Source organism: Magnolia sinica, chromosome 5 (assembly GCF_029962835.1).
Source record: "Magnolia sinica isolate HGM2019 chromosome 5, MsV1, whole genome shotgun sequence".
Taxonomy (NCBI): domain Eukaryota; kingdom Viridiplantae; phylum Streptophyta; class Magnoliopsida; order Magnoliales; family Magnoliaceae; genus Magnolia; species Magnolia sinica.
The window spans coordinates 90,919,523-90,991,611 of record NC_080577.1 but is presented as its reverse complement, the minus strand read 5'-3'; the positions used below and the strand labels follow the sequence as shown (position 1 = coordinate 90,991,611).

The following is a 72,089-nucleotide window of genomic DNA, read 5'->3' as shown; positions in this document are numbered from 1 at the left end:
TGCTTGCTCACCATCTCGTCACTTCGTTGTGCCTGGTACTATCAGTTCAGACTAGGACCGCTTTTGACCCCCTCTCTATGACCCACATCATTGTCATCACTATGCTGGTGATTTAGTGACGACTAGAGATGGCCAATCTTGACCCGATCCGGTGGATCCGACCCAATTCGATGGCCTGGATCGGTGCGGATCGAGTAGGGCAATCCATATTCGAAATCTTTTCGGGTAGAGTTCGAATCAATACCAATCTGGACCAATCCGATCTGGAATTCAATCCAATTGGATCCGATTCGGATCTAGTATGTATAATGTATATTTAGTTATTTACTATTCTACCCGCACCTTCCTCCTCTTCTTCCCCTCTCTTCGGCAATCCCAACAACCCGTCTCCTCTCCAAGTAGCCACTAGCGTCCTCCTCACCGACAGCCATAGATTCCACAAGCAGCCCATAGCAACTTCCACCCATCACAACAATACCTCAAACAGAGCAACGAGCACAAAGTTGTGCAAGCAAGGCCAGCCAAACTGAAAAAACTTATACCTACATATCACCACAGACACCCATCAATTTCAGCACATAATCCACATCTGTCCTTGATGGCTAGCTCTCAGATTGTGCACCATCTCAATGCAACAGAAGAATCCCACCAGCATCTGATCAGCGAACCATTGCCACAAAACCAGAAGCTTGACACCGCCAGTAGCTTCCTAACATATCATAGCCATAATGAAGCAGCCCATGAACACACCACAAGCAACCACTACTATGACAGTGCAGGACACACATAAAGAAGGGCTGCAAAATCCCCAGGATCAACCACAAACATCTCTCATCTAGCCAATGCACACAGGCTAAAAACAAAGAAACTCAAGCTACTGAGCGGAGGAAAGAGGAGTGGAATTAGGCCCCACCTCATACTATACCTATGGCAAAACCTGGGGATCCTGATGCAGGAGCTCCAAGGGGGGTTAAGTTCTGCTACTACAGCAAAGCCCCACTGCCAATAGAACTACCAGCTACCCCATCATCAGCCCTTCCCATAGCTGGCCAAATAAGCTACCAAGCCCACCTAAGCGCATGAGGCCTGACACTAAAAGTAGAGCCCATAGAAGACATGATCAAGGGGAATGAGAAGCTGACACCAACCAAAGCTATCCCAAGGAGCCTAAGCACTCTTTAAGTAGTTGCACTCATAAGCAACTGTGGTTATTGTATATAAACAAGGTCAAATCATGAAACTGGCCAATCCAATCTGAACCGTGCTCAATCCGATCCGACTCGATTTTCCTAACCAAGTCGGACTCGGATCGGATCAAGCAATGTACATTTCGGATCAATCCGAGTCAAGTGACCTGGACTCAGTCCCGGATCGGATCGAGTTCGGGTCAAACCATTAAGATTTCGGATCAGACCAAGTTGGATCCAATCCGATCTGACTCGGTCCGATGCCTAGCTCTAGTGACGACACCCCTTATGGATTAACATGTCCAGAGCAGTAAGAGAAAGGTGATGATGACGACTATGTTGGTAATCTCTAAAGCTTTCACTTCTTATACTTGGCTTTATCTTTGTTTTTTGGATGTTTGTTCATGGGTCCTGTATGAGTTTGTAAGGCCTAGATGCACTTGTACTCCTTTTGTATAACCCACATAATCTTGGTTAATGGAGTATGCTTTTGATACATGGATGGAGTCTTTCATTACTTGAACTTCATGATTTGATGCTTAGGAAGATGAGAGATGGTGTGGATCATGATTTCTCAGCATTATACTGGCTTAGATCACTTTTTGTACTTTTCCACTTCCCCTTCTCCTAAGTTCAGCATAAGAAAGGGCTTCAAGTAGCCACCATAATGTATGGGTTCTATCCATACGGTCCATCCATTTTGTTAAAAAATTTCAGGTTAGAAGCCCAAAAATGAGGTTGATCCGTAGCTAAAGTGGACTACATAGAGCAGATTGAACTCCCACCATTAAAAACTTCATGGTAACTACTAAAGATTTAGATCAAGCTGATATTTATGTTTGCCTTCATCTAGATCTTTTTGACCTTATGAACAGATTACATGGAAAATAAACATAACGGTGGGCCCTAGGAAGGTTTCAATAGTGGGCATCATTATCATTGTTACTTCCTCTGGTGTGGTCTACTTGAGCCCTAGATCTGCCTCATTTTTTAGGTCATTCCCTTAATTAATATGGAGAAATGGATGGATGGTGTGGATAAAAGCCATACATCACGGTAGGCCCCTTGGAGCCCCTGCATGTGCTAACCTCGTGACTGGAGGGGTAGTACCCAATGCTAAAGGTGCACACGAACTGAGCAAGCCCGGTTGTCTCGCTCGACTCGACTCGGTTCGAAGCTAAGTTTGAACCAAGTCGAGCTGATTTTTGGAGCTCGAAAACGAGTTCGAGCCTACCCCAACTCGACCCGACTCGGATCAAATCCAACTCGAACTCAGTTTGACTCGGCTCGACTCGGTGCAGGGGTATATATACCCTTCAAAAAAAAATGCTACCCCTTTTAAGTTTTACCTTTACTCCTTTTCCCTTACCTACACGGCCGCACGAACCCTAACCCCTTTCCCTTACCTGGCGCCCCTAAACCCTAACCCGAGCTCGAGCTCCCCTCTTCCGGTCTTCCTCCCTCTCTCTCTCTAGTCTCTCCCTCCTCTCTCAGGTGCTCACCTTGATCTTCCTCCCTTTGATATTGATGTTTCTCACCAAGTGTTTGATGAAATAACCCAATGAAGTGTGGCTGGTGGCAAGGAAGGTATGTATATGAAACCAATACCCTTTTTTCCTTGATTTTATGTTGCTTAGAAGGTGTTTGGTAAAATACCTGTAAAACCATTGCTGCTATCTTAAATATAGTGAGATTTTGAAGGTGCGGTCCAGGTGTTGTGAAAATGCTGCACATGTGAACTTAGCTCTAACCGGCCCGAGCTGCTGACCGAACTAAGCCGAGCTGGCCAATAAGGCTCGAGGACCAAGCCGAGTTCAAGCTGAGGTCAGCTAGTGGCCGAGCCGAGTCGAGCTGAGGCTAGCTCGACTCGATGTACACCCCTACCCAATGCCTGTTTAGATATGCTAGCCGGACCTGGAGAGATACTAGAGATTCGACGCCAATTGCGTCTTGACCCAACACCACTTAGCCATATGGTGTTAGGACTCGGTGGGCTAACCATGACCATGATTTATATGTATGATCCACACCATTCATCCACTTTGCCAAATCATTTTAGGGCATGAGACTAAACTAGAAGCATATTCAAAGTTAAAGTGGACCACACCACTGGAATTAGTGGAGTTTTAATGTTGGGCGAACTCGGATTGGTGTAGCACATAACACCACCGAGACTGTATGGTATGCTACTGAAAAACTTCTTTGGACACCATCATGGTATATTTGCTTCATCCACATTGTCCATCCATTTTTCCAACTCGTTTTAGACCATGAGCTAAAAAATGAGATAGATCTAGATTTCAGATGGACCACACTATAGGAAACAGTAGTGATTGAATGCCCACAATTAAAATTTCCTTGGGCTACAAAAGTTTGAGGATGAAACTGATACGAGTGCATTTTCCCTTCACCTAGGTTAGTGTGACATAATCAACAGGTTGGATGGAAAATAAACACTACAGTGGGCATTAGGAAGTTTATAAAGGCGGTTGTTCAATTACGACTATTTGGTGTATAGTCCACCTGAAATTTGGATCAGATGCCTCATTTTTTGGCTTGATCCATAAAATGAGCTGGCAAAATTAACGGATGCCATAGATGAAACATTACGGTAGAGTGAGGATGCAATGGTCCACTCAATAAGGACATGTTGGTTCCAAAATACAAAGATATAACAAACTAGAAATAATGAAAAAAGAAATTGAAGAGCTTACGTATATTATAGTCGTTGTCTTGAAGACATATTTGCCCCCACATGAAAACGATGTATGATGCACTGAGTCCCAATAAGTCTGCCCCTCGGATACAACAACTCTCTTTCAAGATAAATGGCTTTAATTAGGTGCACTCACGATCACAGTCACATAAACTTAAGAATGCTCAAACTGATTTGCCCAAACAGAAGTTGCAGAAAGAGCCAAGAGAAAAACCAGAGAGAATAGATAGAAGAGAGGATTTTTGAATGGATTTGCAATGGAGAGGAGATGTCTTTATTAAGGGAAAGTAGGTAGCGGTTGGGGCTTGAGACACATGCTAGCGGTGTAATAAATGCATGTTGGCGCATGCTAGCTTTCACGCCCCAAACTCGGAAACCGGGCTCACAAAATTTTCGATCGCCGAATCCGGCACCGACAGGCTCTATAGAACCCCATTCTCGACTCCCGGCGCCCATCCGCCAGGTTCCAATCCTGAGATGCTACGAGGAGATTTTTCAATATCAGTTTGATTTGTAATAAGCATAACTAAAGGCAACCCACAAATAACAACCAAAAACTCCATCACATTTCTACTATGATAAAAAATTTACAAGTACAAAGTGCATAAAGGAAAATACAATGATGATGAACAAAAGCTCGAAGATGATCTGCTAAGCATTCCTGCCTCAGCGCTACTACGATCCAACGTCACTTGCATGTAACAGTCGTGCATAAGCTTATGGAAAGCTTAGAGGGTAGTGAAAGTGTGTGTGTAATGTAGTAATACAATTATACAATATCAGAGTAATGCGGAATATGTTGATGAATCCATGAATGCTATTAGCCGTATAAAGGTCATGCGGTACAAGGCATGAATGATGTCGGTCATACCAAGGCCATGCGATGCCAGATGTAGACTCAAGCATACGAATCCTCATCTAAGTCCACATATCATACAGCTCAACTCTAGAATATCACCGGGGTCTAGTATACTCTAAACCAGATTGCCGCCCCTTCGCGCACAACAAGGTGAGTGGAAGAGACCTCACTATCCGTCTGCCAATATCGGGCCTGACTCGTCGATAGCGGACCCTTTCCTCGAGCTGGTCAAACTCAGCCTAGTTTTGCCCCCTCTACTCATGCGGGTAAGGCCGCACCCCCTTCCAATAGATAGAATAGAAATTAGGTCATCTCCTCAGAGGCGGCTTCGGCTGCGTCTTTGCCTATTCTCATCTGAGATAGTGTCTCATGACACCCATACCAAAAGAAGTCGTTGACCCAGCTACGATCAGCACTTCCCGCAGAATGAGAAAAGGGCATCGACCACAACACAGTGGAAAGCACGGCCTTCTAGTAATCGACACTCGGCGCTCATGCACTTACTCGATATAAACGTTAGAGCAACCTCCTGGTACCATAAGGGTTTAGGGACTTTCGCCCAAGGATATCTATAGCACTCCATGTAGAACAAGATTTTTGGTATCCAATCCTACCAACCATGGTATGCCTGTGGAGGCTATGGCCCTAATGTCGCTAGGGCGTACAGTATACATGGCACACAATACGAGATGCATGAATCACGCAATCCAGTCATACAGCAATCATGCGCGTACCGCACGCTCATATAGGCATCTCCCTTTTCCAAGGAGTCCCATAATAATCTGCACAATGACATGTGCTATGATCAATCACTCGTCTCATCACAAGTATGCAGATGATGCACATCCTTAAACTGTCTGTGAAACCTACCTTCTGCGTGTGTGGCCCATTCACCCATCTGAGACGTCCATCGTGTGGCCCATCACACCCAAAACCCATCAGAGTATGATAATTAGGCCCATGCACATGTTCAACGATTTGAGAGAATCCTGACATGGTGTTCTCTCGGTTGGCTGGTGTTAACCTTGTGCTAATCCTTGCGATTAGCAGGAGATGTTTCCAGAAACGGAGTGGCTATAAAAGGCCAAGAATTAGGGCGAATCCCAAGGTAAGAAAGAGAAAAGAAATAGAAAGAGAAAGATGGAGAGGGTGAGAGAGCCGCCTGAGCGGGTTGCTGGTTCGATAACAACATGACTCAGCCCGAGTCATTCGGTTCTAAGAGCAAACTGAAGAGGGAGAATAGATAGGAAGAAGTAGGAAGTTAGTGAGAGAGATAGGTGAGGAAATAGCTGCTGGAATCGATTTGCAACTACTGTTTCGACTCGTCCCGAGCCAACTGAGTTCGCACTCCAACCTCCATCCAGCTGCTTCATCTGCTATGAAGCCAGTCATCCCAAACCATCTGTCAGCACCCGAACATTGTCCTGAGTCAGGTAATCGTCGTTGCTCCTCCCACTGTTACTAACGAACTCGTCAGCTCGGCTGACTGCGTTCACAATCACCTCGACCCGGTTTCGAGCTGAGTGACTCAGCTACACGTCCTAAGGTGAAAACCTTAATCCGACTCCATGACTGTAGTCGGTTTGCCCCAATGCAACCACACCATTGAGTATTTTGGATCGATCTTGACCACTGCTAGAGTATTACACCGAATCATCGAAAGGGTCAACTGAGTTGAGGGATTTCTGAGTACAGTTTTCATCTACATTTTAGGTGGGACCCTGCCTTATGTCGAATCTAAGGACCCTTCCGATTCAGCTCCTAAAACCGACCTCAGCATAGGTATCCTAACCGAACTTATCTATGTTAAGGTTGTACGTCTAAACTAGTGGATGTCTAATGCCTAACTGAGTTAGCTCAGTGATTAACACCTAAATTAAACAACCGGGATGTATCCCTACCTGAATCTTGAAGCATTCACTATATATCTAGGACCTCAACATCAAACCTCTACAACAGGTGGGTTTTCTCAAATGGAAAATCAACTAGTTGTAGATTGAGATGTTCAACCAAGTCAACTCGGTATCGACTCACTGAAACCCTACAATGACTTACTAAAACCCTGTAATGTATTACAACAGGTATTGTTACCCACTGCCATCTTATTTGAAGGATAATCCCCTTCAAATCAACTCCAAGAACAAGCATCTTGGACTCCTCTTGTAAGAACAACGAACCAAGATCAACACCAAGGTGAGGAGCATCCCCCATAGCTTCTTCCATTCATTGATTCCCATGTAAATTAAATACCCAATATGGAGAATTGCTAGTCCTATTTGTATACTTCAAATTCCTGGTTGAATGAATTTCCATGAAGTAATCTTTTGATGTCATGTTCCTTTGATTATGTGTAGGATGTATTGTATTATAACTTCCATGCTACATTTGTAATTGATTGCCTAGGATTAGTCTTCCATTGCACATGATGAGAACATAAAACTCCATCTCAGATTATCTATAGACTGTATAGTGAAAAATTACTTTATAACTTGTTATATTCCCTAGATTCTCGCTTACTAGTTACAATCATAGGAGTTGATCCTATGGCATGGGAAATGTGATGTTGTTCCCAAGTAGTGCTCCAAGTAAGGATATAAATTCCATTTTTCATTATGTTATGGATTCATCATGGTACTAAAATTCCTCTTGCTATCTCTATATCATGAACTTGATTCTAAAAATATGATGTGGGCCCTACAACTCTAAATTCATATTACACCGTGAGATGTATGAGGAAGGTGTATAAGACGGCTCCTTTAGAGGTATAAAAAGAGGCCTTAAACAATTCATAAGCTCATTTAAGGCTTTACATGATGCTTGGTAATCCTCCTTTGAATATAAAGAAATTATGGAAAACTATATTGAATTCATGGATTGATGTTTTATATATACAATTGGAAGGACCTTTATATCCTATCAATGAAGCATACATAAGTATCATGATGCATAACATTCACGCATGACATGTGAGATTTTTCAAGTGCTTAATGTAAGCCACACTCTACTCGATTTACCGTTAGATCAGTTGAATAACCAGAGTTTGTGCATTTGAGCCACTTTGGGCGCTCTTAGTTTACATAAGGTTATTCCAGGATCAGACACTCCTCGGGCATATCCCGTGTATTTTTTCAGGAGTCAGGTCATCCTTGGGCGCACTCACCTTCATGGCCTTTTCCAAGTAGTTCACCTACCCCGGGCGGTCTTTAATTTTGACAGCTGGATGTGCATACCCAGATCTGTGACTTGAACATATATTCTTACATTCATGCACATGCATATGTAGTTTTACTGCTTTACGAATCAAATATGCTATGTTAATCTATAGTGGAATGATGTGATATGATTGAATCTATGAAGGAAATTCACACTGAGTTTTCACTCACTCAATCGTGCGGTTGTACCAAATAAACACAGGTATGACAGTGGAAGATGACGCCTATGACGGCACCCCTGGTGCAGGTGATGAGGAGTATGGAGAGCAAGGACAGTATACTGACACGGTTGAGCCGATAGAGCTCAACTGATGATATAGGACTTATCTATTTTCTTGTTTTTAGACATTACCTTTATGCGACTTATTTGAATTTGTAATTAAAAAATCCCCTGCTGTGGAACCTTATTTTGCTTCTTACTTTTATTCACGTATGTTGAACTCATTTTATTAGTTTATACAGCAGTTATATCTCAATGTTATGAAATGTATTGGTAATTAGATGAATAATAGTTTCATTTCATGACGTAATACTCGGGTTCTCAATGAGGAGCGACTATCCTCGGGCTTTGAGAACTAGGGTGTTGTAGTTTAAGAGGTCGTTGTACGACTTGAAACAGTCGCCTAGACAATGGTACAAAAAGTTTGATTATTTCATAATAAGCTATCGGTTTACCATAAGTGAATTTGATCACTACGTCTGCTTTAGATCACTAAGTGATAAGAAATTCATTATCCTAGTATTGTATGTTAATGATATGCTTACCATCAGTCATAACATGTTTGAGATCAACATATCCAAGGCACAGTCGATGATTAATTTTTCCACAACTGAAGTTGAGTATGTGGTAGTGACAGATGCATTCAAAGAAGCAATTTGGTTGAGAAGTATGATAAATGAGTTGGGGCTTCAACAAGAAGCCGTGCCTGTGCATTGTGACAGCGAGAACATTATCAATTTCGCAAAGAACTCGTTATCCTATTCTCGTACTAAATATATTATTGTTGGTCGTCATTTTATGCTACAGGTGCGTGAAGAAGGTGGTGTTACTCTTGAGAAGATCCACACCAATGTGAATTTGACCGACATGCTTACAAAAGTGGTTCTTACAGAGAAGTTCAGGTTTTGCTTAATTTCTCTAGGCTTTACAAAGACTTTATGAAGACAGTATACACAAAAGCGATGATGAAGCTATGATGGAAACAATTAGAGATGGAGGAAGTATTTTGAAGCAGTGGAGCATGAAGATTGAAGTCACGGTGGAGATTTTTTGAAATCGGGTACCCTCAATCTGATGCTAACAGGGAATTTTCGATATGATCAACATCCTAGTCGATATTATCGAGAAACTCTCGATTTTTCCCAACTTCTTGCTGGACTGTTTTGGAGCATTCTTTTATCCTACCATCGATGCCACTTAATCCGATCGAAGGTCCCATTGACAGTTCGCGCAACTTCTGCGTAAGTGCACAGTTTTGTTTCTAATTCTAGATTTAGGTTATATAAACGGGTGTAATCACCATATTAGGATTAAGGAACACTGTTCTAAAGAGAGCTAGGATTTGGAGAAAAGGGATATAGGGTTTTTAACTCTACGATTTGCATGTAAGTTTCTCTCATCTTTTGTAATTTTATTTTCATAGTGGATTACTTGTCATTTTATGCTGTGGTTTTTTTCTAATAATGTTTTTCCGCGTAAATCGTTATGTTCTTTGTGTGTGCTCGAATTTTCTATCCCTATGCTTGTTTGATTCACGTCTGGGTGACACTTTCACACCCGACAACCTATCCTTGGGATACAATAATTCTCCTCCAAGATGAATGACTTTGATTAGGTGCACTCACAATCATAGCTACACGAACCCAAGAATGCTCGAATTGATTTGCCAAAGCAGAAGTTGAAAAAAGAGCTAAGAGAAAAATCAGAGAGAAAAGAGGATTTTTGGATGAATTTGTAGTGAAGAGGATACATCTTTATAAAGAGAAAGTAGGTAGCCATTGGGGCTTGAGGCGTATGTGAGCGGTGTAAGAAATGTATGTCGGCACAAGTCGACTAATTAATTGTTATGTAGGTGTACAATGGCTCTTTATCTTCATGTGCATGAGTATGCCAAAACATATGCAAAGAAAACAAAATAGCCTGATCAAAGACACTAAACCACCTCGTGCCCCGTCTCACCACAACCATGACCACGGCACATGCGTGCAAAGTTGCTCCCATAACATACACTTGTTTTCCAATACAAAGAATGAGTGATGAGCTTTAATATAAAGGTTTAATTTTCCTAACAATTTTTAAATGTGGGACAACTAAATATAATTAAGACAAATTGATTACTAAAGGCAAAAAATCAATTATTTTAGAATTTTCAAATTTGAGAAAAAAAAAAAAACCCTTTAAGCCTAATGGAACACTGTTCCATAAAAAAGAAAAAGAAAAAAGTTGACCATCACATTCACCATATATATCACCCACGTCATTGATGAAGTAACATGTTATGTTTTATTTTAATTATTTTTTTAAAATTTTTTTTAATGATACAGGACTAAATTCATTCGCTTGCCTACACGTGGAGCTGCGAACAGAGTATGCACAACTTCCAAAACGAGAAGCTTGGTGGGTCCACTATGATGCTTATGAGAAATCATCCATTGTCTACCGTTGAAACTTTCCTAAATCAACAGTGATGTTTATATGCCACTCATAGGACGCTGATTGCGTCGCCCACCATGATGTAAGTATTTTAACAACACCGTTAATCATTTTATATGATTATTTTAAGACACGAGCCAAAAATTGAGGTAGTTTCAGGGCTTAAGTGGACCATAAAGTGGGGATTAAACGTCCACCATTAAAAATTTCGTGGGAGCTAGAGAAGTGTCGGATCAAGATGAAATTTGTGTTTTCACTTCATCCAAGTTTGCATGACCTTATTAATAGGTGGGGTGGTAAAAAAAATTCACGGTAGCCCTTAGAAAGGTTTCAATGGTGGGTGTCATTATTATTGCTGATTCCTTTGATGTGGTCCACTGGATCCGTGTATCTGCTTCATTTTCATATAATAACTTAAAATGATATGATAAAAGCGATGAACGGTGTGGATAAAATACTTACATTATGGTAGGCCTCACAGAGCCCTGCCCATACGGTACTCGTTATGGGCGGCGTCCCCATTCATACCACTTGGAACGTCATTTCTATAAAGATTAACCAAAAAATATAAAAATATTTTCCTGATCCAAAACTTGTCCCCATAAATGTTTCCATTTTAATTTTGAATCTGGCTATTTTTAGGTCATGTCTTAACATAATGCGGGAAAACAGTAGATTTATCATAAACATCATGTAGGCTTCACCTGTACGAGGTCTTACTTTTCACCATTCATGTCCTATTTTGGAATGAGTGGGCTTCACCTGTATGAGTTCCTACTTTTCACCGTCCATGTCCTATTTTGGAAGGAGCCATGGCTACGTCACTAATGTTGTGGACCAATCACATTACAAAAAGCCGGCCACTTTCATGATTATACTACCAATCGCATTGCAACAAGCGGGAAATTTTACCTGTGTGAAGCAAAAGAGTCGGATTCATTTTTAAATAGAATCCGAAACTTTCTGTTGCGCTGATATGGACCAATCACATATTCACATTACAACGAGTAAAAATTCCAGTTGGTGCGTGAAGCATATATGATATTCAGAATCATTTACAAATAGAATCGGGATCTTCCGCTTGCATCAAGCACAAAAAATCTGTTTTCTTCTCAGCACTGCGAAGGCTTTTCCTGTTTGTCCGGAGAGACAGGAACCGGATTCGAATAGAAGATCGTAGATAATTCTCACACATATTGGAAATCGACACGTGTCCCTATTAGCTTCGGTTTGGCTAGTGACGCTGCCACCAGCCAGTGGCTAGTGGTCGGTGCTATGTGGACCCTACCACGATGTGTGTATTTTATGTACGCCGTACATCCATTTTAAAAGATAATTATAGGGATTGATAAAAAAAAATGAGGTAGATCTAAACCTCAGGTGGACCACACCATGGAAAACAGTAGTGATTGAATTTCTATCATTAAAAACTTCCCAAGGCTCACTGTAATAGTTATTTAATATCTAACCTATTGAGTAGGTCAGACCGACTTGGATGAAGGTATTTTATATATATATATATATATATATATATATATATATATATATATATATATATATATAATATAATATAATATAATATAATATAATATAATATGTGTGTGTGTAAAAGCTTTTGTAGTGCCTCCGATGAGTTTTTAATGGTGGCGTTCAATCAACATTGTGCAGTCCACTTGAGATTTTGATCAACCTTACTTTTGAGCTTATGCCATAAAATGATCCGAAGAATGGGTGAACAGAATGGATGAAATAAATACATGAGGGTGCCCACGGAGTACCCACCACTAGCCGAAATCAGATTACATACAGAGTAACTCTTATTGTACTGAGTAAACTCAATTGGGCCCATCGCAAATGCGTGCGGTTTATTCACGCCGTCCATTCGTTTTTTCAGATCATTTTATGGGTTCATGCCAAAATTGATGCATATACAAAGCTCAAGTGGACCATACCATTGGAAAAAGTGGACGTATTGATTTCAACCGTTGAAAACTTTCTAAGGCCTCCAGTGATTTTTATTTGTCATCCAACCTATTCATAAGATAAGAAAGACATGAATGAAGGGAAAACACAAATATCAGCTTGATCTAAAACTTCTGTTGTCCCCAAGAATTTTTCAACGGTAGATTTTCAATTCGCACTGTTTTTGGTGGTGTGGTCCATTTGAGGTTTGGATATACTCCATTTTTGGGATAAAGCCCTAAAATTATGTGTTAAAAGAGACGACAGAGTGGATACAAAGCCTGAATGACACTGGGGCCCACGAAGTTTACTCAGTACGCTTATCGTACTGAGTTACTCAGTACGCAATCCGTTTCCCCATTAGCCATTAGCCAATGTGGCACAGTGAGTAGCAATCTGTTTCAGCTGGACGCGGATTGCGTCCTACCCTGCCGTCTCCAGCAAAGAACGGGGCTAGGGGTGCACATCGAACCGGTAGAACCGTGGAACCGGACCGGAACCGACCAAATCGTTCCTGTTCTAGAGTGCACCGATTCCGATTCCGGTTCCAAAAATAAAAAAACCGATTATATCGATTCAGTTCTCGGTTTGGGAGTATGTAGAACCGAACCAAACCGTGAACCAATCCGTAGAACCGAACCTTAGATCCGAACTGTGGAACCAAACCAGGAACCTTTCATCGTTTCTATATTTGACTCATGATTTATGGTTTACAATGCACCATTTGATTGTTTCCATAATTGTATTTTAGCACACCTTATACAACATCTAAACCATTCATCAAATGGATCACAACACGAATGGACGTGGACTATATTATAAAATAAAATATGCAATTGGGCTAGATTATAAAAAGCCTAGAACTGTGGAATCGATCCGGAACTGAATCGGTTTTATCGGTCCAGTTCCAATTTGGTTCTCCAGTGGTAATGGTTCGATTCTGGTTCTGAATATCCTAAAACCGTTGGGAGTGGTTCGGTTCCGGATTCACCCCGAAACCAAGCCGAACCGACCCGTGTGCACCCCTAAACGGGGCAGGAGCATTGAGTGGCCATCGTGATTTCTTATCTACACCGTCCAACTATTTTTTCGAATAATTTTAATTTATAATCCCATAAATGAGGTATATCCAAGGCTCAGGTGGACCACCTCATAGGAAACAGCAGTGATAGTGATTCAGATGGTAGAAATTTTTCTAAGACCCATGGCGATGTTTATTTCCCATCCAACCTACTATTATAGTTAAATAGACTTTGATAAAGAGAAAACACAAATATCAGTTCCATCCAAAACTTCCGTGGCCCCCAAGAAATTTTCAACGTAAGAGTTTAATCCCAAATGTGTAGTTCAATTAAGCCTGGGATCTGCCTCATTTTTGTATCGTTCCCTAAAATGATACGAAAAAAATGAATAGACGGTGTGGATAAGACTCATCCATCACTGTGGGCACTCAAAGCTCCTGCCCGTTCCCAGCTGGAGACGGGCGGGCGTAGGACGCAATCCGCGTCCGTTTCCGCTTCCAAATCATCGTACCGTCCACTCAGACATTTCTGACTGTTTCCTACAATCTTATCATCTCTGCAACTCAAACCACTCTCTCTCTCTCTCACGCTCACATGGCAGACCAGAACTCAAATCCCAACCCTCAATCCTCCTCCATGGACCCCAGAAGCGGCTTTGATTCCACCACCAAGATCTTCCACAGCATCCGTCCGCCTGTACCTCTCCCACCCGAAACCCTCCCTCTCTCCACGACTGCTTACGTATTGTCTCTCCTTCCAAATCCTCTCCCTTCAAATCCAGCTTTCATAGACTCCACCACATCCCTCTCCCTCTCCTACCCAGATCTAATCCACAGAGTCCAAACCCTATCCTCCAATCTCCAATCCCTATTCCCAACCCTCCACTCCAAACCCCACCACCATCCAACGGCCTTCATCCTCTCCCCTCCCTCCCTCCATATCCCCACCCTCTATCTCTCCCTCCTCTCCCTCGGCATCGTCGTCTCTCCTTCCAACCCCGCTTCCACCCCTTCCGAGATCTCTCGCCAAATCCAGCTCAGCCGCCCCGTCATCGTCTTCGCCACATCATCCACCGCCTCCAAGCTTCCCTCCTCCTTCCCCCACCCCATCATCCATCTCGATTCCCCTCCATTCCACTCACTGATGACGACGACACCTGTCGCACCCTCCGCCGTCCGATCGGTCGTGAACCAGTCCGATCCGGCGGCGATCCTCTACTCGTCGGGGACGACCGGAAAGTTTAAGGGGGTGGTGACGACGCACCGGAACTTCGTCGCGGTGATCACGGCCAATGCACGGCGGGACCCTGGATCGGAGGTGGGGCCCACGGTGATGTTGTTTTCGTTGCCGTTGTTTCATGTGTACGGGTTCTTCATGTGCTTGGGGATGGTAGCGACGGGGGAGACGATGGTGCTGATGGAGAAATTCGAGTTTGGAGCGATGCTTCGGGCCATCGAGACACACCGGGTGCAGTCCATTCCGGTTGCGCCACCGCTGGTGGTGGCAATGGCGAAGTCGGAGGAGGTGGCGAGGTACGATCTGAGCTCACTGGAGATGGTGGCGTGCGGCGGAGCTCCGCTTGGGAAGGAGGTGGTGGAGCGGTTCAAGGCCCGGTTCCCAAACGTGGAGATTCTGCAGGTGAGTTGATATGTCTGCAGGTGAGTTCTGTGGGCGGGCCCACATTCATGTATATGTTTAATCCACACCGTTCGTCCCTTCTTTCATATAATTTTAATGTATGCCACAAAAAAGAGGCAAATCCAATGCTCAAGTGGACCACACCACTTCAAGTGTACCGCATCACATGTTACTCTTGCATTTAAGCTTTGTACATTTAATGCAACCCAGCTTATTGTTTGTTGTGGTCCACTTAGGCGTTTCATCTGCCTATTTTTGTGCACATAACTTAAAATTATCTTAAATAAAGGATCGACGGTATGGATAAACAGATACATCACGTGGGTCCGTCTGCCTGTTCGTGGCTAGAGACGAGCGGGATAAGATGCAATCCGCTCCGTCCGAAAGATGAAATAGTTCATGATTCGGAAACGGATTGGCTACTCCCCTGACACCAGCCCCGGGCTGGTGGTCGGTGCTGTGGGCCCCACCATGATATATATGTTTTATCCGTTCCGTTCATCCATTTTTACAGATCATTTTATGGATTGATCCCAAAAATGAGAGGTATATAAATCTCAGGTGGACCACACCACATGAAAACAATAGTGGTTGGATATCCATCATTAAAATCCTCCTAAGGCCCACTGTACTGTTTATTTGACATCTAATATGTTTATTAGGTCATACAGGCCCAGATTAAGGGAAAAAACAAAAATCATGTTGATCCGAAACTTTTATGGCGACAAAATGTTTTTTAATGGTCGACGCTCATTCAACCCTGTTTCATGTAATGTGGTCCAATAAAGACCGGGATATATCTCATTTTTGGTCTCATGCAGTAAAAGGATCTGTAAAAATAGATGGACGGCATGGATGAAACACATACATCTTGGTGGGTCCCATGGAGCACCGACCACCGGCCATTGGCTGGTGTCAGGGGGAGCAGCCAATCCGCGTCCGATTCGGAAAGTCTTAATTTCTGTCAGTGGTCAAATCGGGTTGCGGATTCAGTCCAGCAGTTTGCTTGGGCGCACTCCATCCAGCGACAGGGGCGCACGCACAGGCGTCGGATCCGGACGCGGTTTGCTTACCGACAGCATGCGAGGTGGCTACTGACAGTGATATGTGGGCCCCACCATGATTCATATGTCCTATCGACGCCATTCATCCGTTTTTCAAGACTATTCTATTACATAATCCGAAAAATAATACAGATTCAAATCTCATATATATACTGTACCACGAGAAAGAATGGTGATTGACCGCTCACCCTTGGAACTTCCCGAGGGCTACAAAAGTTCTGAATTAAGGTGATATTTGTGTTTTCCCTTCGTCAGGTGTGTGTGACAGAATAAACATTTCAGGAGCCCTGGGAAGTTTTTAGTGATGACATTCAATCACCAATGTTTACTTGTGGTGCGGTCCACTCAAGATTTGAATCTCCGTCATTTGAATCCCACACACACATGTAGGGCTCACATAGTTACTAGCCACGTCGCTACTGACACCTTCCGTACGCAATCCCGCCTCTGCATGGACTATATTATAGAAAAAAGATGAAATTAAAGAATAATTGAATACCACCTTAATGTCTGTATTGTATATCCACACCGCTATCTGCTTTTCCAGCTCATTTTAGGGCATGAGCTTAGAAATGAAGTACTTACAAGTTTAAGATGGAACACATCATAGAAAATAGTGGTTGTTGAAAGTCCATTAAAAACTTCCCAGGACCTATTGCAATGTTTGTTGGCCAGTCACACATACCCAGATGAATATCAGCTTTATTTAAAATGTCTCATAAAAGGTTTTTAATAATAAGTTTTCTGTTGTGTGGTAACCTGAAATCCGTATGCCCTTAAAATGAACTGAAAAAACGGATGAGCAGGGTTGATACGTATCTAGATTGATGTCGGCCAAGGTCAGAGCCACACCCACATCGCTAGTTCCGGGTCGCAGCGAAGTTGCTCTGGCGTCAATTGATGGACGCGGATTGCGTCCTACCCCCGCCGGTCTCTCCTTCCGAAAGGTCAGTTCTGTGGGCGGGCCCACCATGATGTATCTGTACATCCAAGCCGTTTATCCCTTTTCTCTTATCATTTTAAGGCATGATCATAGAAACGAGGCAACTCCAACGCTTAAATGGACCACACCACATATGACTTTTGCATTCGCATTTAATGCGATGACTCTTGCATTCAATGCAACGGGCATTTAATGCAACCAAGCTTATTATTTGGTATGGTCTAACCGAGCGTTGGATCTGTTTCATTTTTGTCTTCATGCCTAAGATGATCAAAGAAAAGGGATGGACGGCTTGGATGTAAAAGTACATCACGGTGGGCCAGCATAAGTTCTGGGCTAGAGACGGGGGTAGGATGCAATCCGCGTCCTCAATTGATTAGTTGTGGGTCCCAGCATGACCAATTCCGCCCGGTTGGATAATGACACGAGGGAATGGATTGGCTACTCCCCCTGACACCAGCCAATGGCTGGTGATCGGTGCTCTGTGGGCCCACCATGATGTATGTGTTTCATCCATGCTGTCCATCTATTTTTTCAGATCATTTTAAAGTATGAGACCAAAAATGAGATATATCGAAATCTCAAGTGGACCACATTACAGGAAACAGTGTTCAATGAGCGTTGACCATTTAAAAACATTTTGGGGGCATAGAAGCTTTGAATCAAGCTGATTTTTGTTTTCCCTTCATCTGGGCCTGCATGACCTAATCAACAGATTGGATATCAAATAAACAGTACAGTGGCCCTTAGGAGGATTTTAATGGTGGATATCCAATCACTATTGTTTTCATGTGGTGTGGACCACCTGAGATTTATATACCTCTAATTTTTGGGCTCAAGCCCTAAAGTGATCTTTAAAAATGGTTGAACGGAATGGATGAAACACATACATCATGATAGGGCTCACAGAGCACCGACCACCAGCCATGGGGCTGGTGGCAGGTGGAGTAGCCAATCCTTTCCCATGACACGATGGGTGGCAGGAAAATGGAAGTTGAGAAACGAAGTCATCAAGACGCTTGTTTCCTGCAACTCCAAGGAGTTCCTGTAAACCAGAGCTACGTGGGGCCCAGTGTTGCCTACGACTTCTAAGTTACAGTAAATTAGGTAGCCCGCAAAATGGATTGTACGTCACACGGACATCACGATGGGCCCCACTAGCAAGGATTACAAGGAAACTCACGTCTGCATGGAGCCGTGGCCCGACCAAAGTATATACGTGCTTTCATGCGATCCACGTGTCATATTAGCCGCTGTGATGTGATTAACCTCTTCAGTTTGACATCCCGCGATTCGCTTTTACGTGAACCGAATAAGCTACTTTTTGGGTGTTTTGTATTTGAGTAGGACTGGGTCACGGGAAGAAATCAGTGGGTGCTTTATAGAAATGCTCTAAATACTCCTAGTTGTACTGGGTAACTTGGACCGCCCAATAGATAGATCTAAGCTGTCCATTAAGGGCCAGTTTAGGACGTTGCATTAAAGTGGCTTACACCGGATGAAATTAGATCTAAGCTAATGAGAGAACTGTCAGTGGTTGTCTGGGAACTTACAGTGGATTGGAAGAGCCTGTGATGATCTGGGTTTTCTGTTTGGATGGGTGATGGGATTCAGCCATCCTCTGGGCATGAACACGTGGGAGTGTTTGGAAATGCAATGTATATTGCAATACATCATGCGTTTTTCAACAGTGGGTGTCTTTAGCACTGCTGCTTCCTAGTGTGGTTTTACCGCTGCCTAGGATCTACTTTTGTTTTGGTCCAATTCTCTGTACTAAATGGACCTTATGCATGGAGGGATGGGCGAAGTATGAAATAGGCGGTGCAGTTTATGAGGTATTCCACAATATAGTAACATCCAGCCATCCAAACATATGTTGGATGAAAATCGGGACCAAATCCCACTTAATACCGTCCAATTCCATCCAGTACGTTGGGCCAAACATGCCCTAAGTGTATAACGTATTTCAAGGGCTACGATGTAATAACAAAACACCCCGGATGATCAATCCATCATTGATTTAGCCTTTCTTTTATAACTGTTCTTTTTTAAACTCATGGATGAGAGGAGATTCTCTAGAATTATAAATAATTCATGATGGGAGCAAGAAAAGAGAGGGATCAAATCGCTGATTAGATCTATATATTTTTCGTATAAATTATCTTGACCGTCCATGTTGGAAGTCATTGATTAGATGGTTAAGATCATCAGGCCTGTGTTATATTTGCATGGTAACCCATGAGATGTCTGTTGGACCTAATGGTCAGTGTAGATCGAATGGACTGTTTACAGTGGTGGAAGTAGATTGCCTGCAGGCACTAAGATATTCCTCTCTCCGGCGTAGTGTGGGGCTCACAAGAGATGTCCGTGACAGATCCACTTGGTCAATCTGTTTTGAAAAACCACGATAGGACAGGATTGTAAAAATCAGGCAGATCCAAAACTAGGTGGGCCATACCACACGAAAAAGTGGGGATTGGACGCTTGAGGGTGACAGAAGTTTTTCTATCTGGGTGATATTTGTTTCTACAGTTTAGCTGAGCGGTAATAACCCTATGAACGGTTTGGATGGTATATAAACATCATGTTAAGCTATATATATATCATGTTCAGCTCCAGCTCCAGGATGATTTCAATGGTGGACGTTGATGATCCCACTGTTTCGTTGGTTTGGCCCACCTGATTTTTGGATCCGCCTGATTTTTAGCAACTTGTCCTATTGTGGTCTTTCAAAACAATGGAGTGGTTTTGTCGAGAATATCTCTGCGACCCCACACAGCCCTGGCACAAGTATATCTCTATTCCTAGGGTCACGTGCAATCCGCTTCCTGGGCGGTGTGGTGAGCACCCTAGGATGGATCAAATAGGTGAGTCTCATACTAATAAATTGTTGTATTTTGTTTCAAAATTTATATTAAAAATGAAATTTTAAATATTTCGGTTTCCTTCCACATTTGAAATTTCTGGTACTTTTGAGTTGTGGATTTTTATTTTTATTTTTATTTTTTGGGGGGGGGGGGGTGCACGCGAGTTGAGCCGAGTATGAGTCCGTTTGCGTGTGCGGGTGTACTCGTGTGTGTGTGTATATAGGTACTCGCAGGACTTTTTTTGAGAGAATGTACTCACACTTGCGCCTTTTCGTTTTAAACCAGATAGATGTGATTGTTGGTCGCACCTATTGGGTTTAAACCAACGAACCTAACCTTTTTAAAATGTTGCTTAATGCATTACTTCGGAGTCTATATAAGGACTTCCGTTCCAGTTTCAAAAGTATGAAAATTTTTTTTTCTTCTTAAAACTCTCTCTATCTTCTGGTTTATAAGTTTTGTTGTTGCTGAGTTTATCGCTGAGTTAACTTAGCACTTTCGGGTTAAATTATAAGTGGTTCGAGCCCATATATAGTGAGTGCACCGTTGGTACCAGGTCATAGTCGTTGTATCTTGGAGGTCGATTGCTCTGGAAACCTGTTGCACTTGGGACATTGTCTAAGGAGAGCAAATTCGATTTCAAGCCGAGTGACTCACGTCACGCCTCGATTCAATTCAATAAGTTTTCTTTCTCAAAATTTATTTTCTTTTTGGTTTTTGATTTTTTAATAATCTATTTAATTTAACCAAATATTCCAACATAAATTAGAGCTATCCTCGAGCCGAGTCGATCTAAGTTTGACCCAAGTTTGGTTTAGCTGGTTTAAGTAACACTTCATGTTCAACCTTTACAAGAGCTAAGCTTCTGGTTTATAAGTTTTGTTGTTGCTGAGTTTATCGCTGAGTTAACTCAGCACTTTCGGGTAAAACTATAAGTGGTTCGAGCCCATGTATAGTGAGTGCACCGCTGGTACCGGGTCATAGTCGTTGTATCTTGGAGGTCGATTGCTCTGGAAACCTGTTGCACATGGGACATTGTCTAAGGAGAGCAAATTCGATTTCAAGCCGAGTGACTCACGTCACGCCTCGATTCAATTCAATAAGTCTTCTTTCTCAAATTTTATTTTCTTTTTGGTTTTCGATTTTTTAATAATCTATTTAATTTAACCAAATATTCCAACATAAATTAGAGCTATCCTCGAGCCGAGTCGATCTAAGTTTGACCCAAGTTTGGTTTAGTTGGTTTAAGTAACACTCCGTGTAAAGGTAACACTCCGTGTTCAACCTTTACAAGAGCCAAGCTTGGAGTCTACCCTACTGTTTGAGATTGGTTAGGTGTAGGATATATAAGCTCTAGCTTAGTTTGGTTTGGTCCAAATATCCCGAGGTGAGCTAAACTGATCCACATTTGAACAAGGTGAACTAGGTTTTTTTTTTTTTTTTTTTTTTTTAAATAAATAATTTATATAATATGAATTTTTTTTAATACAAAAATATCACTACTACCATATAATCTATGAGTTAAATTAAACTGAGCTGAATCAAGCCAAGCTTCAAGTTAAGCTGAGCCGGTACTACCCTGGTCTAAACTTGGTTTGTCTTTTTAAACAAGCTTGACTCCGAAGCTTAGTTTGGTTACTTCACCCGAACCAATCCAACCCAAGCTTTTTCAAACCAATTTGAGTTGAGCTTTCGAGCTGGCTTGGTTTGTGTACATCTCTAGATTTGGCTGTGCGTTGCATAACCTAAGCATACGCTCGGCTGGTCCACTAATGTGAAGTAGATTGCATATTAAGTAAACTTTGTAGGGCCCACCATGGATGCATGTGTCTCATCCACGCTATTCATCCGTTTGTACATATTATTTCAGGGCATGGTACCAAAATTGAATCATATCAAATAATGATGTCTACCGTTGAAATCTTCCTAGGGCCCACTGTGATTTTTATTTATTATGTAACCTGTTAAAAAATTCACATAGAGGTGGATGAAGGGAAAACACGAATATCAGCTTATTCAAAACTAATGTCATCACCCAGAAGCTTCCCAATTGTAAGTGTTTTCAATTCACACGGTTTTATGTGGTGTGGTTCACTCATCATTTACTAAAATGAGCTGGAAAAACATATGGTTTACACGGATAAAAGACATAAATCACAGTGGGCTCCACAAAGTTTACTCAGTAGGCAATCCGCTTCCCCATTAATGAGGCTTGTAAAAGGTGAACGGTGAATAATACTATCCTTGTGATTTTCTTTTGAACCTTTGATCTTCCTCGTGAAAGCGTGGCCCACTATGATGTATGTGATATATGTCTTTGTCAGCCAGTTTCTTGGGCTAACAATCTAACAGGATCTGACACAAATAATTTTAGGAGTGGATGTCACGTATGTCCAACATCGTGATGGCCCCGGAGAGCTTTTTGTTACTTGGATTTCCTACAACAGTAATATGCGTCCCTGTCCCACTCACCATCACGACCTGATGAGTGAAGCGCATAAATGTTCATGGGCACGTGCAAATGAAATAAATTCCCACCAACGTTCATCAGGTAGTTTCAATGATTCGTGTGTCCTAAGGATCAGCCTGCTCCACTCTTCAGGTGGGCCACACATGGACGTTGGCTATCAAAATCTTTCGTTATATTTTTCTATTGGTTTTTTTTTTTCTTCACAGAGCCGTCTTCCTTTTAAGCTATTTCTCTGAAGGGACTGCTGCTTTCAAAATAATTCAAGCAAACTGCTTAAGGTTTCTACCATTAGTTATCGGGACGCATTACGTGATATACAGTATCAAGAGTCAAAATTGTCCTCCATTTAACATTAGGCTGTACATCGAGCCAAGTCGAGTCGAAGTGGGCTAAGATTGGCTTCACTTGTCCGTGCTCTTCTCGAGCTCGAGCCTAGCCTCGAGCTTACCATTGGAGCTTGGCTTGTTTGCCAAACCTTTTGAGTCAAGCTCGAGGCAAGCTAGTGGATGTAGTCGAGGCAAGCTTACCTCAAGTTGAGTCCAGCATGCTCCCGACCCGACCCGACCCGACCCGACCCAACCCAACCCAACTTGCACCCGACTCAACCCACATTCGATCAACCTAGCCACCCACCCAACCCAACCTAGCTGCCCGACCCAACTAACCCAACACACACCCGACCCAACTCTCAAATCAAATATTTAATTAATAATATATATAAAACATTAAATAAAGCTATATATATATATATATATATATATATATATATATATATATATATATATATATATATATATATATATGGGAAAAGGTTCTATGCAGTCGAGCTCATGGGAACTTCACATGAGGTCGAGCTGCATGGGCCCCATCAACACCGTGCATTTGATGGGTCCCCTTTAAATTATAGGATATCTCAAAAATCAGCCATATACTGAACTTATGTGGGACATACCATCTAAAATCATGTGAAGACATGCCTAAAACATATAAAAGTACTTGGTGGAGCCCACCTAGAATTTGAATGCATCTGAAAACTTGGTTTGACCCGTCATCCAAATGGGACACACATAATAAATGGGCTGGATTTGTGAACCACATCTCGGTTGGCCCAACAAATGATTATGAATGTTTTAATGGAGGATAACCCCTCTCCAGTTTTGTATGTGGTGTGGCCCACACAAGTCGCGGATTGACTTGTTTTTTAAACCCCGGCCCACCATGGAATGGTGCATCTGACTGATGGGGTAGATGGTCGACACGCATCACGATGGGCCCACACAGCTCGACCGCATAGAACCTTTTCTATATATATATACATTCGAGCCGAGCGAGCTTTTCCAGCCAGCTTAGCCCTTGACAACCCTAATTTAACATGGAACGACAGAGGGACGCGGAGTAGCTACTGAACTCCCCGGTATAGTACTGCTACTGAAGTGATGTCATCACGTTCTGTGGGCCTACCATGATTTATGTGTTGTATTCACACCCTCCATTCATTTGGAGGAATTAAGTGAACGCCACCGTAGAAAACAGTGGGGATTGAACGCATACCATTAAAAATTGTTTGGGCCACAGAAGTTTTCGATCAAACTGATATTTGTTTTTTTTCTCTTATTCCATGTCTCAAATAAACATCATGGTGGCCTTAGTAAGGTTTTAACGGTGGGAATCATTGTCCCCACTGTTTTCTGTAGTGGGATCGACTTGAACTTCGGATCTGCCTTAGTCTTTGGCTCATGGCATAAAATGATCTCTGCAATCGGATGGATGGTATAGATACAACACATACATCATGGTGGGGCCCAAAAAATGTGGTGACGTCACTCCAGTAGCTTGGCTAGCTACTGTCGGGTCAGCAGCTAATCTGCGTCCACCAGAGAGAGGCCTGTCAGCGAAATGGGATTGCGTACTGAGTTACTCAGTACGTTCTTATCGTACTGAGTAAACTCTGCTGGGCCCACCGTGAATTTACGTGGTTAATCCACACAGGCCATCCGTTTTCCAGCTCATTTAAGGGGTTGATACCAAAATTAAAGCAAATAAAAATCTCAAGTGGACCATACCACATAAAACAGTGGGAATAATGATTTCCACAGTTGAAACCTTGCCAGGCCCCACAGTTATGTATTTTTGTCATCCAACCTGTTAATAAGATCAACAAAATATGGATGAAAAGAAATTTTTTTTTATAATATTGATCCAAAACTTTAGTGGCCGTTAAGAAATTTTCAACGGTAAACGTTCAATTCACAATGTTTCCAGTGGTGTGGTCCATTTGAGCTTTGGATATACTTCATTTTTGAATTTAAGTCCTAAAATTATATGGTAAAATGGATGAAAGGAGTGGATAAAATATACAAGTCACGGTGAACCCCACAGAGTTTACTCAGTACGCTTAGCGTTCTGAGTTACTACGCAATCCGTTTCCCCTGTCAGCCCTGTAGGGACCGAAGCTAAGTGGGCCTCCATGGTGTTTGTGAGAAATGTTTTTTCTCCACATTCGGAAACTATTTTCTTTTTAAATATTTTTAAAATAAGCTTTTCCGAAAAATAGCATATAATACAGGCGGTTATATGGGAAAAAAAAATAAAAATAAAAATCCTAAATCCTTTTCTATTCGTGGACCGGCCTTTTTGAGCTGACGAACATCCATCGTGGGACCACCTGATGAACGAGCCTGTCCAACACATTTGATGAACGAGCTGCTCGTGAGTCTTACATGATGATCAGGCCTGCCCAATATTTTGATGAAAGCACATCTAGCCGTTGGATTACATCTGATGAGTGTCTTGTCCCCTGCACTTGTGTCTGTGTGAGAGGCGAGTTCTCGCTCGCTCACGTTCACAATATCAGCGCCAGAAGGGGAATTGTATGTTCGACATCCAACCCTTCTCATAGGTTGGCCCCACCATGAGGATTACATTTTTAAAAAATCAGCTCCATTCACTAATCAGATGGACCACACCGTAGAAATTAAATGTAGCCACTGATAAATAAATACCAAGATACAAGTGTGGTTGAAAGACTCCAGGACAAGTCGAGGTAGATGAAAAGGATAGTTATTTGATACTCTGCGGAGTATGTTGGATGATACGCATGCACTTGTTTTTATACATGTGGCACAAAGTAACTCGAATTAAACCGTCCGAATTATGAAACAACCGCAGATGCTCGTAGTTAGTGATCTTCTTTTTAATTTTTGCATTTTAGGGGTATGGTTTGACTGAGTCATCGGGTGGAGTAACAAGGACTTTGGGGCCGGAAGAGTGCCAGCGCTATGGGTCTGTGGGGCGTCTTTCTGAGAACATAGAAGCTAAGATAGTTGATCGTACAACTGGTGAGGCGTTGTCTCCTGGCCAACAAGGCGAGCTGTGGTTACGTGGACCAACAATCATGAAAGGTAAATAATAAGGCCAGTTATTTGATACTCTAGTAGAGTGTGACACTTGATACACAGGCACTTTGAAATTGTACACTTGTAAAACATTAACTCAAGTTAAACTTACTCAATTTTGGAACCAACTGTGGTTAAGTTTCAGCCCAATATAATATTGGTGGAACAATTCCAACATCTGGTCCATGGACAGTTTGATTTGAATTTACTTCAATGCAATGTATGCAATTTCTAAGTAACTTTTAAGTGTCTACATATCATTCAGCACACTGCCGGTGCATCAAAGTTCTATTGGGGGACCGCAGAAGCACACGGAGTAGAATAAAAAAAGAAGTAATACAATCGCACTAAGCAAACACAAAGAGCACAAAGATTTTAACGTGGAAAAACACCTGCGGGAAAAAGCCACGGCACAAAGCGACAGATGATCACTATGAAAGTAGAAATTACAAAGGAAGGGAGCTTACCTGATTCGAACAACTTCGAATCTCACTATTGCTACACCCTTGAAACCCTAGAACAATTAGAAAACCCTTGGAATACCTCCTTATCCCGTTTACAACCATATATATAACCTATTAGAGCTGGACAGAATTCGACTCGATCCGAACCGAAGGCCAGGATCGGGTTGGATTGAGTAGGCCTATTCAAATCTGACCATGCATCGAGTCAAGTTCGGATCAATGGCCAATCTAAACCGATCCGATCCGCACAATGTTCATTCAACATTGTTTCCTGTAATGTTGTCCACTTGAGATTGGGATATACCTCATTTTTGGTTTAATACCATAAAATGATCTAAAAAAATATATGGACTGGATGAATGAAATAAATACATCATGGTGGTGTCCACAACACCAACCACCAGCCATTGGATGGTGGCAGGGGGAGTAGCCAATCTGTCCTCTCAGCTCGTGGCTCAAGGTGCATCGAGCACTAAGCTTTAACAGGAGATAAGAAAGAAACCAGGGAAATGGTTCTATGCGGTCGAGCTCATGAAATTTCCCATGAGGTCGAGCTGTGTGGGCCCCACTGTGATGCGTGTCGAACATCAACACCGTGCATTTGATGGGTCCCCTTTAAATTATGGGATATCCCAAAAATCAGTCGTATACGGAACTTAGGTGGGCCATACCATCTAAAATCACGTGAAGACATTCCTAAAACATATAAAAGCACTTGGTGGGGCCCACCTAAAATTTAGATACATTTGAAACTTGGTCTGACCCCTCATCCAAGTGGGACACACATAATGGATGGTCTGGATTTGTGAACCACACCTCGGTGGGCCCAAAAAATGATTATGAGTGTTTTAATGAGAAGGTAACCCGTCTTTTGTACGTGAAGCGGATTGGCAAGTGTACCACGCACCAGGCGTGTTGACGTCAGCAAGTTCTGTGGGTCCCACCATGAGGTATGTGTTATATCCAAACCGTCCATCCATTTGGCAGGCTCGTCTTAAGGCTTGAGCCAAAAAATAAAACAGATCTAAAGATCAAGTGGACCACACTGCTTAAAAAGCAGCGGGGGGTTGAACGCCTACCATTGAAACTCTTTTAGGTGTCACAAAAGTTTTGGATCAATATGAAATTTGTTTTTCCTCTTCATCCATGTAGTTGTGACCTTATTAATAGATTGGATGGAAAATAAACGTTATGGTGGGCCATACGATTTTTTTAACAGTGAAAATCATATTTATTATTATTATTATTTTTAATTTTTTTTTTTAAAAAAAAAAACAAAATATTCGATCCGAACTGTACCCAACCCGATCCGACTCGGTTTCCCTGACCAAGCCGGACTCAGTTTGGGTCAGGCCAGTAGTGTAACGGAATGGATCGAGTCAGAGGACCCGGACTCGATCCCGGATCGGATCGAGTTCGAGTCAATGCATTGAAAGTTTCGGACTGGGTCAAGTTGGACCCAATCCAATCCGACTCAACTTGATGCCCACCTCTATAGCCTATGGAAGAATCCCAAACGAAATCGGAAACAAATCCTGCAAAATCGCAACTCTGCAAAAATCTGTGCGGAATTTGTCGATGATATCGAACAGTCTTCAATGTCGTCGAAACTAATCCTTAGATGGCATTGAAGACACATCGCTGACAACGAAATAACACCTCAACGGTCCAGAGACAAAACATGATTTTCCAGAAATTCTCGATTGCATCGAGTTATGTTTGATAGCATCGAACATCTCCTTCGATGTCATTGAACACCCTCTGATGGTATCAAAAAACACCCTGATAGTCCAATGACTAACTGGAGAAAATCTGAAAATTCTATATGAAATTGAGCACAGTTCGATGCCATCAAAGGTGGCATCGAACAGTCTGTCGATGGCATCGACAAGCCTTGTTTCTGACAAGATTTAAGACATAAAAAACAATAAGTATTTCTCGTAATAATAATCATAATAATAATAATAACAACGAGGGGCCCCAAGGGTCCACGTGCACGTATCTCCTGCCTTCAAATAATGGTGGTTGGGAATCCAAATCCGCATGTTAGAATGAGTGTCTGAAAACTGGCATATTTTGAAATGCTTGTGAGGTTCTGCCCACCGTATTTTAATGGCAGATAATAGGACATGGATCGGCAACTGATACACTGTGCATTGAAGTCGTGTTCTAGTTATAAATGTTGCTATTCTTTCATGCATTATCACAATCATGTAAATGCTCTATTATGGCCTTTTTAGTGATGTACAAGTATAACTGTTCGTTTCAGTTGTTATATTGTTATGATACTGTTTTCTATTCATTGGTATTGCATTTCACTGGTAGCAGTGTACAATCCATGGTTACTAGGAATTAGGAAAACTGCTTCTCACATTCCTTTCAGCATTTGTGTAGCTACAACGAAAAATGTTTCAAAATGAGACATCTTCCTTCTGTTTCTCGCATCGCTTCTCACATCCATTTCTCAGTCTCACAACTACGCAGTAGCAATTTCCTGTGTATCTGTTGCACTCCCCACTTTATTCATTCCTTATATTTTCCTTCCGTTCATGCTTTGAGACCCTTATGTTCCACCTCTCTTCAACATGAACTGTTTTTTTTTTTTTTACTCTATACTTTTTCTACTAGCAGCATATTTCTTCCTTTATTTCTTGGCACTATTGCATTCAAGGGTGAGATTGGTTGCGCCAAATTAGACTTATTAATCAGGAAATTTCATGATATTTGATGCAACTAAATACACCCTAAACTAAGGCAGGTTTTGTATTTCGTCATTTTATTCTGTTCAAATATATTGAATTTGGGAGTACTTCTGGTTTTTGGTTAATGGTTGCAGACTTTCACCTTCTACTATTTAGTTAAACATGAAATTAACTCAAAATACTACCCACTGATCATGCCTTGATCACCATTGTCGTGATCGTGCACTGCACCTATGGAGCATTCTTCCATGCTTGACATGGTATGGTCTTTAAATGGTGGCAGAATTTATTTTTTTTTTATTTTATTTTATTTTTTTTTAAAAATAAAATAAAATTAATGCTGATGAGGACCATGTGCAACCTATGTGTATCAGTAAAAAGAGATTTTGTTGCCTTCTCGGCCATGACCTTGAAATTGATGGATTTTGAAACCACCACTGCAATAATACTAGTAAAATCGAGTGTTATGAAATTCTTTTTTTTCTTATTTGTTTGTAATTGACAAGATAACAAACATGAGGTCATCTATAAGAATATAATGGTACGTACTTTCCTGCAAAATCTCTGCGGCTTGAGATTCCAATCACTGACAGATAGTGTTGGAAACTTGATTGAAAGTTTCTAATTCCTCCTATAGATAAACTGCTACTTTATTTCTCAGTTGATGAATGGATTGTTGGTGATGTTTTTGCAGGTTATGTAGATGATGATGAGGCGACTGCCTCCACATTAGATTCTGAAGGCTGGTTAAAGACAGGTGATCTCTGTTACATAGACAATGAAGGGTTTCTCTATATCATTGACAGGTTAAAGGAACTGATAAAGTTCAAGGCATATCAGGTAACTAAGCTATTTTGTCGAAACTTGCGCTTGTGGCAATAGTCACTTTGCCTTTTCAATTTGTCTAATTGAGTTGGGACTTGGTTGCAGGTTGCTCCTGCTGAACTGGAGCAATTGCTTCAATCCCATCCAGCGATCGCTGATGCTGCTGTGATTCCGTATGTATCTGATATTGGCATGTCTGATCCATGAGCTTGATTTTTTTTATTTTTATTTTTTGAGTTTTTCTTTGAGAACATGCATTGAGATCTGTTTTGAGATCGATATCTAACAAACTAGTTCACAACTGACCTGATTATTTCATGCAATCTTTCTCAAAATGATACAAATCCAAAGGATTCCCTATCCAATGGTAAGAGTGGTCTTCAAACCCAGATAGGGAAGTTGGCAAAATCTTTATATGAGTATTTCCCTGATATGGAGGTAGCATGGATGGAGTAATTCCAAATTTGGGTGTGCTATTATGAGAATTACCCATCAAATGCTTCAAGTGATCCATAAAGTGTATTTTTCTTGGTGCACTACGGGGAAATTGGATTCCTCAAGGGAAATCTCTCTGCCATTTCCATAGACCTACCATAAACCTAGATTAAGCATGCATGAGGAATTGGACATTTCAAATACGTCCTTAATTGTTTCTTTTCTATTATTCTGATTCAAATGCAACAAAGTCCATTGGAAATTTCCATAATGTGTTGCCTGTACAAGTGTTTTTGTCTCATCAAAATATACTTTTTGGTCATTTTGGTAAGTGAGAATTTTCCTTGTGTTTATCTTGTGGCTAGCTCAGCTTGGGTTGGACCTGCAACCTCAAGTTTGTGAACTTGGATACCATCGATTTTTAGTAACAGGCTCAATCTCTGCACTGGTTTTAGTACTCTTCCTGCCCTTCGTGGTTAAAAACTAGTGTCTATGATTCTACATGCATGGCCCCTCGGTTGGCTATTCTAGCATTGCCAATTACAATGAGCTTGGAAGCCCCATCATGTAATCAAAGGCTAGGGAGCTGTTTGCATTTGGGCAAGCTTGTTTCTCGACTAGTAGTCATAGACAGCTGTACATGTACATGGTTTGTTAACCCCCTTCTGCATGGGAACAATGCACGTTGGACTATGGATTGGGTTTATCTGGTAAGAGGTGGAACTACTCGTCATTGACACTTTGTAATTTTGGTGCACGTGAGGATCATACTTATCCATGCACATCCATGACATGTTTCAATTTGCCATGCATACGACCGTCCAAGTTCAAGCATCCCACATGTGTGTATGTGCAACCATAGTCTTCAAGCACTAAAAAATGTTACATATGTGTTAATGTGAATGTGTGGATGTGCCACCAACCAATCTTTAGTTCCCCACTTGTTGATCCATCTAGTCCATGATCCATGGCTTTTGACGAATAACAGATGGAACGACTAGTCAGCAACAACATGTCCATGACCAACCAGCCATGACAGCATGCCATGGATTGCTGGTCGCAACACAACTTTACCTGAATCCAATCATGCTCTAACCCGTAAGGTGTATATGATAAAGTTAAGTTGATGTTTTACAAAGATCTCTCAATTGAGATCTTGGTAATAATACCTTTTATTGTCAAATCTACAACATTTTCTTCATTGCTCAGAAAATGCAAGTTCACGTCAGCTTATACATTCTTTCCTTTTCTCACTTGTCTTCATTATGAGGTGACAGGTACCCTGATGAAGAGGCAGGGCAGATACCCATGGCATATGTGGTGAGAAAACCTGGCAGCATCCTCACTGAAAAACAAGTCATGGATTTCATTGCAAAACAGGTACTCTTAGTTCAATGATCTTTCTCAATTTATATCTATTGATGTTCCGTGATGGATGGTGATGATCGCATGTGTGGCGCACTTCACAGGAACATTAAGGTTTCTATTGTTTCATTTCATTATTCATTTTGTTTAGTCCTAAGTTGATGGGTTAGCATCTAGAGCTTTCATTATGGACTAACTTAAGCATGGGGGTATTTTTGTACTTTCACATATATCATGAAAGCCTTAATGATAATAAGAGATGCTAGGGGCATCACCACCTTCTAAGCCATGTCGTTTCTCTTGTTTCTTCTCATATTCTCTCTCTTTCTCAATAACTCAAGAAACATGGTATCAAAGCGGTAAAAGATCCAGTATCACGTTCCTTCCCCTTTTCTTTCACTTTCTTTCTCTTCAATTTTCTTTTCCACAAGGTGAAGTCCAAAGTCATTTGGGGGTTGTGTAGTTGTGCCACGTGAGTGTGTCTGAAGCCAGCTTTCAAATATAAACATTTTTGGTGGTTTAGAGTGGGCCACTATGCATCTATGGTCAAATTTGAAGATCAAGTGGGGGTGTAGAGATCATGAATGAAAGTGAGGGGTTCCTCGAATTCATCATCGATTGGTCTGTACGTGTGTGGGGGTAATCATTTATCTGTGGTTTTAAAGCAAGTGTTTGGTGAGTTCAACTTCTTCCCTAAATGTTTGATCCCTTCTTTTCCTTGAATATGGATGTAAAGAATGATGCCAAGGGTGGTCTTCTGCCTTAATTTGAATCCATGAAACCTCGAATTATATTGACTAGGCTTAATGGTGAGAATTATTTATAATAGGCCACGTGCGTAAAGTATCTCTTATAGGAAGAAGGAAATTAAAGTATCTAAGTCTCCCAAGCCTAATGAAAGCTCAAAGATTATGAAGATTGGGTGCCAAAATATGCTAAGATTATTGCTTTTTTATGGAATGGCATGGAACCACATATCAGTTCAAATGTTATCTTTCTTTCTTCTTCTTTTTTCTTTGTTTTTTAAAGAGGAGTATTCAGGTGAGAAGAATTTGACTCGTATATGCGAGTTGCTTCGAAACATACTTGCGCTTCAATAAGGAGATAAAGAGTGTAGGTGGGTATTATTCGGCATTCTGGGGTATATGGAAATAACTGAATGTATACCATCCCTTGTCGACTGATATGCGCAACTTGTCAATGACAGACTTTAAACATGCATCCCTATTTGGATGCGCAAGTTAATTGAATTGCAAACATTCAGTAGAATCAAGAAGAAATGACAAAAAATATTGATGATTACTAGTATTTATAATGAAATGGGCCTCAAATCACAGTTGCGTTACTTTCAAGTCTAACTTGAAAAGTAGCGCCATTGTGATTTTTGTGTCCAAACACTTGATATGAATCTAAGGAAACAAGTTATTTCAACTTTGGGGGGTTATTTGATACTCTGGCAGAGTATGATGCTTGATATGTATGCACCCATAAATTGTATAGGTGGCATACACTGATTCAAATTAAACCACCTAGATTGTGAAGACCATTGTTGCCTAGTTACAGTCCCAAAAATCAAATTGGTTGAATAGCCTAACCTCTGGTTTGTCAACATTCATTTGTTGAAACAAGACCATGGAATATTTTTCATTTTTAACTTCCAATAATGTCTGCCAATCCAATTATCAGATTTTCAAAATAAGCACAAATTGTGGTTGATGTTACATCCAAACTGGGACCCATAATTTGGACAGTATGCAATTCTGAGTAATTTCTAAGTGCCTACGTCCCATCGATCACATTGCCAGAATATCAAAGGCTCTCTCTTTCCACTTTACTAGACTAGCAATTGCAGTTCAATTTGATGGTGCATCCAAACTCGCCCCTAAATCAGCATTCTTCATCATCTTAGCCTTTCTCCCAACAATTTGGAGTTGTTTTTTAATTGGTAGATTTAGAAGAAATTTTACTATTGTTTCCCCAAAAGACAATAGCCATCCTCCTTTATGCGGGATCTTGGAATCAGTGATGGCAGAGGCTCGCATCCCAATTAACAGCCTCAAAGAGCCTTGTGTTGTTAATCATATATATGAGAATGTCTTACATGCAATTAGTGAAAGATATCACATGGCCGATACAATATACAAGGAGAATTATTAAATACCCGTGTATCGTACAAAATATCTCAATGTAAAGCTGATATATCCCGATGCATTGATACATTAAGATATTTTGCCAAAAAACTTTCATAAAATTCCCATGTGTCATTGATACATACATTGCGATATGTATATATTGGCGATACATTGCGATACATTTCCTTATTCGAAATCCAAGAAAAAAATTCTCGCAAAACTCCCACAAAAGTCCATTTTCTCTTAAATATATTTGCGGGAATCTGTTTTTATACTTACATTTTATGATTTATGAATTGTCTCTTTGTAGATATAATTGAATCAAACAATACATAGTTTAGGGTCATATACAAAGGAAAGTTAAGCATATTTGCTTATTGTGTATTTTTTGAATTCTAAGTGTAATCATGTCTCTTTCAACATATCCTGAAGTTCTACACAAATAGTTGTAGTCTTGTAGATGAAAAGTTCAAGCAACTAATTCTGTGTAGGGACCATTATGGTGCATGCATTGTGTCCAACCTGTCCAGCAAGGTCACCTCACCATGAAAGTGGTATGCCCCAACATTAGGCCGGTCCACAATACAAGACAATGGACCATGTGGCTCACCCGATTGCTGGATCGGCCTATGTTTGGGGTCTCTTATCTTCGTGGTGGTGCAGGTTGGATGCCATTTACCACAGCGGGCCCCACACGCAACTGGTTGCATGAACTATTCACCAACTAGTTGTTTGTAGGACAAACTACTAATTGAAATCAAACACATGGATCCTAAACATGCAAGGGTAATCTCACTGGCCAGGCTCTTCCTGTTCATGTGTTGGGAGTTAGTGATGACTCTCAGCATCATCTCAACTATTTTCACCTTGCCTCGAAACCCTGTTTCTTTAATCATTATCATTTACGATGTAACTTAAAACATGCTTGTCACCAAATTGTTAGCTTGCACATACCACTATAGGCTCTTTGCCCTATTATATAATTCTTTTAGGCCTGTTTGAAATCAACTCACACAAACCCCTGTAGGTTCTCTGCCATATTATATAATCTCAGGCCTTTTTGGGATCAACGAATGAGAAAATGAATTTGGTAAATCCATGAACCTGTCAAATTCACATATTTACATTGGATTGGATTTGGCAAATTCCAAAGTCTATCTTTTAAGAATCAAACTACAAATCCATGGATTAGGAGAGACTTTTTTGCTTTTAAAAGAGTTGCCTGTTTTGAGGATTTGCCATCCATGGAATTTTGGAGGTATGGATTTGGAAAATCCATGGATTTGGCAAATCCCAATAAAAGATAAACAAGTGAGATTTGAAATCCGTGGATTTGTCATATCCCAGCCCCAAATCCCTCACCCAAAACAGCCCCTTATAGTAAATTGTTAACACGAGGTCTTGAATTCTAATGATGATATATGTTAGAAGATGGCCAAGATATCAGCAGGAGTCTCAGTCTGTCTTGACATGGGAAACCTGGGCATTATGACCCACACCTAATGCTGTTCCCACACCGCTGCTGGCCAGGTGCATAATGCTTGGGTGTTTGGACATGCACCCATTCTGCCATACTAATGGTGTGGATGTTCATGAAGAGTGCATCCAAATGCATCTATCATCTCTTTCCCTTTTTCCTTTTTTTTTTTTCAATTGTAACCCATAGATGTGAAATGATTCATTAACCATTTCAAAACATTTAAGGGCATGTTTGGATACGAGGAATCCAATGTAAAAATATTAAAAATAATAATTATCCAATGATTACTTCCATGAACACTGTCAAAAAGGAATTCCATATTTAGGGTCCTATTTAGACAGCCAGTGGAATTCACATACTCATTAGACGGCATTCACTTAATTTCTTGTGCCTTAAATCCTGTGGATAAAGTGTAATGAGTACTTGACGCAGGGGAGGACGTGAGGTCGAGCACCGTCTTCCTCAAGGGGATAACTATTCCGAATCCACGGAACTTCTCTGGACTCCTCACAGAGACTTCTCGAATCCATGAGGAAAGAAAGTAGAAAATAGAAATAAATTCTAATAAATTCGAAATTGATTGATGAATCCTTAAAAAAGAGTTCACAACCCTTTAAATAAGGGTACCAAGCAATGGGAAAGAAATTAGAATCAAACTACAACTCAAACTCCTAGAATCCGCGACTTACTATAAATAGTAAACTTACTATTTATAGACAGTCGTGATGTCTACTAGTGCGCAAGGTTTTCAGCCAAAAATAGTAAGTGTCCTATTTGGCTTCACCAAACCGTTCTCCTAATTATTCTAAGCTCTTTTCACGTTGGGCGTAACTCTTAAAGCCCAACGGATGAAGAGTTATAATCAAACAAAAACTTACTATTTATAGTAAGACCATCGATCAAGGGTTTTTTCGCAATTCCGGGCTGCGCAACCCGGCGTAGCGGGGTTGGTTGGCTAAAGTAGCTCGTTCTACCCCAAAATCATATATTTTACGTCAGATAACTCATCCCGGATTGCAAGATATGCCCGATCTAAGGTCCGATGGTCCGAATCACTTCTGTCGTCGACCGGGCCTTTTCTGATTCATCTTAGCCATGAAACTGTCCACGACCCGCTCTACATCAGTCCCCTCCACTTCAAAAGAACTCGTCCTCGAGTTCTCATCATGCGCTGGTTCATGATACTCGAACAGGTCCGCGACGTTGAAAGTCCGTGAGATCGTCATGTCATCTAGAAGATCAACAACATAAGCGTTGTCATTGATCTTTCGGATGATTGGTACCGGTCCAATCTTTTTATTCTTCAACTTGTACGTTTCAGTCAAAAATCGTTCTTTGCGCAGATGAACCATTACTTGGTCGCCCACCTCGAACACCTTTTGTCGCCGATGCTTGTCCGCTTGTTCCTTGTATTTTTCGTTTGAGGCATGTAGCTTGGTTTGTACCTCCGCATGAATGCCCATGATCTTGTCAGCCATATATTCTGCTGCAATGCTCATACCTGGGAGCTTGGGCAGAGGGACCAAGTCTAGTGTGTGGCGAGGTACTCATCCATAGATAACCTGGAACGGGGATTTTCCTGTCGAGCGGTTCACCATGTTGTTAAATGCAAACTCCGCTTGAGACAAGGCCAAATCCCACTACTTCGGTTTTTCTCTTGAAATACATCAAAGGAGGTTTCCCAACGTGCGATTTACAACCTTAGTTTGATCGTTAGTTTATGGGTGGTAGGCACTGCTGAACTGAAGTCGTGTATCAAATTGAGTCCACAAAGTCCGTCAAAAGTGGCTTATGAACTTCGTGTCACGGTCAGAAGTAATAGTCTTGGGAACCCCGTGTAGCCGCACAATTTCTCTGAAGAATAGATTCGCCACGTGTGTTGCATCGAGAGTCTTCTTGCATGGAATAAAGTGCGTCATCTTGGAGAAACGATCTACTACCACGAACACCGAATCCATGCCGCGTTGTGTTCGTGGGAGACCAAGCACGAAGTCCATAGATAAATCCTCCCAAGGGCCGTTAAGCACGGGTAACGAAGTGTAAAGGCCCGTATTATGAGATTGCCCCTTAGAGGTCTGACAAATATAACAACGTTGGACTGTCTTTCCCACATCACGTACCAATTGCGGCCAGTAATATCGTTCTTCCACAAGAGCTCGTATCTTGTCTCGCCCAAGGTGTCCACTGAGGCCACCTCCATGTAGCTCTTGGATTATCTGTTCCCTTAGTGAACTGTTTGGGATGCACAGTCGATTTCCCTTGAAAAGGAACCCGTCTTGCATATGTAAGTCGCCGGGGTGACCTTCTTGGCATCTGACCCATGCGTCCTTAAAGTCGTCGTCATCGGTATATATGTCTTTGAGGCGCTCGAACCCAACAACCTCATTACTCATAGTGACTAACAAAGTTGCACGGCGACTCAATGCATCAGCTACTATGTTCTGTTGCCCTGACTTATGTTTTAGTACGAACGTGAATTCCTGCAAAAACGAGATCCGTATAGCATGCACACGGTTAATGTTAGCTAGACTATTAATGAATTTGAGAGCTTGATGGTCCGTGTAAAGTATGAATTCCCTTTGAATCAAATAATGTCGCCAGTGCCGCAGTGCCTGGACCACCGCATATAACTCGATCTCATATGTAGACCACTTCTTACGTGCATCGCTAAGTTTCTCGCTGTATAAGGCTACCGACCTACCTTCTTGAGACAAAACTCCCCCAATTCCGACATATGAGGCATCACATTCGACTTCAAAAAGTTTGTCGAAGTTGGGAAGTACAAGAATTGGGGTCGTGGATAATCTGCGCTTGATTTCAGCAAAGCTCCTATCGGGTTCGTCAGTCCACTGAAACTGCCCTTTTTTCATGCAATTTGTGATTGGTGACACAATGGTACTGAAATTTTTCACGAACCGAGTATAGAATGTCGCCAATCTATGAAAACTTCGTACTTCGTGAATATTTGTAAGAACCGGTCATTCTCTGATTGCCTTCACCTTTTTCTCATCCACCCGAATGCCCGTGGATGTGACAACAAAACCCAGGAACAATAGGCTATCAGTCATGAAGCTGCATTTTTTTAAATTGAGGTACAACTTATTTTTAGTGAGCACTTGAAGGACCTTCTTGAGGTGTTCTATATGGGTGGTTTCATCTTGACTGTATATCAAAATATCATCGAAGTAAACCACAACGAACCGCCCAATGAAAGGTTTCGGAACTTGGTTCATTAATCTCAAAATGTGCTAGGCGCATTCGAAAGACCGAAGGGCATGACCATCCATTCGTATAATCCTTCCTTAGTCTTAAAGACCGTTTTCTACTCATCACCCGACCGTATTCGAATCTGATGGTAGCCGCTTCTTAGGTCCAATTTAGAGAATATTTTTGCACCCTCTAGCATGTCTAGCATGTCGTCCAACCATGGTATAGGAAACATGTATTTTATGGTGATTTTGTTGATGGCTCGGCTGTTGACACACATGCGCCAACTCCCATCTTTCTTTGGAGTTAATAGAGCTGGTACAGCACATGGACTCATGCTCTCTCGAATAAAACTCTTACGGATCAACTCCTCTACTTGTCCCTGCAGAATCTCGCACTCATTCGGACTCATTCGATAATGGGGACGATTAGGTAAACTGGACCCAGGGACAAAGTCGATATGGTGTTGGATATCCCGCATGGGGTGTAACCCATCGGGAAGGTCATCGGGCCAGATTTCTTTGAATTCATGTAGCAGGGGCCTTAGTCTTTCAGGGATGTTGGTAGGCTCGAGTTCTTCCCCTTTTACAATTAGTGCATAAGTCTGTCCTGTTTCCTTTGATTCTTCCACGAAGTCTCGTATGGTTAAGAGAAAACGACCCTCCACTTTAGAAGTTTCAGGTGGTCCCTCTGGATCTATAGGGGCCAATATGGTCTTCCGGCCGTCCTTGACGAAGATATATATATTATCTCGCCCTTTATGAGTGGCGTCACGGTCAGATTGTCAGGGTCGACCGAGTAGTATGTGACATGCTTGCATGTCAACCACATCGCATACTACTTCATCCTTATACCGTTTGCCAATTGAAAAGGATATAGTGCACCGTTCAATTACCTTTGTTTCGCTGACCTTCTTGATCCAACTGATTGTATATGGAGAAGGATGACGCTCCGTTTTCAATTGCAATTTTTCCACCATAACCTTGGAGACGATGTTCTCGCTGCTCCCACTGTCAATGATCACGTCACAAACCTTTCGATTCACCATACACCTAGTGCGGAAGATGTTATGCCGCTGTGGATGCAATTCTTTTCTTAGTGCATATAATAGTCGCCTCACAACGAGCGACTCGACGTGATCTTGCTGAATCCAACGTGAATCATCTGCCTCGTCCTTGGTGATATACTCATGTTCTTCAATATCTGGATCTTCATAAGCGTTATCAGCACTATCATCATTGATGGCGAGGTTTGCCACTTTTCGCTAGGGATAAGTATTTGATAGGTGGCCCGGTTGGCCACAACGATAACAGTTATCGAGCCTTGGCCGAGCATAGGGGTTCGAGATTTTACTTGGACCAGCAGCAGTCGATACGCCCCTTTGGGGTCTAGCTTGCCCGCTTCCCTGATCTCAGTTCTCAAACGTAGGAGGTTGAGTGCGTGCTCCTACGGGCTCCTTCCCCTTAGGCTGTGCAGTTCCCTGGGGCAGACCTGCCACAGGGATCCTTGCAGTAGGATAGGTCCATGTGCTAGGACGTTCAAGTTGCGCTTCTGCCCGATTAGCCAACTTGATCGCATCATTCATTGTCTAGACGGACTGCATCTGGACCTGATCCTGGATAGCCATACGCAATCCACTGTTGAATCGGGCGACTTGCTGCGATTCAGTATTGACCAAATCGTTACGCGCCGCTAGGCGGTAAAATTCTTCTGCGTATTCTCTCATCGACCGACTACCCTGTCGACAATTTTGGTATTGTTGGAATAATACCTGATCGTAATCGCTAGGGAGGAATCGGGCACGTAGTAGCTGCTTCATCTGCTGCCAAGTGCGGATTGGTGCTTTCATCTGCCTGGTTCGCGCGAGTTGCAGTTGTTCCCACCAAGTTGAAGCTCCTCCTTTCAACTTATAGGCTACAAGCTTGACCTTCTTTGCTTCAGGGATGTCCATATAGTCGAAAAATTGTTCAACTTCAGAAAGCCAATCGAGGAAATCCTCAATGTGTAGTTGGCCATTGAAGTTAGGAATATCAACCCTCATCTTGAATTCTCGATCCGTTCGATCTACTCGATCGCCGCCATATCTGGGGTGTTGGAAGATTATGTCGTCAATTTCCTCCTCACTAGACCCCCCTTCTTCAGGAATGACCCTTGGATGTATTGCCGGTACTATCCTGCGATCAGGGCGATTAATTGGGGGTGGAGGATTGCCACCAGGAACACGAAGTTGCCTTAGGTTTTCCGCCACGAGATTTGCTATGCGGTCGATGGAAGCCTGCAGCCCTTATATGGCTTGCTGATTCTCTCGTTGCGCTACTTCGAAAGCTGCCGCCGTTAAAGGTAAATTCCCTGGAGCACTGCCCATGGGATTGTTGCCCGACCCGTCGTTAGAAGCCATCAATCCGAAGAGAAACCTCGCTTTGATACCAAACTGACGCAGGGGAGGACGTGAGGTCGAGCACCGTCTTCCTCAAGAGGATAACTATTCTGAATCCACGGAACTTCTCTGGACTCCTCACAGAAACTTCTCAAATCCACGAAGAAAGAAAGCAGAAACTAGAAATAAATTCTAATAAATTCGAGATTGATTGATGAATCCTTAAAAACGAGTTCACAACCCTTTAAATAAGGGTACCAAGCAATGAGAAAGAAATTAGAATCAAACTACAACTCAAACTCCTAGAATCCGCGGCTTACTATAAATAGTAAACTTACTATTTATAGACGGTCGTGATGTCTACTAGTGCGCAATGTTTTTGGCCAAAAATAGTAAGTGTCCTATTTGGCTTCACCAAACCGTTCTCCTAATTATTCTAAGCTCTTTTCACGTTGGGCGCAACTCTTAAAGCCCGACGGATGAAGAGTTATAATCAAACTAAAACTTACTATTTATAGTAAAAACGAAATTAAAACAGGGAAATGACCATCAATCAAGGGTTTTTTCGCAATTCCGGGCTGTGCAACCCGACGTAGCGGGGTTGATTGGCTAAAGTAGCTCATTCTACCCCAAAATCATATATTTTATGTCAGATAACTCATCCCGGATTGCAAGATATGCCCGATCTAAGGTCCGATGGTCCGGATCACTTCTGTCGTCGACCGGGCGTTTTCTGATCCATCTTGGCCATGAAACTGTCCGCGACCCGCTCTACAACAGTACTTTGTGAAACTCCATATCCAAACAGCCCAACTGTCTTTTTAGTGGAAAACAATTTCCAAGAATGCATGGATTCCGTGTATCCAAAGATACCTAAAAAGAAAACCAACATCATATGCCATTTTCCAATTATTCCTTAATCATGGGTTCTCACTTTACATTTGTCTTACTGTTCTTGCTACAGGTTGCACCATACAAGAAAATACGCCGAGTAGCTTTCATAAACTTGATACCCAAATCCGCTGCTGGAAAGATCTTGAGGAGGGAGCTGGTCAGTCATGCTCTTTTAAGCTCTTCTTCGAAATTATAATTCGTTATTTTCTTGAAGACAGATCTAGCCATAAGAACAATCAAATGCATATATAGTTCTAGTCATTTTTATGAAGCTTGCATGCATACAATTCTTCATTCTTTTCCAGTTGCAGCTTGAAACCAACAGAAATAAGATGGGAGAGGTTTTTTTTTTTTTTTTTTTTTCCTTGTGCATTTTAACTGTCCATTTGAGGAAGCCACCTTCATTGCAGTATTTAATCAGATGAACGGCTTGGATCACAGACACGGCAGATGAATGGATATGGTCTCGATTATGTAGTAAGCAATCTACTAAATGAAAACAGATTTGGCCAGATAATCACCAAAGGACAGTAGTCATGATGTCTAGATAGTTAAAAAGAAATGAAGAAATGAACAGGATTTACTAGCATTAATTTGCCCAATCTCCATGCAGGGTAGAATAGATGGTCATGATCGTCGTCATTGCTAGAGCTGTCCATTAGGCCACTGGGCTGGACCTGATTTCTGGCTCAAAAAATAGAGGGTCCAGCTGTGGACCTGCAAGAGCCCAAAATGAGACCTGTTTGTATCCACAATGGGCCAGGTGGTCCAAATATTTCAGACCCAAAAATTTGATGGGTGGGCTAATGTTGATGTTGGCCCATCCCATCAATGGCCCTAATCATATCCTCATCCCTGCTTAAAGAGGCCGATATGATAGGCAGAATGATGTTTGATACTTGATTAGGATTCACATGTATTCTGCATGTCGAGGTCAAGTCATCTATTAGGTCTTACTTGATAGGCTTGTTTTTTGGAGCATTCTATCATCGTGGTGGGGCTCACTTATATTGTAAGTTAAATGGCACACACAAAAGTGGTCCCCACATGAGCAATAGTGCTTAAGAATAAGCAAAGGAATAACATTTTTCAGGCAGATGAATGACTTGTAATATAAGCCTATTCTAGGAAGACTTGTAGAGGAACTGGCCTCAATAAATAAATAAATAATGGGGGTTTTTACATATGACACCCTCCCTTCAATACCAATGCAAGTAAATCCTCCCTTCTACATATGAAAATTAATCACCTACAGGCTTTCAAGCAGGTGATTTTTGCCACAAAAAATCACTCAGATTAAAATAATAATAATAATAATTTCAGCATTTTATTTTTTGACTGAAAGTTGCTTGCATAGCTCTTGTAATGCACAGGCAGCTTGTCAGTGATCCATTCTCTCTACATATTTGTAAATAACTCCTTTCATTTTTCATTATTGATCTAAAATCATCCGATACTAAGCATTCATTGAAAAATCGTGAAGGAATCTATCATAGCCATTATAGTTTACTGTCAACCATAAAGAATAAAAATAAAACTTTTGTTAGCTTTAGTTTTGGAAATTTTGGATTTAGTTTTCAAGACGAGGAAGAGTTTAGGGAATAGGGTTTGGCTTTGGAGATTTGGGAGGGATAAATTGTCATTTTTAAAAAGAATTTTGCTAATCTAATCATAGGTATCCAGCCAAAAATTAATGGCTAGGTGAATTTTTTACCATATTTGGAAAACTAATGATCTTATTTAGGAAAAAACTCATTGGGGGGAGGGGGGGTGTTATTATTCTTTAGGCCAAAGGGGAGGGTGGTACGGAGATATATGCTCACATGGGAATTGATTCTCATGAACACCTTTTGACACGTTATGTGAGCATAAAATCCGAATAGTTGACAAGATGAGTCAGCTCACAAAATCCCCAAGGCCCGAAAGTTAGCCAGATCCAAAATTTTGGTGGGCCATAACAAAGTGAAAGGCAAATCAAGAGGGGGAATTCACCCTCACTTTGCTATGGCTCACTAGATTTTTAGACCAAGCTAACTCTTAAGCCTTGGGAGTTTAATAAGGTGATTCATTTAGTGGATTTTTTAGATTTTGTGCCCATATCACCTGTAAAAAGCACTCACAAGTTCCCATGAGAATTGATTCCCATGTGAGCATTTCACGGGTGATATGTGTCAAAACCTCCAAAAAAATAACTTCTTGTATTAGGGCCGTTCGATGGACAACAACATTTCAAAAAAACTTATGCAAGGAACAATAAAAATGACTTTATGCATGGTTGCATGGACGGTGATCGTCATCCTCATCATGTCTAGATCTATCAAGGGGCCGGGGTTCAACGTCTAGGCCAATGGCCCGGATTAGGCCCAATAGCCCAGGCGTGGGTTTAATCTAGGGCTGTAAATGGGCTGGGCCTGTGCTTGGCTTCGGCTCAGATTTTGAACTGTTTGGCTGGGCCTGCTTGCCGGGGCTATTCAAAATTGTGATTTTGCTTGGCACTAGAGCTGGGCATGAGACAACTCTACTCAGCAGACTCGATTCGTTCAGACCCAATTCGACCAAAACTGAGATGGTGAGTTGATCCAAATCCAGTAGACTTCGTCCAATCTAAACTCAAACTGAGTCGAGTTCGGGTCACCCAGTGATTCAATTCAACTCGACTTGATATCCGACTTGGTATTGACTTGACTCAATTCGAGTTTGGGTCACCCAGTGACTTGATTCAACTCGACTTGATATCCAACTCGGTATTGACTTGACTCAATTCGAAACCCAACTCGTACATTTAAGAAAAAAAAAAAAACAGATTTGATGTTTCAGATATGAGATGTCATGTAGTTGATGGAGAAGTTGCAACTCCAGCAGGTGCACATAGGTCCTGAGCTGTGATTTCAACCCGTAGATACCCACCACACCCGACCTGACTCGGTGCTAACTCGAGCCGACTTGTTACCCGTGACTGGGTCGAGTTCAAGTGAGGTCTATTTCAAAACCGGAACGAGTTGGATCAGCCCTAACTTGGTCCGACTCAACTTGATGCCCAGCTCTACTTGGCTCAGACATTGACAGCCGTACTTAGATCCACCATAATTTCTATTTAAGGCCCACCTGAGCCCAAACAAGGCCCATTAGTTTCTGTAATACGCCACGTCACCCCAGCTCTAATTAATAATCATATCTTGTTCCTGATTCAAAGGGGCTATTATGATATTTAGAAATGATATTTTGACACTTGATTGCCATTCACATTTGTTCCGCATGTCAACATCAAATCATCAATCTGGGCCGTCCGCTGTGACGAAATTGCACTGATTGAGCCCTTAGGAGTGTGGAGGCCAACGATTGGATTATACAGATCGACAATCTAAGCTCTCATGGTCAGTGGACAGTGACACTGACTATAGCATTAAAATAAGAGGGGTAAAAAAAAAAACATTGAAATAAAATGGCAGTCCAGCTTGGCCCAGCTCGACTCAACTCGACTTGGCCAACAGGTTACCCTAGTTCAAACTTGACTCAACTTGGTCCTTGAGCTTAACTGGGCAGCTTGGCTCAGCCCGGTCAGTAAGTCGGGCCAGCTTGATCTGAGTTCGAGCTGAGCTTGAGCTCGGTCTTTTGAACCGAGTTCGAGTTTGAGCCAAGGGCTGCGTGCAAGTTTAGGTTTTATAGTTTTTTATATATACTATAATATAAATAATATATAATATATAATTTATTTAAATATATAAATATATATATATAATATTTATACTAAGTGAACTCAATCCGAGCCGAATCAATTCGAACCAAGTCAAGTTCGAGTCAAGTTCTACGCCAAGTCTAGTTGAGTTCTATCTAGCTTAGACTTGGCTTGAAATTTTTTCAAGCTAAAAAAATTAGCTCGACTCAGCTTGAATCCAAATTCAAGCTGATGCAAATTAAGCTTTTTTTAGTTGAATTGGGCAAGTCAACCGAGCTAACTTGGTTTATGTAGGGCTCTACTCCATATGCATGAAGAACACTCCATGCTGCGTTTATATATATATATATATATATATATATATATATATATATATATATATATATATATATATATATATATATATAATGAAATCATCCAAATAAGGGGCCCTTTATTAAATGTTGCATGGCCTCAAAACTAGATCTTTTGTAGCCTCTAATGAGATGGTTATGATTCATCCGTTGTACTTTGCCAGTTTTTCCCACCATAATGGGGCCCAAGTTTTTGAATGGCTACGAGTGGTTACACATGGAAATTGATAGAGCGGCATACATTAACTCAAATTAAACAGTCAAAATTGTGAAGCCTGCTGTCATTTAGCTACAATCCTAAAATCAGATTGATTGAACAATCCTGATCTCTGATTTTTGGACACTTGTGGAGATAGGATCAGTGGATAGTTTTTGTTTTTAACCGTCCAATAAATGTCCACCAATCTGATAGCTAGTTGATCAAATAAATGTAATTTGTGATTGATGATGCATCTAAAATAGGACCTCTAATTTGGACGGTTTAATTTAAATTATTTTTATGCCAAGTATGAAATTTCTTAATGATATATATGCGCCTACATATCATCCATCACACCCTGCAAGAGTATCCAAGTTTTTCTCATTAAGCTATTGATGGACGGTGTGATTCAATGGCTGAGATTTGGTAGAATATATCTCGATATGGGACATCTGGGGACTTTAGTCTTTAGATCTGAAGTCACGATCGATATTTCAACGATCCAAATCGTTTATATGATGAGGCACAAGTTGGATAGCGATAGAATCTAGAAACTCTTATTGGATATTTTAACTCATTTATCACTTGACTCTTTTGCTCTGAATATGGACGGTTAGCATAAGATGAGGCCCATAGTATAAACGGCTTGGATCAATGAAAAGATCCTGGATCCAATGGCTAAAATGTTGATTGAAAACTGTGCTAGACTTCTGTGATAGTTTACCACCATTTTGAAAATGGCGGCCAATCATATTCTCACATGTGGCACTCATTTACAGGCATCCATTCCATCAAAATTGTCAGGAACATTACGGATGGAGCACATCTCCAAAATCACATAGATCAAGCAATCCTAACCGTGCAATTGGTGGCTATCAAATGGACACTTAAAAGTAGAATAATAAATGCTCAAAATCCCATCGACAAAATCGAACGGTTACTATCATCTCCTCAGCTTCATTTGTTGGTCATTCTCCATCCGCAATTGGGTCAGCAATTTGGTTGGTCTGGATTGCCTTGTAAATGTTAACATGTATGTTTGAAGAGTTACCACAAATTTTTAAACGGTGAAGAAGTATTGGAGAACTCTATCCTATTCCCTAAAAAATCCATCATCCATTGTTGGCTGCACCTTATATAAGTCAGATGACCGAAATCAGATAATAAATTAAACCATTCTAACCTCCCATTAATGGATGATAATATATATATATATATAGAGAGAGAGAGAGAGAGAGAGAGAGAGAGAGAGAGAGAGAGAGAGAGAGAGAGAGAGAGAGCGCACCGTACTGCAAAGGCGCACCGTACTGCAAAGAAGTTACATGCGAACCTCCATATAAGCCGTGAGATAAAGGGAACGGCTGGAATTCGCCACAAAGTCCTCGTGAAAAATGACTCTCCTATGATCATGCAGTGATTAGCTACTGCAAAGTTGAAGTAACATCACCAAGTTCTATGGGCCCACCTTAATGTATTTGTTGTATCCACACCGCCCGTTCATTTTTAGAGATCATTTTAGGACATGAGAAAAAGAATAAGCAGATCAAAAGATGGAGTGGACCCCACCACAGAAAACAATAGGGAGAGAGACACCTACCGTCAAAACCTTCCTAAGGTCCCTTGTAATGTTTATTTAAGATCCAACCTGTTCATAAGTTAACATAGACATTAAAGAAGGGAAAACACTAGTCTCAGCTTGATCGAAAACTTTTGTGGCCCTTGAAAGTTTTTAATGGTAAGTGTCACTCACTCCAATGGTTTCTGTGGTGGGGTCCACTCAAGCTTTGGATCTGATTCATTCTTTGTTTAATGCCATAAAATGATCTCTACAAATGGATGGACGGTGTGGATACAACACATACATAGTGGTGAGGCCCACAAGGTAAGGGTCGGGTAACTGGTAATCCACTCCTGTGGTATCGACACCGCATCACAAAGCAGGTCGCCACCCATGCGCAATTACATGATCCAACCTTGTTGTACGGTGGGCTCCGTGGGCCTCATCGTGTTGTATTTATCCACACCGTTCATCCATTTTTCCGGATAAGTTTAAGCTTTGCCCTCCAAAAATAAAACATATAAAAGGCTCAAGTGGACTATACCAGAGGAAGTAGTAGTGGTAATGACGGCCAACGTTGAAACCTTCCTAAGGCCCACCTTGACGTTTATTTGCCATCCAATCTGCTCATAAGGTCACATAAACATGTACTAAGGAAAAGCACAAATGTATGGTTAATCCAAAACTTCTCAACCGTCAAGAATTTTTTAATGGTGAGCGTTCAATCTCCACTATGTGGTCTACCTGAGATTTGGAGCTTTCTAATTTTTGAAAATCTAAATTAAAATTATCTAAAAAATTGGATGAACCGCGTGGATAAAACCCATACATTACGGTGGGCTACGCAGAGCACCTGACCGGACCGATTCTGTCCAGGCGAGGCAGGACGCAATTCGCTTTTGCTCCAATGGCATCTAACCCATCGCGGCGGCGGAGGAATGCGGATTTCCTGCGAAAGCCAAGTTCCTTCGCTGGGAAACCAGGCGGGGCCACTTTTATGCTTGTTGAGAAATCCTCCCCGTCCATCTTTTTTGTGAGTTCATTTTAGTACATGACGCATAATATGAATCATATCAAATGCTCAAGTGGGCCGAAAATATGATAATTGAACGTCCACAGTTGAAATAATCGTGAGCGACGGTCGAAATAATATTTGTGTTTTCAGTTCATCCCAGTAGGAATGATGTTATTAATGATATAGATGACATGTAAACATCACCGTCGAACCCAAGCAGGTTTCAACAGTAGGAATTTCCCTATCCACGTTCTCCTTTAGTACGTTACACTTGAGCTTTGGATACTGTTCATTTTTGGAATCATGCCCTAAAATGAACTCACAAAACAGATGGACAGAGAAGATTTCTCACAAACATCAAAGTGGCACCACCTGGGTCCCGGGGCAGGAACTTCGTGCGGAAGGCTTTTGCACAAAATCTGCGTCCCTCAGGGCGCATTGCGCCATAGAAATCGAAAACGGATCGACTACTCCCTGCCACAAGCCCGGTGGCTGGTGTTCGGTGCTTCGTGAGCTCCACCATGATGTATGTATTTCATCCATACTTTTCATCCATTTTTAAAGATCATTTTAAGGCTTAATGCAAAAAATGAGAGGGATATAAATCTCAAGTGTACCACACTACAGGAAAACAATATTGATTGGATATCCACCATTAAAATCTTCCTAAGGCCCACTGTACTATTTATTTGACATCCAATCTGTTGATTAGGTCATATAGACCTAGATGAAGGGAAAAAACAAAGATTAGCTTGATCCAAAACTTTTACAGTCCCAAAACATTTTTAATGGTCCACGCTCATTCAACACTGTTTCCTATAATGTGGTCCACTTGAGATTGTGATATACCTCATTTTTAGTCTCATACCTTAGAATAATCTGGAAAAATAGGTGGATGGCATGGATGAAACATATGCATCATGGTGGGGCCCACAGAACACCAACCACCAACCATTGGGGGGAGTAGCCAATCCGTTTTGATTAAAATTGGGAGCGGATCAAGTGAGACCCCGTAGTGGTCGTGAGATCCGGGAATGGGCCATTCCCGGATCTAACGGAGATTGGTGAGATCACGGTGTATGTGTTGTATCCATACTGTCCATCCATTTGTAGAGATCATTTTATGGCATGAGCCAAAGAATGAATCGGATTCAAAGCTTGAGTGGACCCACCATAGAAAACATTGGAGTGAGTGACACTCGCCATTAAAAACTTTCAAGGGCCACAAAAGTTTTCAATCAAGGTGATACTAGTGTTTTCCCTTCTTTAATGTCCATGTTAAGTTATGAACAGGTTGGATCTTAAATAAACATCACAACGGACCTTAGGAAAGTTTTAATAGTGGGCGTCTCTCTCCCTATTGTTTTCTATGATGGGGTCTACTCCACCTTTCAATTAAAATTTTTTTTTTTTCTCATGTCCTAAAATGATCTCTAAAAATGAATGGGCAGTGTGGATACAACACATACATCAAGGTGGGCCTACATAACTTGGTGACATTACTTCAAGTAACGCGACTCAATTTGGTAGTAGCTAATCTCTGCGTAAGTGTGTAGAAGAGTCATTTTTTATGAAGACTCTATGGCGAATTCCAGCCGTTACCTTTATCTCATGGCTTATACGAAGGCTCACATATAACTTTTTCACGATAAAGTGCGTAGGAGACCACTACTCTCTCTCTCTCTCTCTCTCTCTCTCTCTCTCTCTCTCTATATATATATATATATATATATTACAACATCAATCTTGTATAATTTTTGGTTCATGAACCATTTAAAGTGCGATCCATTATTTGAACGGTTTAATTTTAGTCATATTATATAATTTTTGCATGTGTATAAACCATCGGACAAAAATGTCAAAAGTTAGTTAATAACCAGGTAAAGCTTGATTCTTACAAGTGGGTTGGATACTTGTAAATTGAGCTAACCCTAAATGATTTATAAGTAAATGGCTTATGGTTGAATAATTTATAGCTTGAAGTCTCATTTGATTTTTAGGTGAAAAGTTGTTATTATTTGATTTCATGCTTTTTATTTATAATCTAACTACTATGTTTTTAAAGATTCACTCTCCATTTATAGGACTTAAACAATTTGCAAGCTATCCAAATATAAATAATCATTTACCTATAAATCATTTATAGCTTGCGGTTAAAGTTGGTAGGTGGTAAATGATTTACACATATGCTGTAAATGATTTACACACATATATAAATCATTTACTACTTAAATTATTTATAGGCATCTGAACAACTTCCAAATTTGTCAGCATGCATATAGAGTTTGACACGTCCGTTGTGCTGGAAGGTCAAAAGGAGAAGTACTATAAGCTCTGCATGGAAGCCCCGGTAAATGGCTGCAATAACTCTAACTGTCCTAAGGCAGCAAAATTCCTTGTCGTATTAGTAATGACTTGCAAGAATGGTATAATAAGTGCCCCACTGACATGGACCCGATGAAATTGTTGTCATTGAAAGATTGAGATTGTCAAGAGAAGGGTGGATGATGGAGTTCGGATGAAAGCATACTAGCGAATGTACCTAATCACTCGCTTGAAAGCAAAACTGCATGCATTAGCATGATCCCATGTCCATACCATTAATATTGATCCATCGGAAGCACAGTATTTTAATAGAGTGCAGGTGTCTTAGGAGAGTGAGAGAGACATTCACATGAAGGTAGACAGGACGATTAAAGCGACCTCCATATGCCAGCTGCAACGCTTGAGCGTAGTTCTTCATATGAAGGGTTGTTCATAACCACCCAACCCTACCACACAAACGCTACTAAATTATATCATGCTACATTATCATTATCTTTAAGGTGATATGTATACGATCTATAATAATTATACCAGAATTTGTAAGAGAGTTGCAGTAAATAAGCCTTGATAATACAATATAGCTCCTTTGCAAAATCAAAGAAGGGTAGGTTTTAGCTTGCTCTGCCACAGTTATTTGGTTCAAACCATTCTCCAACTGTTAACACATAAAGAAACGGATGCAAAGTTGAGAAAACCAGCCGAAAAATATATATGACAATGGCATGTGGTGCTCATGTAGCTTTCATGTGTGAGTGTGGTAAGTGCTTATGGTGACTCTAACCTTTAAAAAACAAAGCTTTAAACTCCTAATCATCACCTCTCCATTTCTTGAAAAAATAAGAAAGAAAAATAATTATTTTATTCTTTTGTAAAAGAAATCTCTTTAAATTTTGAAAACAAAGTTCATTTTTTTCTTTTGAAAAGAAAGTCTCGAATCCTAACCATTTGGCCCCAACTAACGGTCCACTCAGTGAAAAACTTCTAGCCCATTAGGCGATGTGACATCTAACCCTTATTATAGGTTGGCCCCGCTAAGGGAATAGCCAAATATAAAATAAATAAATAAATAAGCTCTACTTACTCATGAAGTGGACCACACGATATAAAAGGATCCATAGGCATTAGGAAATAGCAAAATACAAGTGTGAACCACTTGATGAGTGGATATGGCTTATGTCATATCCACTTCATCATATGGACTTTAACTTGGTGGTTCAAAATCAGATTTGGTGAACAAGTTATTCACCTTTGATTGGTGGATACTTTTCTTTTTTTTCTTTCTTTCAAAAATAGGTACCATTGGAAATTTTTCATTACAACCGTCCAATAAATGTCCATTGATCAGAACGGTAAGATAACCAAATGAGTGTAATTTTTGGTTCATGAAACATCTAAACTAGCATCATAGTTTGGAAAGTTTTAATTTGATTTGTATGCCACATATGTAATTTCTAACTGCCTGTTTATTAGCCATCGCTGGGTCCTTGCCCTTGCCCGACTCTTAGTAGTTTCAACACCTGGTCAAGGGTTAGAGTACCCATAAGTGGTGAAATCCCACTACTGCGTGAGTGTGTAGCGGTGTGTGCGCGTGTGTTTTTTGTTTTTTTAAAGCCATCACATTCTGCCAGAGTATCAAAGATTTTTATATTATTTCGTACCATAATCAGTCATTGATTTGCATGATGACCATTATGTCTGTACAAGTAAAATTGATGGGTCGGTGGTCCAGACCATTGAAAAAATAAAATAAAAGAATCTCAGACTGGAAGATTTGAAACATGAAATTCTTGGTCTTTTCTTCTATAATTCTTTATTAACAGTCTATTTACTAACCACCAACTGAAATGTGTGAAATACCGTTTGGGAAATATTTACAACAACGTCCATACGTTGTGAAAACTATCAGCTCAACGGTCTTGATCTCCATATCATGGGCTCCACGTATGCATAATCAAGACCCAAGGAACGTATTCGAATCCTGGGACGAGGATCGTACAACTCCATTAATTCCGGTGAGTTAATTGATACTCTGGATGTCTTATGACACTTGATACGCATGCACTTAGGAATGATATGTATGGAAAATATTAACTCTAATTAAACCAACTAAATTGTGGGTCCCACTGTCGTTGAGTTTAAAAGCTAAAAATCAGGTTCCTTGCGGAGTCCTACTCTGATTCATGGACACTTGGTTTTTTTTAAAAGAAATAATAATAAAGCCGTAAGATATTTTGATGTCCACCAATCTAATAATTATAGAACCAAATAATAGAAATATTTGTTCAGAATATATCTTAAACGGTGACCCGTAATTTAGACAGTTTATTTTGAATTACTTAATATGCCACTTATGCAATTTTTCAGCAATTTCTAACTGTCTGAGTATCATTACAATAGTGTTTCAGAGTATTCATCCATATTTTAGACTTTAATTTATGAATCGGTTTGCCTCTCTGGCGACTGATAATCCAGCGTATATTGGCACCCACTGGGGCCCACGTACTGATAATTTTAATGATCAGAACCGTTCATGTTATGGAATTTATCATATCAGGGCATTGAGAAAACACTCCAAAAACGATTATTGCAGTCATCAATAGTATAGATGAATTTCAACTCTAAAAATCAAAGATTAGGAATTCATCAAAGCTTAATTATTGTATAATATCTTATTTTCTATAGAAAAGAGACTATTTAAATCATCGGACCATCTCAGCATGTTGGCTCGAGTGGGTTGCGACATACGATACCTTCTCAATCGCGACAGAGGCAAAACAAGCTCATAGTTAAATTCGTTATCTTGCTCTGGATCCGATCTCTGCTATGATTGCAGCATTGATTTTGGCGGATTATTGTGCGGATTTTGTCTTTTGTAGATACCAAGTGCGGTCCAGCGAATGCACTTTCTCATCACTCGTCTTTCACACGTGGAAACATGGCACACGTATGGAGATCCAATCCGTTCATTAGATGGTCTCGGCTGTTTGATGTCTTGCCTGATAAGGTAGGCATATGTATACAAAATAAATGGACGGCCGAGATAAAGTGATCAGTAAAAGTTCCCATTTAGCCCACCTGGTAATCAGTCAGTTTCACTTTTCTTTTATCACAGGCATCTACCTGATTGGACCCACCTGATGAACAGCATGGGCATTGTTCATGCATTTTGAAAGACCATTTTAAAGCATGAGCAAAAGAACGAGTCAAATCCAAAGTTTGAGTGGACCCCACCAAATAAAACAATGGGGAGAGTAACACCCACCATTAAAAACTTCTAAAGGTCTAGAGTTTTTGATCAAGCTGATATTATTATTTTTTCAATTACTGCATGTCTATGTTAACTTATGAACAAGTTCGATTCCAAATAAACGTCAAACCTAGACTTAGGAAGGTTTCAACGGTGGGCATCTCTCTCACCGTTGTTTTCTGTGATGGGTCCTACTCCAGGTTTTTATCTGCCTTATTCTTTTGGCTAATGCCCTGAAAGGAACTCTCCAGATGGATGGACGGTGTGGATACAATAAATACATCACGGTGTGCCCACGTAACTTGGTGACGTCACTTCATTTAGGAGTCTCGCTGCTCAACGTGTCAGTAGCTGACCCGCGTCCGTCTTACATTTCCAAGTCTGAGATGGGAGTGCCGACAAGCCAGAAAGTTCAATGTCTGTGGCCTGCATCCTTACCGAAATCGGATTGTCGTACTGAGTAAACTCAGTTGGGCCTACCGGGAATGTGTGTGGGCTATCCATGCCATGCATCCGTTTTTTCCAGATAATTTTAGTGGTTGAGCCGAAAATTGAAGCATGTCCAAAGCTCAAGTGAACCACACTACAAGAAACAGTGGGAATAATGACTTCCACCATTAAAACCTTGGTAGGCCCCACAGTGATGTTTATTTGTTATCCAACCTATTCATAAGATCACACGGACATGGATGAAAGGAAAACACAAATAACAAATTGATCCAAAACTTCTAAGGCCCCGGAGAAATTTTCAACTGTATGATTTCAATTCACAGAGTGGATGAAATATATAAATCATGGTCGACACCACAGCATTTACTCTACTCGGTACGCTTAGCGCACTGAGTTAATCCGTACGCAATCCGCATCCATCTTTACCCAGTAGAGTCTGGTTTTTAACCGTGGATTAACTGAATTTTTTTTTTTTTAAAGAGATACTTTGATACTCTGGCAGAGCATGAGGATGGCACACCCTATTGAGAGAGGTTATAATCTTGGTTGATAGGATCTTTCGACACAGGAGAGTGGGAAGGTTGTCAGGTATACTTACGTCATGAGAGGACATGACTGACATTACCCAAATGTGAAGTGGGTATAAGAATACTATAAAGGTATGCCTAATTAATCAACATTTTGGATTTTACCAAGGGTTGGATGCCATGACTAGGTATACTGTTGAACCCACTTAAAATTTAATTAGTCTAAAATCTTGTAGGAGTGGTGCGCTACGGTTGTGTTACAGTCAAAATGTTTTAGTTGGATTAGGAGTGTTAAATTTGTGTGGAGCTTGATCGAGAGGAGTTTCGATGGGTTTCAAACTTCTCACCCTCAATAAGTGTAAAAACATAGCTAGGTATCTAAACCTACACACGTCAAAAGCCTTTTCTTCCCATCTCGGCACTTCTTTAAAGGGTGTATTTTGCGGAAGATCCTGGTGATTCATTCTGCAGTGGTTTCCCAATCAAGTATGCCTCTATTTAGTTTATTTGATCTCCATACTCTATGCATAGTGCGATTCATTTCAATTTCACATTATAGTTGACTATTGGTATCAGAGTCATCTATGCATCGGCTATGGTGGATTATTTTGAGAATTTTTTACGAAAAATTTTTAGGTGACCTTATGGAATTCTATTGCATTAATCTGGAGTGTTTGTATAGACGGTATGTCAATAGACACGAGCCACCCATCCCTGTCAATTTTTCCATCAGTTAATAAGACCATCACCCTGATTAATCGATTGCTAGATTTTGAATCTTCCTGGCACCAATCTAATTTGTCAGGAGATCATGGGGTATCCACTTTTAGATATGGCTTCAATCATAATAGTTTCAAATGGAGCTAAGAGTTTTGGCAGCTGTGTCTAGAAACCCTATGACTGACAATCAACCTAAAGATCAATTAGGCAATAAGTGGATAAAGAATAATTAATGCTTATTCTGTAAGAAGCCAAACCATCAAGTTCAAGCAGTGGCTCGTAGGGAAGGGTAAAGATTATGTCTTGGTTTGTTTTGAGTCCAATCTAACCGATGTGTCGGAAGATTCCTGGTTGATAGATTCTGGTAAAACCATTCACATTTGTAATTTCATGCATAGTATATTGCAGAACCGACCACCAATTGATGAAGAGTTGTAACACCCTAGTTCTCATAACCGGAGGACAGTCACTCGCAATTGATAACCCAAGTATTACGTTACGAAGTGAACTACCATACATTTAATTAATAGTAGATTTCATAACATGAAATAAGGCAACTACTGTATAAACTAAGGATAAAATGCGTAATAATGATGAAGTTCAATATATGTAAATGGAAATAAAATGAAATCCCTCAGTAGGGGAGTTTTTATTACAATTCAAGTAAAATACAGTCTGAAACATGAAAATATGTAAATCCTAAAATATCAGTTGAGCTCCAACGGCTCAACTACATTCACATAAAGTCCTTCCTCGCCGAACACCTCTTTAGTTGTCCCTGTGATCCTATCAAAGGGTCTCCTTTCATCATTAAACCTGCATTTATTTGGTGTAACCGCACGATTAAACGAGTGATAAATCAATAGAAATTTTTCTTTGTGTTCTCTTGTGATTGCTTTGCGCTATTAGATTGTTATCTTAGATCCATATCTATGTGATTCCGCAGCATAAATCCCAACAAGTGGTATCAGAGAAATCATTGGGGCACAGATATGAATCTGAGCGATATGCAATAATGGTAAGCACTAGGTATGATATTGAGAAATACTTAGGGAAAAATAACTTTGAGTTATGGAATTTCAAAATGATCAGTTTCTTAATCAAGCAAAGCGAAGATGGTGCTCTTGAGGAGTGAAAGTCTACTATGACTGATGCTGATTAGAATATTCTTGATAAGAAAGTCTTATCATCGATCCATTTATGTCTCACAGATGAGGTTCTCCACAATGTCATGAGGGAGAAAACTGCAGCTAAGTTATGGGCAAAGTTTGAGAATGTCTATGTGAAAAAATCCTCTGAAAATTGCCTAAACTTGAAGTGTTAGTGGTATAACTTCAAGATGGTAGGTGGAGATCTGGAGCTCACATCAGTAACTTTAATAAATTAGTTTGCAAATTGCTGGATATGGAGGAAGTGATGAAAGATGAAGAACAAGTATGTATGTTGCTGAATTTTCTTCCGGTATCGTTTGAGTCATTCAAGGATACAATGTGCACCACGAAGAAAACCCTAAATGTCGACACCGTTATCTCGGCCCTTCAAGGAAAGGCTATGAGAAAGATAAATGGCGACATGGGGACATCTTCTAATGCACTATTTATAAGGGACAAGAATTCTAAGCAAGGTACAAGATCTTCAAGGTCAAGATCTAGGTTAATGGGCAAAGGCAAAGGGAAGTTAAAGTGTTGGAACTATGGGATGGTAGGACATGTGAAGAAGGATTGTACAAATCCTAAATATAAGAGAGAAGAATCTGATGCTTCATACAGGGAGGCCAACGCTGCCACGTCAGATAGATCGAGTAGATGTGATGGTGATGTCTTGTCTGCGTCTACGATCAGACGCCCATACAATGATCGTAAGGGCAAGTGGATTCTAGACACAGGGGCATCTTTTCATTTGACTCCTCATCGAAGTTGGTTCACCAGCTATATGGAGTACTATGGTGGACAGGTATTTATGGGCAATGACAGTGCCTTTAATATTGTGGTTGTTGGTATGGTTCATATCAAAATGTTTCATGGGATAAAACGTACCCTAACTGGGGTGAGGCACGTTCCTGACATGAAGAGGAACCTGATTTCTCTCGGTGCACTCGAGGCTATAGGGTGAAGTTTCACAATTGTTGATGGTGTCCTTAAAGTATCTAAGGGGGCACAGGTAATCAAGAAAGCACAATGACTCGATAATATTTACAGGTTGATCGGGAGCACTTTAAAAGGTGAAGTTGTAGTAGCTGTAGCGGATTCCACTTCTACACGTGTGTGGTATGCTAGGCATGGCCGCATGAGCGGACAGGGTATAAAGGCTAAGACGCGTGGATAGAGATATAGAGCAAGTGGAGCAACCACCTATGAGAATAATCACATAGCATAATCGCATGACATTGGCGAGGTACATGGATAACTTCAATATCGCAGGAGATCCGTCTTCTATTTAGATGGCTTTAGGTGAGCCTAGTGCTAAGAAATGGAAGGTGACCATGGGCGATGTGATGGACTCATTGTACCAAATTGACAAATGGGAGCTGGTTAAGCTTCTAGTGGGCCGAAAAGTGGTTGGATGCAGGTGGATCTTCAAGGGGATACAACATAGATACAGAGCGAGGTTGGTAGCGAAGGGTCATCCTTAAAGAGAAAAGATCGGCTTATCAGAGATATTCGCAATGATGGTATAGCGGGTGTCTATAAGATTCATATTAGCGCTAGTTGGTTAATGCGATCTTGAGCTGGAAAGGATGGATGTGGAGTCTGCACTTTTGGAAGGGAAATTTGAAGAGCAGATCTACATGAAGCAACCAAAGCAGTTTGAAGTTTAAAGGGGCTGAGAAAAAAGTTTGCAGGAAGTCGTGGTACGACCTGTCACCTAGGCAATGGTATAAAATTTGATTCATTCTTGGTGAGTCAGGTATTGTATGTTGATGACATATAGATCGCTAATCATAACTTGTTTGAAATCATTGTATTAAAGATTCGGTTAAGTGGGACATTCATAGAGATTGGAAGAGGAGCTAGTTTTAGTAATCACAGGTAGAGTACCTTGGGTAGGTATTGATCAAGTATGTGATGAACCAGGCAAAATCGGTGAGCGTTCCCTACACGTTTCTCTTCAAGTTTTCCTCAAGATATATCCCAAAACAGATGAGGAAAAGCAGGATATGTCTTATGAGTCTTATTCGAATGCGTTTGGCAGTGCATGCCATGGTCTGTATTAGACCAGTTGTTTCGCAAGCTATTGGTGTTGTGAGCAAATACCCCGTAAGCAACATTGGATGGCGGTGAGATGGTTACTTCGATATATTCGAGGTAAGAAGACTACGTCTTTACTTTTGGGAAGACAGGGACAAAGTTGGTATGGTATGTTGATTCAGATTACGCATATAGTGTGGATTTCAGAAAGTCGACTTCAGGTTACTCATTTGTACTAATAAGTGGAGAAATTAGTTGGATGTCTATGTTATCTGATAGGTGCTTGAGGAAGGAGGCATAACTATGGAGAAGATTCATACCAGCGTGAATCCAGAAGATATGATCACCAAGGTTATTCCTGCAAAGAAGTTCAAGTTCTGTGCAACTTCTCTGGGCTTGGCGATGGCGTAAAAGGAGGACAGAGTATGCATAAGAAGCTATGATGTGGTGCAGAGATAAGAGAAGGGGTTAAAAAGATACACGTTTGAAGATTGAAGACATAGTGGAGATTGTTATTAAAAAGGATGTCTTAAATCTGAAAATTTCTGGAAAAAGTTCGACTAGTCGAAGCAAGTTCGACTAGTCGAAGCAAGTTCGACTCGAAGTCCAGTGACAATGTTTCTGAAATTTCTGATGTCTTCGACCAGTCGAAGGGGTTGAAAAGGCCTAGCTATATGTCCTGGAGGGGGGCTGAATAGGACAATGCCAAATAAAACTTATAACAGCGGAATTAAAAAGAATATGATAACCAAAATAAATCACAATGCAAGAAAGTAAAATAACCTCAAAATTCAGATCTTGAGAGGTTGATACAAATGTTGTTCTAAGGACAACCTTACACCAAAAACCAGAGTTTATGGTAGGACAACCTTATTTCTAGAAAAATCTTTGTATCAAATCTCAAATCGAAGAGGAATACAGAAATAAATACAAATTGAATTAAAATAAATTGTAATCACAAATGTATTGTTCTAGGGACAGCCATACACCATAAAAATGGTAGGGCAACCTTGCTGGAACAACTTTTAAAAGAAATAGAATATCAAGCTGATAAAGGATAGTAGAAAATAAATTCTAAACTATTACAACATTCTCACAATGCTTGAATTAAATGATTACAACATTCACCACCATACATACATCCCACAAAAGAATAATTAAAGATCAGAAGAATAAATCATTCAACCACAACACAAGGGATTATAGTGGTTCGCCTGTGTGTTCACCAACTGTTAAACAACAGCCACACAAAATGCTACTCCACTCCTAATATACTCACACAGGGGATATTAGCGTTCACTAAAAATAGGTTTTCCCAGGTTCACCCAAAACCTTTACAATTGTGTCTTTGTCTGTGGGCTTACACAATTAAAAAAACCCGACTTCTGAGTTTTCCTGGCTCTCCTCAGATAACCAATATAACAAGATTTTTCTGGCAAATCTTGAAAGAAACCAAAACAAAAAGGAATTTACAATTAAATGTAAAATACCTGATTATCTCCTTCGTTGTAGCGGCCTAGAACTAAGTCGAGTAGATGATTGAATGTCCAAGTTCAATGTCCAGTACTCAATTACAATGGTTCTAATTCTAATAGATTTTAAATTAAACCAAATAGGGCTTGCCTTAATTGATTTTGATTCCAAAGAAAGGGAATAACAATTCCTCTTATCAAATTAGATTGGAATAGCAGAAACAAAATCAATTAAATAAAGCTAAGGAAAGAGAATATTAAATAAGCCCACTTAGCTTAGATGGAGCACAGAATTATCGCTCAGAAGTTCGATAAAGATTGGCTTGAATGGATTAATTAATTCGATAATTTTTTCTGAGATTCGTGCACTATTTATAGGTGAGCAGATCGCGTCTTCGACTGGTCTAGGGAGCTCTTCGACTAGTCGAAGCAATAACAGATATTTGAAAGATCCGGCGGGATAAGCTCTGACCGTTCTACGACTGGTCGAAGGTCTCCTTCGACTGGTCGTAGGTCACCTACGACTGGTCATAGGTTTCCTTCGACTGGTTGAAGAACCTGAAACACATCGCTGAATTTTGAGTCTAAGATTTTCGATAGGTCGAAGATGCAGTCGACACTGTTCCTTCGACTGGTCGAACAGATTCCTGGACTAGTCGAAGCCTAACAGATTTTATCCGAAATTTGTAACAAACTCACGACTGATCGAGAAATTTCTTAGACTGGTAGAAGCAACTCTAGGACTAGTCGAAGAAGGCCTAAGACTAGTCGAAGAACAAACCAAACTCATGTAAAATAACATTCGACTTATGTATCCAAAATGACCTACTTCTAAGGTCAACCTATAGTCAGTCAAACCTCAACCATGAAGTAAGGACATTGAAACATTAGGAACTAGTGACCTTGAAGTATGAGCCTTGAAGTCTTGATGTAGTTGAAATCTTGATGTAGCTCAATCTTGAAAGTATCTTGAGTTCTTTACAAACTGCCTTGAACTCTTCTTGAAGTCTTGCAGCTTGAGTCTTGTCTTATGAGCAGTTCTTGCATTCAAGATTGATCCTTGTACTTGTGAGCTTTGCTTGTTGTGAGCTTTGGCTTGTTTATGAATGTTACTTGTGAGCTTTGCTTGTTGTGAGCTTTGGCTTGTTTATGAATGTTGATCCTTGATAGAGCTTCACTTATGCAAGGTATATATAACAATGATTTTGGCACCACAAATTTGACAACAGACAGGGATATAAACTATAGCACTTACAATCTCCCCCTTTGTCAAATTAGTGACAAAACACATAACCAAGATAAACATAAAGTAAAACAACTGGTTAAAGAGTTATGAACCAGGTCATATAAACTGGCTTCCCTGCAATTCAACATTCAACCAGTTTCATTCAACATTCAACCAGTTTCATTCAACTAGTTCAAACATACTCCCCCTGAGTAACATAACCAATGCTACTCCTCTCACAATCACATCGTTAAGAACAAACCATTCTCCCCCTTTTTGTCACAATATGACAAAGGAGAACTAAATAAAGGGATATATGAGAGTAAACATGAGGAGTTATGAGAGTATAGTAAAACAGAGATAGAGAGACTCAGCATAGTTTCACATAGAATAAATATCCAGCATAAAACATAGATAGTATCCAACTCAAAATCAGTCAACCAAGTGCTAAGTTATAAAGTTATTACAGACCAGAAATCTCATATAAACTAGTCAGAACCAGAACCAGATGATGGAGCAGGAATAGAGGGATCAAGTTAGTGCATGCCTTTGTTCAATCGCCTAAGATATTTGGGCATGTACTTGAATTGTAAATTATAAGCAACAGACATGTTTTCCAACTTTACATTTATATTCTCAACTTTATCCTCTAATGCACTCAGACGTGCATCAACATCAGATGGTTCAAAATCTGGATCATTTGTTGAGTCAGAATCCAGTTCCTCAAAAATGTCATCCATATTAATGTCATCACCAGCTTCTTCATGACCACCACCACCACCACCACCACCTTGTTCAGGAAGTAGATCCAGCTTCATCTTATTGATATTAGTATTGTTAAAAATCAGATGATGGATAGGTGCCTCATCAACCGGCATATCGACTAACATATGTGTAGCCAATACAGTTATTAAATAGGCAAAAGGAATGTCACTATGACCAGGATGGAGTCTAAACTGAAGAATGAAATGACAGATTAAGGATGGTAAATAAATTTGAGTACCATTGGAAATAGCATGGATAACACGAACCATAAATGAAGTCAAGTCAGTTTTATTACCCGAACGAGGATACAGATTAGACACAAAGATTTTGTGGAGAATTCTGTACTTGGGTAACAAATACCTTGCGGGAAGCGCATTCCCTTTTTGTGTCCATTGAACATCCATGTTGCACAAATCTCTAGTGAGCATGCGTTTTTCAGACATTGAGGGTTTATCAGTTAAGTTATGGATTGGAATACCCTCATCATTCACAGGAATGTCCATAAGGGCTGAAATTAAATGACGATCAATGTCAAAAGGCCCTTCTCTAGTAGATATTTTAAAAGTTAAATTATCCTGTGAGAAAGCACTAATACATGTAAACATGGATTGGGCAATGGACCGGTATGCAGGCCCACCCCAATGTAATAAGTTAACCCAACCTACAGCTTCAAGCATAGGAAGGATGTCAAAAGGTGCAATATGATTAACATTAACAGGATGTTCAACAATAACATTACGTAATCTAATGTCCCTAACATATGATGGATCATCATTGGGAACAAGAAGATGACGTTTAGAGATAACGGTCGATCTGGAGGAAGAAAAAGGACCACGGGAAGTAGTTTTTCTACCTCTAGAAGCCATTTGCAACAAGGATATCAAAGAATTAAGAAGTTGCAAAGGATTGAGAAGTGGGTTTACTCAAAACAGATTTTTCAAAATCCAAACCCCAAATCTCAATGAAATTCAAAATAGAAAGCTTAAAGCTTGAAAAGAAAACAATCTAGACACAAATCTGCAAGAAAAATGTGATTTGGAACACTAACCTTGAAGAACATGAAAGATGGGTTCGACAAGTCGAAGCACGGCTCCTTAGAGAAGAAAACCGAAATAAGGAAGAAAGTAAAAATTTCCAAATTTAAGTGATTCCCGAGTTCTACGACTGGTCGTGGGTATCTACGACCGGTCGTAGGACGACTGGTCGTGTATACTCACGACTGGTCGAAGAATGCCCAAAAATTCATATTTCTTGCAAATTATACAAAAATTGGAATTTAATCTAGCAAATATATACACTATAATACAAGTAGGCATAAATAATCAATTTAAAATGCACATGCCAAGATCAAATTTCATCTTTTTGAACCTGCTTTTATCGAGAGGTTTTGTGAAAATGTCAGCACGTTGATCTTTAGTAGGAATATATTCTAGAGATATAACTTTTTCTTCTACTAATTCCCTTATATAATGAAATCTAATGTCAATGTGCTTAGTACGAGAATGCTGGATAGGATTTTTTGAAATATTTATCGCACTGGAATTATCACAATGTAATAACATAGAATCCTGTTTAATTCCATAATCACTTAGCATTCGTTGCATCCAAACAAGCTGTGTACATGCATTACCAGCTGCGATATACTCAGCTTCAACTGTTGAAAGTGATATAGAATTTTGTTTCTTACTAAACCAGGAAACTAGACAATTTTCAATGTAAAAACAACCACCACTAGTTAATTTTCTATCATCTAGATTACCAGCCCAGTCAGCATCCGAGTACCCAGCTAATTGGACACTAGTCTCATGAGGATACCAGAGACCGAGATTTACAGTACTTGCGACATATCTAATAATTCGCTTGACAGCAATCAAGTGAGATTCTTTTGGATCAGATTGATATCTTGCGCAAATACCAACACTTAGAGAAATATCAGGTCTACTAGCAGTTAAATATAACAAACTACCAATCATACTCCGATAAAGTTTTGAGTCAACATTTTTACCATTAGAGTCTTTTGAGAGTTTCAGGGTAGTACTCATAGGAGTATCGAAATCTTACCATTCTCAAATCCAAATCTCTTGATTAGATTCAAAGCATACTTAGATTGAGAAATGAATATTCCTTCAGGTTGTTGCTTTACTTGCAATCCAAGGAAATAAGTCAATTCCCCAACCATGCACATTTCGAACTGTGATTTCATCAAATCTGTAAACTCAGCAGTCAAGTTAGTACAAGTTGATCCATAAATGATATCATCAACATAAATCTGCACCATTAAGATATGATCATTATGTTTTTTAACAAACAGAGTTTTATCAACAGATCCCATTTAAAAATTATGACTTAAAAGAAATTTCGTTAGTTTCTCATACCATGCCCTAGGTGCTTGTTTTAATCCATAAAGTACCTTTTTAAGCCGATATACATAATCAGTATTTTTGAAATCTTCAAAACCCATTGGCTGTTCAACATAGACTTCTTTATGTAAATCACCATTTAGGAAAGCACTTTTCACATCCATCTGATAGATCTTTATCTTTCTAAAACATGCAATGGATATAAATAGTCTAACAGATTCAAGACGTGCTACTGGTGTAAAAGTTTCATCGAAATCAATCCCTTCAATTTGAGTATAACCTTGCACCACTAGTCTAGCCTTATTTCTAATTATATTTCCACACTCGTCAGACTTATTTTTGAAAATCCATTTTGTTCCAATGATGTGTTTATCTTTAGGTCTTGGTACGAGATACCAAACATCATTTCTTACGAATTGGTTGAGTTCTTTTTGCATCGCAATAATCCAGTTCTCATCAGCAAGAGCTTCTTTTACGTTAGATGGTTCTATTTGGGATGTAAAACATACATAATTACATATATCCTCAAGTTGTCTACGGGTGCGAACACCGGTGAGAGGGTTTCCAAGAATTTGTGTGGTTGGATGATCTTTAACAGTTCTCAACTCAGAATTAGTCTGATTCGATGAAGTATCAGGTTTATCAATGATTAGTACTTCATCATTATCTGAATTAGAAATTGGCGTGTTTAAGTGATCATCAATGACAACATTAATGGATTCTTGAATCACACCAGTCCTTTTGTTCAGAATCCTATAAGCTCAACTGTTTAAGAAATATCCTAGAAAAATACCTTCATCACTCTTCGTATCGAATTTTCCCAAATTTTCACAATCACGTAAAATATAGCACTTCGACTGATCGAGGTATTTAACAGTAGGCTTTTTATTGAACCACAATTCGTAAGACGTTTTATTATTATCTTTGCTAGTGTAGACTCGGTTAATAATATAGCAAGTGTGTTGACTGGCAACCCAAAGATTTTTAGAGAGCTTCATGCTATTCAACATGACATTAGCCATTTCTTGAAGCACCCTATTCTTTCTTTCTACAATTTCATTTTGTTGTGGAGTTTTGGGAGCAGAGAATTCATGTAATATTCCTTGGTCGGTACAGAACTTCTCAAAATTGCTATTCTCAAATTCAGATCCATGATCACTACGAATTTTACTGATTTGAGAAGATTTTTCAATTTGAATCCTTTTAAAAACTTTTCTTACTTGTTCAAGGGTTTCAGATTTATCCCTTAAGAAGACTACCCAAGTGAATCTGGTAAAGTCATCAACTATTACCAGGATATACTTTTTCCCACCACGACTTTCTGTTCTGGTAGGTCCTATCAGATCCATGTGGAGAAGTTCGAGTGGTCTTGATGTGGTATTTGAATTCACCTTTTTGTGTGAGTTCTTTGTTTGTTTGCCTATCTGGCACTCACCACATATTTTATCTAATTTCTGAAGTTTGGGTAAACCTCTTATAAGTTCTCGTTTGCTCAATCTATATAAATTTTGATAATGTACATGTCCAAGACGTTTGTGCCATAAATCAGTCTCGTCTGTATGGACCATGTAACATGTTTGATTAGATGAGCTGGATTCGCTAATAATATAGCAATTTTCAGACGTTCTACGTCCAGTTAATATTACAGAACCCTTATTGTTTAGTATCTCACAGCTTTGATTAGAAAACCGAACACTATGGTTATTATCACATATTTGAGATATACTAAGCAAGTTATGTTTTAAGCCTTCAACATATAAAACATTTTTAAACACAGGAAGATTAAAAAGTTGAACTGTACCTTGGCCTATAATCTTGCAGTTGCTACATCACCAAAAGTGACTGAACCATCAGTCATATCTTTCAGATCCGTGAACAAAGCTTTGTCACCTGTCATATGCCTGGAGTATCCACTGTCTAAGTACCACTTTGAATGACTTGTTGCTTTGAGAGCAGTGTGAGCAACCAAGCAGGTAACTTTAGGAACCCATTTCATAACTGTTTTGGGTTTAGGAACATAGTTGGTCTTCTTTTGTGTATATTTATAGGAATGACCTATAGAGTTAGATTTTAAGAGCTCCTTGAGTAAATCAACTATCTTTTCAACTAGTGGATTTCGTTTCTGATTAAAGTTGACATGGTTGCTTCTAGGTTTTTGAAAAGTTCTTGAATTTCTAGAAAAATCTTGATAAGTACTTTTCCCTTTTGAGTTTGAGGACTCTCCTTTAACAAACATAGGAGGAGTATACTTTTGTTTAGGAGGTAGATTTTTATCATAGCCCAACCCGGATAGGTCGCCACATTTTCTAGATCCGGATAAAAGTTTCTCTAACTTTGGATCACCTTGGGCATATTTCCATGTGTCCTTTAGACTCAGAAGAGAAGATACTTTAGTTTTAAGTTTCTCAATTTAAGATTTTAAATCAATAATTAGGGAGTTTTTGAAATTCAAATCGCATTTTGATTTTTCAAAACAATCTGAAATTTGTGATTTTTCTAAGACAAGTGATTCAAAACAATTTTTGAGTTTAGAAAACTTTTCTTTTTGAAGTTTAAGTTTGACAGCAATTTTACAACTTTCCTTATATAGGGCATTGTAAGCGTCTTGAAGATCATCTTCATTTTCACATTCACTACTTAGATTTTCTTCACTTGTTGAGTCATTATCTGAAAATGTGAATTTGGCTAGAGTCATAAGAGCTTTAACCTCATTGCCCGACTCAGTTTCAGAATCTTCTGATTCAGAAGAACCTTCAGAATCAGATGATTCATCCCATGTAGCTAACATACCCTTCTTCTTGGGTTTGTCCCTTTTAGGACATCTATTTGCTAAGTGCCCATATTCTTGACAGTTGTAACATTGACTATCTTTCAAAGATTTTCGAGATTTGGGTCTAAACTTCTTTTTATCATTTAATTTTTAAAAATCAACCCTTTTCTTGCTTTTGAAAATCTTGTAAAATTTCTTAGCTAAAAAAGCCATATCATCTTCTGAATCAGAATTTTCTTCTGAATTACATTTAGAAGATTTTAGTGCGATAGATTTACCTTTAGGAGCTTTAAAGTTTAACTCGTAGGTTTGTAGAGAACCAACTAGTTCTTCTACCCTCATATTATCCGTATCACGAAGTTCCTGGATCGCAGTTACTTTAGAATTGAACCGTTCAGGAAGTGAGCGTAATATTTTTGCACACACTTTACTTTCTGGGATTTTATCGCCAAGACCCCACATTGAGTTGACAATGTCATTCAATCTAGTGTAAAAGTCTATAAACATTTCATTTTCCTCCATATGAATTTCTTCAAATCTGGTTGTGAGGAGTTGGACTTTAGATTTTTTGACAATTGTAGTACCCTCGTGTGTCATTTCTAATATATCCCAAGCTTGCTTTGCAGTATCACAGAAAATGATTCTTTTGAACTCATCCGGTGATAGTGCGCAAGTAATTGCATTTAGTGCTTTAGCATTTGCACTACTCTCACTTTTCTGAAGAGTGGTCCATTGGTAATATGGTGTGACTTTCATAGATTTTGAACCATCAACCCCAGTAACTTCCATGATAGGAGGATTCCATTCAATCACTGTGGCTTGCCACACATTTTCATCCATTGATTTGAGGAAGATCCTCATTCTGGCTTTCCAATAGGCATAGTTGGAGCCATCAAAGGGTGAAGGCCTTGTGACTGAAAGACTATCAAAATTTGACATCTTAAATAGCTTAAATCGTTAGCTCAGGAATTAAATCCAATAATAAAAACGAGCTATTAGGCTCTGATACCACTTGAAAAGGCCTAGCTATATGTCCTAGAGGGGGGGTGAATAGAACAATGCCAAATAAAACTTATAACAGCGGAATTAAAAAGAATATGATGTCAAAATAAATCACAATGCAAGAAAGTAAAATAACCTCAAAATTCAGATCTTGAGAGGTTGATACAAATGTTGTTCTAAGGACAACCTTACACCAAAAACCAGAGTTTATGGTAGGACAACCTTATTTCTAGAAAGATCTTTGTATCAAATCTCAAATCGAAGAGGAATACAGAAATAAATACAAATTGAATTAAAATAAATTGTAATCACAAATGTATTGTTCTAGGGACAGCCATACACCATAAAAATGGTAGGGCAACCTTGCTGGAACAACTTTTAAAGGAAATAGAATATCAAGCTGATAAAGGAATAGCAGAAAATAAATTCTAAACTATTACAACATTCTCACAATGCTTGAATTAAATGATTACAACATTCACCACCATACATACATCCCACAAAAGAATAATTAAAGATCAGAAGAATAAATCATTCAACCACAACACAAGGGATTATAGTGGTTCGCCTGTGTGTTCACCAACTGTTAAACAACACCACACAAAATGCTACTCCACTCCTAATATCCTCACACAGGGGATATTAGCGTTCACTAAAAATAGGTTTTCCCAGGTTCACCCAAAACCTTTACAATTGTGTCTTTGTCTGTGGGCTTACACAATTAAAAAAACTCACTTCTGAGTTTTCCTGGCTCTCCTCAGATAACCAATACAACAAGATTTTTCTGGCAAATCTTGAAAGAAACCAAAACAAAAAGGAATTTACAATTAAATGTAAAATACCTGATTATCTCCTTCGTTGTAGTAGCCTGGTAGAACCAAATTAGAGTAGATGATTGAATGTCCAAGTTCAATGTCCAGTACTCAATTACAATGGTTCTAATTCTAATAGATTTTAAATTAAACCAAATAGGGCTTGCCTTAATTGATTTTGATTCCAAAGAAAGGGAATAACAATTCCTCTTATCAAATTAGATTGGAATAGCAGAAACAAAATCAATTAAATAAAGTTAAGGAAAGAGAATATTAAATAAGCACACTTAGCTTAGATGGAGCACAGAATTATCTCTCAGAAGTTCGACGAAGATTGGCTTGAATGGATTAATTAATTCGATAATTTCTTCTGAGATTCGTGCACTATTTATAGGTGAGCAGATCGCGTCTTCGACCGGTCTAGGGAGCTCTTCGACTAATCGAAGCAATAACAAATATTTGAAAAATCCAGCGGGATAAGCTCTGACCGTTCTACGATTGGTCGAAGGTCTCCTTCGACTGGTCGTAGGTCACCTACGACTGGTCGTAGGTTTCCTTCGACTGGTCGAAGAACCTGAAACACATCGCTGGATTTTGAGTCGAAGATTTTCGACAGGTCGAAGATGCAGTCGACACTGTTCCTTCGACTGGTCGAACAGATTCCTGGACTAGTTGAAGCCTAACAGATTTTATCCGAAATTTATAACAAACTCACGACTGATCGAGGAATTTCTTAGACTGGTCGAAGCAACTCTAGGACTAGTCGAATAAGGCCTAGGACTAGTCGAAGAACAGACCAAACTCATGTAAAATAACATTCGACTTATGTATCCAAAATGACCTACTTCTAAGGTCAACTTATAGTCAGTCAAACCTCAACCATGAAGTAAGGACATTGAAACATTAGGAACTAGTGACCTTGAAGTATGAGCCTTGAAGTCTTGATGTAGTTGAAATCTTGATGTAGCTCAATCTTGAAAGTGTCTTGAGTTCTTTACAAACTGCCTTGAACTCTTCTTGAAGTCTTGCAGCTTGAGTCTTGTCTTATGAGCAGTTCTTGCATTCAAGATTAATCCTTATACTTGTGAGCTTTGCTTGTTGTGAGCTTTGGCTTGTTTATGAATGTTGATCCTTGATAGAGCTTCACTTATGCAAGGTATATATAACAATGATTTTGGCACCACAAATTTGACAACAGACAGGGATATAAACTATAGCACTTACAGGGGTCCTTCAACCAGTCAAAGCCCAGGATCGACCAGCCGAAGGTTACGCAGATGTTGCGTGGATTCTACGCAAACTGCGTAAATTTGAGGTGGTTTCAGAGAGGTGCGTAAGTGGAGTTTCTTAAACTATAAATAGGAGTCTTTAGGGCCATTCTAAGGTATGCTAAGGCTTTCTAAAGGTATTCTAAGGGTTTCTAAAATGGGTTCTAAGGTTATCAAAGGGTGTAATAAGGGTGAGATTCGAGGTTGTTCGAATTGGGTAATTCCTTTCTCTTTGTAATTTATGCTTTCATAGTGGATTTCTGTCACTTTGTGCCGTAGTTTTTTCCTGAAAGGGTTTTTCACGTTAAATTTTTGTGTTCTCTTGTGATTGCTTGGTACTCTTGGATTGCTATCCTAGATCCATATCTGTGTGATTCTGCAATATAAATACCAACATAAACCTAGTAGAATGTGACTTACATCGAGCACTTAGTAAAGATCACATATCATGCGTGGATGTTATGCACCATCGTATCCATGTACATTCCTTAAATTTGACAAGATTGCTCTTCAATTTGTAATTATAATCAAATCTTAAGATTCTTAGTAAAAGATTAAACATCCAACCATGAGTTCAACATGGATCCTTTTAATTTCTCTAAGCTCAAATAAGGGCTCACAAATGTGGCAAGTCAAGATCAAGTATGACTAACCTATTGGAAACAATTAAGAGTTCATTCAACATTTCTTACAAAAGAAGACATTTCACACATATTCTTCATCATATAGTTTACAGTATAAGGTGAAATGAAATTTCAAGGCTCATGGCTTGATTAATAGAAGTATGCTTATAATCAAGCAATCACTAATGTAACATAAAGGATGTAAGTCTAAATTCTATACGCATGGTTAATTAATGTAGGATTAGAGTAATAGGAATTAAAGCCTTCATGATCATCAACACTAAATAGGAGTGAAATAACATTCATAATATTCTAGAATTTTCTACACTTTAATTTCAAACTAAGATGGAAATTAATAAATGTAAGAAGCGATGAGGGTAATCCCTCACCTTGGGTGGGTGTTGTCCTTGATCTAAATGTTCTTATAAGGTGAGTTCAAGAGTCTTAAAATCCAAGTAAATGTAAGTTAGATTTCTAGTTACTACTCAAATATGAGCTATTAATTACATGAACCTTATCAATTTCATACTTGTTTTGGATTTGGTTGAAGGGAGAGTATTCCTTAAGGTAAACAATTATAGGTAGTACTTGATTGACTTGTCACAAGCCTCAGTGAGTCATTACTAAGTCGACTTAGATCGGATTTCCAAACAATAGGCTGAATG

General features: G+C 40.0%; 1 protein-coding gene across 3 annotated transcripts; it reads left to right on the top strand.

The window, feature by feature from the left end:
* The first annotated feature begins 14,008 nt into the window (after nt 1-14,008).
* Nucleotides 14,009-42,386, top strand: LOC131246293 (4-coumarate--CoA ligase-like 9). 3 transcript variants are annotated; one of them, XM_058246252.1, is made up of 7 exons: nt 14,009-15,249; nt 25,805-25,994; nt 29,849-29,994; nt 30,085-30,152; nt 31,692-31,794; nt 35,343-35,441; nt 41,940-42,046. In XM_058246252.1, the coding sequence occupies exons 1-6, from the start codon at nt 14,206-14,208 to the stop codon at nt 35,412-35,414; spliced, it is 1,623 nt and encodes a 540-aa protein (XP_058102235.1). In that variant the 5' UTR covers nt 14,009-14,205; the 3' UTR covers nt 35,415-35,441; nt 41,940-42,046. The 3 variants fall into 3 exon arrangements, 2 of the variants coding, with proteins under 2 accessions (XP_058102235.1, XP_058102234.1); XR_009171293.1 differs by lacking the exon at nt 35,343-35,441 and adding an exon at nt 32,809-32,896 and having other exon boundaries at nt 14,010-15,249; nt 41,940-42,041; XM_058246251.1 differs by lacking the exon at nt 35,343-35,441 and having other exon boundaries at nt 14,010-15,249; nt 41,940-42,386.
* Nucleotides 42,387-72,089: the final 29,703 nt, after the last annotated feature.

What these genes read in the sequence shown, in the direction of transcription:
- LOC131246293 (XM_058246251.1), top strand. Translation starts at nt 14,206, where the DNA reads ATGGCAGACCAGAACTCAAATCCCAACCCTCAATCCTCCTCCATGGAC. An exon ending in TAAAGTTCAAGGCATATCAG is followed by an intron (nt 29,995 to 30,084) that starts GTAACTAAGCTA and finishes ACTTGGTTGCAG; the next exon opens with GTTGCTCCTGCTGAACTGGA. An exon ending in TGGATTTCATTGCAAAACAG is followed by an intron (nt 31,795 to 41,939) that starts GTACTCTTAGTT and finishes TTCTTGCTACAG; the next exon opens with GTTGCACCATACAAGAAAAT.